The sequence below is a fragment of the Staurois parvus genome, unplaced genomic scaffold (assembly GCF_062004578.1).
Source record: "Staurois parvus isolate SC_StPar_1 unplaced genomic scaffold, SC_StPar_1.0 ptg000706l, whole genome shotgun sequence".
NCBI lineage: Eukaryota > Metazoa > Chordata > Amphibia > Anura > Ranidae > Staurois > Staurois parvus.
The window spans coordinates 1,777,328-1,849,416 of NW_028318502.1; the positions used below are offsets into that span (position 1 = coordinate 1,777,328).

General features: G+C 46.5%; 1 protein-coding gene across 1 annotated transcript; it reads right to left on the bottom strand.

Annotated features, from left to right (window-relative positions):
- Positions 1-1,474: 1,474 nt before the first annotated feature.
- Positions 1,475-58,138, bottom strand: LOC149445861 (vomeronasal type-2 receptor 26-like). Its single transcript, XM_089653313.1, has 6 exons — positions 57,829-58,138; positions 54,653-54,941; positions 49,375-49,666; positions 43,753-44,532; positions 6,685-6,808; positions 1,475-2,397 (listed from the first exon to the last, which is right to left on the bottom strand). The coding sequence occupies exons 1-6, from the start codon at positions 58,136-58,138 to the stop codon at positions 1,475-1,477; spliced, it is 2,718 nt and encodes a 905-aa protein (XP_089509439.1).
- Between the last annotated feature and the right edge of the window lie 13,951 nt (positions 58,139-72,089).

Genomic DNA, 72,089 nt, shown 5'->3' on the forward strand with positions numbered 1-72,089 from the left:
AATGGCAGAATTACGCACTCACCAGATGCGTAATAGTTATTCACATTATGTATCATATCCAGAGATTTCCTCATTAGATAAACGTATGGTCAAGGCTTAGGTGGTCGTCCCTCAGGGTAGTAGTCAGCAAATATCCGGTAACAAATTACTCGGATCCAGGTAACCATAGGTCCCTTTAAGGGATAGGTAGAAGAGGCTGCCTGCTTACAGGATAACTTCATTCTCTGGGTAAGACAATTGGATCACAAAAACGGGCTCAATACTGTCTGCATAGCTAGCAGACCCTTGCTGCTCTGGCCCACAGGCTTGGATCTCTGCCTATTCCAGGGCAAACATGCACCCCTCTGGCTTCTCTCTTGCGCGCACACACATGGACTGGATGTGATACTTAATTTGTATAACTATTACGCATCTGGTGAGTGCGTAATTTTGCCATTTTTCACGGAGCACCACCATCGAGTTTTAACCAGTCACCTGGCACCTTATAGTCACATAGACTGTCATTTACAGTATATCGAACTGTTATTATCGGTTTGTCGTCTAATACTTTCCTTTGTTTTGAATGATTATTTAAGCCTAGAAATTGGCTACTAAATACAAGCACTGTCACAGGGGAGGGGGACACATGCTTCTCAATACCACATGGGTATTGTGGATGGTTATGGAGGGGGAATGAAGCAAGTGAGCATTGGTAAGCAAGGTGACATTTTTAAATATTCATTCCATGTGAAAAATATTTATTTCACACCTATGAAATATTGTAAATTAAACTATTTCAAGAGAAAAATGATCATTAAGTAGAATAATGAATGTAGTTAGAATAATTCATACATGTTTGTAAATTAAACTTACTGCCAGACAGTCAGTGTGAGCTATGAACATCATTAGCATGATTAAAGCGGAGTTCCAGTTGGAAAAAAAAATAAAAGTCAGCAGCTACAAATACTGTAGCTGCTGACTTTTAAAATACAGCCACTTACCTGTCCCTCGGTCCCGCAGTGTCCTCACCACAGCTGGTTTCACCGGCCGTCTTCTCTCCCTGGCACCGGCATCTTTAATGTGGGCACCCGGCTGTGACAGCTTACGGCTTCACAGCCTGGTACCCACTGCACATGTGCGAGAAGCGCTGCACTTTGTGAATGGCCCCATAGTCTTCTGGGATCTGTCACATGTCCCAGAAGACTACGGGGAGGGAGGGGGGGAGGATAACTTTCACTTCCAATCGCCTAGGCAATCGCAGTGGAAGTGGGAACAGGCACCTGTCAAATTCGGGTACCAGCTCCCTCCCCACCGCTCCCCAAAGGTACCAATCCTTAATGGGGAACGGGGGACAAAGCATTAAAGTTCCTTTTGGGTGGAACTCCACTTTAAGGAACTAACAACTACAACTTGTAAAGACAGCTTGTAATCTTGTACTGAGCACAACTAACCATAACTATTACATCATACATAAGTAAAAGGAATTGTTTTCCTTCTACTGATAATTCTGACCCCCTAATGGAGTATTCATTTTCTGCAATCTAGTGTTCAGCTGAGGTTTATACATTATAATATAACATTTAGGGAAAAATATACATCCTAATAATCCAGCACTGGAGGACAATATAGCGAATATCTCCACAGCCACCATGTATTTCCCTCTGGTGCTCAGATAGGCCGGGATCATGGCAATCCAGACACTGCAGAACACCAGCATGCTGAAGGTGATGTACTTGGCCTCATTAAAACTGTCCGGTAATGTCCTCACCATGAAAGCCAGAAGAAAACTCACAGCTGCCAGAAACCCCAAAAAACCCAACACAGAGTAGAACCCTATAACAGACCCTTCATTACACTGAATGATGATCTTCCCAGGATAGGAGTCCATGTCATACTCTTGGTAGGGAGGAGACACCGACAGCCAAATAACACAGATCAGAACTTGGACAGAGGAACAGGTCAGAACCAAAGAATAAGCTACTTTGACTGTGACCCATTTTTTCCAAGAACTGCCAGGTTTGATGGTTTTGAAAGCAATGTAGACAATGGTGGTTTTGGCCAAAACAGAAGAGACAGCGATGGAGAAAAAAAAGCCAAATAAAATTTGTCTCAGCATGCAGGTTATATCCACAGGACGTCCGAGGAACAAGAAGACACAAAGGAAGCTCAACAAGATGGAGGTCAGGAGGATCAAGCTCAAAGTCCGGTTATTAGCTTTCACAATTGGAGTGTCCCAATGACAAATAACATTTTTCAAAACATACAATGTAATGACTGAAAACAATAAAGATGCCAATGAAAAAAATAAACCCATCACATCATTTTCATAGGACAGAAATTCATATGTTTTGGAAATACATTTTTCTTTCTTCTCATCAGGCCAGTCTTCATCGGGGCATTTGAAGCAGTTTTCACTATCTGTAATCAAAAATATTAAAGTCACAATTCTTCTCTAGAATGAGTAGAAGAATATAAAAATGTGAATACAAAATAATCTGTCCTTGAGTTAGACTTCATTTTTTTTTTTTTTGCTGTCAAGCTGAATTACACATTGATTTCATAAATCATTCTGTGTCTTTACTGATTAGATGTCCCCACCAGAATTCCCAAATGTTATGGAAGTTTCAAATTCACAGTTTCATATCCCTCTGATAGACTTTCTGTAATGTACAATGAACAAATACATACAAGCTCAAGCTATGAGAAAGACAAAACATTGCTATACTGTGGAAGGAGACAGATACACAAACTTCCAGGGCAAAATCTCGCTTTCCGAGTTCCCAAAAATATAATTTATTTACTTCAGGTACATATATAGTGCTGTCAATTTATGCAGCGCTTTTACATATATATTGTACATTCACATCAGTCCCTAACCCTCAAGGGGCGCACAATCTAAGGTCCCTAACTCACATTCATACATACACATACTAGGGACAATTTAGACAGGAGCCAATTCACCTACCAGCATGTCTTTGGAGTGTGGGAGGAAACTGGAGTTCCTAAAGGAAACCCACACAGGCACAGGGAGAACATGCAAACTACAGGCAGGTGGTGCCGCGGTTGGGATTTGAACTCTAGTGCTGCCAGGTGGAAGTGCTAACCATTTAGTCACTGTGCTAAAAAGGTTAGTGGAGATTAATAACCACCTACACCCACCCCAGAAAAAGAAATACTAGTGTTTCTCAAGTACAATGTGTGTATGCCACTATGACAAATTCCTCTAAATATATAGTATAGCATTTAATATTGATTACACTGTCTGATATACTAATTTGGATCTTGGTGTAAAAACTTTGAAGGCAGTGGACTGGCAACATGATACTCTTGAGCAATACATGTGACAACTGCTTCAGTTTTGCTTATGTGAAAAATGCGCAGGTTAGCATTGTTGGTTATGTGTTAGAGAAGACACTGGTAGCTTGTGATGAGGCAGAATTCTGTTTTACTTGTGTGGCTTAAGTTACAAACATACAGCACATTTCAGCAGACATCTTACTTGTGGAAGAAAGAGAGAGAAGAGAGAGAACCAACAAGTTTTACACATATGCACAACTGATAACCTTAGTGTACAGTGCCATCTACTGGTCAAGTGATATTAACACACAAATACTATATAGTACATTATAGTACATGCTGTTGCATTCCCAACAAGCATGTGGGTAATAATATGATGTTTTCAGCAGTAGAATTACACTCACCGGCCACTTTATTAGGTGCTTGGTAACAAATTGCTAATCAGACAATCACATGGCAGCAGCTCAATGCATTTAGGCATGTAGATGTGGAGAAGATGGCTTGCTGAAATTCAAACCAAGCATCAGAATGGGGAAGAAAGGGGATTTAAGTGACTTTGGACGCGGCTTGGTTGTTGGTGCCAGAAGGGCTGGTCTGAGCACATGAAATAATGCTGATCCAGTGAGTGGTGGTTGTGTGGACAAAAATGTCTTGTTGAGGTCAGAGGAGAATGGGCAGACTGGTTGAGAGATGATAGAAAGGCAACAGGAACTCATGTCAATATGCGCCAAAATCTCTGAGGAAAGTTTCCAACACCTTGTTGATTCTATGCCACGAAGAATTAGTGCAGTTCTGAAGACAAAAGGGGGTCCAACCCGGTACTAGCAAGGTGTACATAATAAAGTGGCCGGTGATTGAATGATACCTTCAGAGGTTTTGGTTGGTACACTTTTTAGTTCATAGAAGGGTAAAAAATATTGCTGCCAGTAATCTGATATTCTGTGAACATTACCTTTTTCAGTTTGAAAGTGTGTCATGGCATTCTTGGTCATGTATCTACAATTTCTAAAGTGTGCACAGGAAAAGTGTTCTTTATATCCTGAATCTGCTGGGGGGGTTATCTTCTGTAAAGCCTTACTATGCTGTGGGTCTGTCTTCAGTGCTAGCGTACTCTGTTGATGGCCAGTCCTGTTTATTGCCTGACTCAGCTGAGGATCTAGCCTCATTTTGGCCTGCATGTCTCAGCTAGGGTCCTTCCCACTGATGTGGCTGAGTGTCTGTCTTCTGTACTCCTTGGCTTAGCCGAAGGTCAGGATACTGTTCTGTCTGATTCAGCTGGAGATCCACCTATTGTATTGTGAGGCTGATGTAAAGTCTTTTTATGGCCTGCTTTGCTTGTTTATTTTACTGCTAGGCTTGGTTGAGCATCTCTTTACTGTTCTGCCTGACCTCCATGTACATCTGACCTGCCTGACCTGACTGTACATCTGACCTGTCTGACCAGACTGTACATCTGACCTGTCTGACCTGACTGTACATCTGACCTGTCTGACCTGACTGTACATCTGACCTGTCTGACCTGACTGTACATCTGACCTGTCTGACCTGCACTGTATATCTGACCTGTCTGACCTGACTGTACATCTGACCTGTCTGACCTGCATTGTATATCTGACCTGTCTGACCAGACTGTATATCTGACCTGTCTGACCAGACTGTATATCTGACCTGTCTAACCTGCACTGTATATCTGACCTGTCTGAGCTGACTGTACATCTGACCTGTCTGAGCTGACTGTACATCTGACCTGTCTGACCTGACTGTATATCTGACCTGTCTGACCTGACTGTACATCTGACCTGTCTGACCTGACTGTACATCTGACCTGTCTGAGCTGACTGTACATCTGACCTGTCTGACCTGACTGTACATCTGACCTGTCTTACCTGCACTGTATATCTGACCTGTCTTACCTGCACTGTATATCTGACCTGACTGTACATCTGACCTGTCTGACCTGCACTGTATATCTGACCTGTCTGATCTGACTGTACATCTGACCTGTCTGACCTGCAATGTATATCTGACCTGTCTGACCTGCACTGTATGGCTCAGCTGACAGTCCATCTGCTGTACTGACTTACTTCCCTGAGGGTTTGTGTTTTGTTCTGTCTGACCTTGGTCAAATTCCATCTACGTTGCAGTTTGTAAGGGTAAGCAAAGGTTCTTATATATTTATTTATGTTGGAATCTGACTATACTGATGGTCAATCTCTCATTAAATCTTACATTGCTTAAAGCGGAGTTCCACTTACTCTGTAACAAAATAAAAGTGAGCAGCTACAAAAATTATAGGTGATATATTGGTTCTGGAGAGCGCCAATCTAAATGCAGTATTATACAATCATTTATTGCACACAATGGTATGTAACTCACAAGAGGTAAGTAGTTAGCAGGCATGGGTACATAGAGACGTCATCCAGAAAAGGTTCCAGAGGCAGAGAAGAGGGTAGATGGATATCTGGGGGCCGCGGCTGTGGTGAAAGCCAGGTCTCCTGACTCACATCTAGTCCTCTGCACTTAGTCTGGCACCCCTCTCTCTCCTCTTATCTCAGCTACAAAAACTGTAGCTGCTGACTTTTAAAAAACAGCCACTTACTTGTCCCACGATCCCGCGGTGTCCCCGCCGCAGCCTGTTTCACCGACTGTCCTGTATTCCAAACAAAAAACAAACAAACAGAATGTCTAGTGTCCTGTATTCCAGGCGCCAGCATCTTCAGTAAACGGAGCTATCTTATATGGTATCCCTCAACCATTTGCAGTTTCTGTTCTTCACATAACTATATTGATAAGAATGGAATGTTTCATTGGTCATCCTGAGATTAAGCAACGCCTACTGAGTTCTGTATAACCGTTCTTGTCATGCATTAAACTTTCAGAGATGTAGCTTGCACACTTCGGTGTCGAAGCTTTATTTCTCCCAGGCCTGAGGGTGAAAATAACGAGGACAAGGGGGCTACAGACATAGGTTGAATCCTTGCACCCGATGTGCTGGTGATATTTCTATTCCTGTACCCGGAAGAGGCCAGCAATGTACAGGTACGTCGCTGTGCCTGTTTGGGCCGCCCATCTTCAGTACCTTGCAGGCAGGTGGTTTGCAAGTGGTTAAAGAGAACTTATTAAGTATATTTAGAGGTTATGGAACCACCATTTGTGTGGTTTTGGAAAGTCATAGGAATGAGATATGGGATTTTGATCTGTGTGTTCTTTCAGGATTAGGAATTGGGAACTTTCAAAAGACATTTTTATTCCAGAACAGTGACTGAGAAAGGTTTAGAAAGACAACCCAGGAACTTACAGTGGAAGCTCATGTATTTCAGTCATGATAGGTGTCCTTCAAAAAAGGTATTAGGAAATGTTCAATAAGTATGACACGTCAATTTTTTAACACCCTTTGCTTATTCCTACCTGTTACATTGGACACTTGCCCTTCAGAACATGGAACACAAATATAGCAGCAGACATGAAAACTTTCAGTGGGAGCTTTTCTGGACCCAGGAGGACATCTGTCATTGCAGAGGGATTCTGGCTTCTTGAACATGCAATGAAATATAAATGATCAGTCACACTTTAAGAGGATACCTATCACACGCTGAATGAGGACTCATACCAATCCATAATGCCTGCCTTTGAGAAATGATTAATGTGGTTTTAGCATTATGACTTCCTTCTTTTACTACATCTGTATTATTTTTTACAGTTTAAAAAAAAAAATCACTTTAGTATTTCTCAATGAGTCAAAGCAAAAAGCATTGAATGCTCTATATATATATATTATTTAATTTATCAATGAATGTATTACCAACCTGCAGACTAAATGATTCAACTATTAATCCATTCACATCAATCCCTGCCATAAAGCTTTTTTCCCTCATTTAGGTATGTAGATGAACAAATTCATATACTGGAGTCTGTTTTGGGTGGAAGACAAGCAGTCTGGTCACTTGTAGTCTTCTTTGGGAGTGCGGAAAGAAATGCAGAAACTCAACTCAAAGAGAGTTGTCACTCTATAATGAGAGGTTCCCTCTCAGCAGGATCAGTAGGGATGATGCAGATTTTTTCAAATAATAAAAGATTCCAGTAAATTGCTATCTCCTCATTTGCACTTTACTTACCTATCCCATTGTCATGGAAATTTTCTATTACAGGTTGAACTTTAAATGTGTCATATATTAGTGTTATTCATATGTCTCTCGTGTGGCTTAATTAAAGCTCTGAAGGCTGCAATTGGGCCATGCGCATGTACAATGTATGTATTACAGTACTCAGCTCAGTAATGGATGAGATGGCAGATCTGCGCTTATAGACCGGCGTGTATACCACCACGGCATTCGATGCGAATGCCGCCGGCGGTAGGCCGCGGGCCTGTATCCACATATCAGCAGCATAGTACCACATGGACTTTGTATGGCCAGGCGCCGGGGCAGTGCTAACTCCGCGTGTAGGCTCATGTATATCTCTACAAGCCGCTACCAACCTGAACTGTATCTGGATGGATGTGTTTTAATAAAGATCGTATCGGGCCCATTCAGATAGAGACTGGCACTGTTTAATCTAGGGGATGCTTGTACAGACAATGAACATACTGCTAGGAGCTGATAGCATGTAAAGGATGGGAAGCTCGCTCTCCACAGAGAGCTTATGGGGGAGGGGAGGACTGGTTGAACTGGTTTTCAGTATAGATAAGCGGAAATGTTACACTCCGAGCAGGATGTACATTCTCGTGTATGGACACTCCCTATACATTGTTCTGTGGGAGGGGATTGACCTGACCCCTGTGCGGGGGGGCGTGTGTGTGCTTTTTTGTAAGTAAATAAAACAGGAGTCTGGGGTTAGAGCCAGACAGAGTGGATTCAAACTCCAACCTGAGAGTATCATCTGATTATTCCTGGGTCACGGGAGCTCCATTTTCCCCACATCTCAACAGAGCTAAACCTTTGCACACCAGTTGGAGGTGCAGGAATCACGGAGTTAAGCTGCAGTTGCGGTAAGCGAAGTTCGCATAGCTTTATGGGGGATTGCTGCGCATCCAACTGCGGGTACTCACGGTAAGGAGAAATTCGTTGAAAGCGAATTTCCAAGACACCCATTATTCTTCATTTATACTGGCGTTTGAGGCATCTGAGGTGGATGATGTCATGTTTTCATTGTATTTATGATTCACTGACACTGAAAGGTATTTTAAGCTTTTACAAGCTACAATTCTCTCACAATATTCCTTCCACTGAATTTTTCTGCTATCTTCAACTCCGAGAGACTATGTAACACAAAATCTGAAATGAACAGACTCAATCCTCACCCGCTCTGTCTTTGAAAATGCATTTGTTGTAAGAACCCTTTATCCAAGGATGTACTGTCCTCAATCTACAGTATAAATCTCTCCTGTCTGGAAACACATTAGGTCCTCCACCCTATGTTCTCCAATGGGAAATGGACCCAAGTAACACACTAGAGATATACCCATGGTCTCAAATTTGAGACAATATCGCTCATGGGTCCATAAACTCTTCCTTTTTAGAAACCAATTAAAAACGTTTACTTCGTTGGTACATGGTACCTTCCCAAATAGCAAAATTCTGCACAAGGCATATCAGACCATTGCTTTCAGGGCTTTGGCATGACTGACACATTGTACAATGGTACATGTATGGTGGGTATGCCCAAAACTTACATTTCTGGATAGGGAATTATAGATGAAAACATTCAGTTTAAGGTACAAATATCCCCCAAAACCTTTATGAGGCTGTTCTTAACTCGAAACCCTCTTCTTGTGCCCCTAAACAATTTAAGGTGCTTTCTTTCATTTACAGTTTGGAATTCAGAAATTCAAATGATAGCACAAGTAAAAAAAAATATCATGGCATTTCACAAATAAGAAATTATAAGAAACTAATAGTTTTCAAAAATTATGGGACCCCTGGATTATAAATTATTTGGGGGGTAAACCACACCGACTCAAAATGATCTCTATAGCTTTCTGTTTTATGTCGTATTAAGCTAACCAACCTAGGCAGGATCTGATCCCAGGTACATTCCAACCCTCTCCTTCCACCATTCCCTCCCTCATCCCCCCTTTATTTCCTTTTCTTTCTTTTTTTTTACTTCCCATCTCAATCTATGTCCTCAATCTATAAATCTCTCCTGTCTGGAAACACATTAGGTCCTCCACCCTATGTTTTCCAATGGGAAATGGACCCAAGTAACACACTAGAGATATACCAATGGTCTCAAATTTGGGACAATATCGCTCATGGGTCCATAAACTCTTCTCTTCCAATTGCTTTTTAATTGTTTGTAAAAAAATACAGTTTTAGGTAAAAAAAAATCCCCAAAAACCTTTATGAGGCTCTGTTTGACTCAAAATCCTCTTCTTGTACCCCGTAATCAATTTAAGTTGCTTTCATTCATTTTTACAGGGGCCAAAAAAATGTTTGCTAAAGTTTGGAAGTTGGAAATTCCAATGATAGCACAAGTAAAAAAAAAAAAGATCATGGTATTTCACTAATAAGAAATTAGCGGCCACTTTGCTTGATCAAACTAATAGTTTTCAAAAATGATGGGACCCCTGGATTAAAAATTATTTAGAGGGAAACCCCACCAACTCAAAATGGTCTCTATAACTTTCTATGTTAAGTCGTATTAAGCTAACCAACCTAGATAGGATCTGATTCCAGACACGGTCCAACCCTCTTCTTCCACCATGCCCTCCCTCATCCCCCCACCCCTTTTATTCCTTTTCTTTCTTTTTTTTTCTTCTACTTTCCATCTCATATTTAGATTTAAACAAGGAATTTATATATTTTTTTCTCTTCCAATTGCTTTTTAGTTGGTTGATTTTGATTGTTTGATTGATTTAATTTTGTGATACTTTTTTCTATTTGATATATATTTCCTGATATTGTAACCACAATCTATATCTCTGTTGCCTATGCTACAAATTCAATAAAAATTATTGAACCAGAAAAATGTTACAAACACCTTTTGGAATGGCATTAACATTAAAATGTATATGAGATTTTAAAGCTGTACTAAGGTTACCTGATTTTCAAAATAACACTCAACTAACCACGCCCGCAACTCTCCACACCCAGAGACCACACCCCTACTTGTAGCTACACCCACAAAATCAAACCTTATTTTTACCATACCCCAAAACAATTGGCCACAGATTTTTGAAGCAAAAGGCAGACACTGAAGGCTTACACACAAATATTTTGTGCATTACGATTAGAGAAAAGAAGCAACAATAAAATGGTATAGTTAAATAAAACCTGAGCCTAGTTTACTATGAGACAAGAGTGCTTGATGCACAGACTGCAAGGGTCAGGATTGTGTTACACAGAGTGCTGGCATCAGAAGTGTGTAAGGCACAGATCCCATGGGTCAGGAATGCATACAGTGGCAGTGCATATTTGGCTCAATTGGGATCAATAAAATGTATTTTCTACTTTTACAATAAACTTGGCTTACAGACAGGGGCGGACTGACCATTTGGAAACTCAGGCACTGCCCGAGGGCCCGTTGCCAGTAGGGGGCCCCATGAGATGCCCCTGGTACCTTTTTCATAGGCTTTTTTGACTTTGGGAAAGGACACAGGGGCCCCATGATCCCCTATTGCCCGGGGGCCCCATGAGTTGCCAGTCCGCCCCTGCTTACAGACACATCATCACCCCATCCTGATTCCTTTCAGCTTGAAAAAAGATAATTTTTTTCTCAGCTACTTTAGTAGTGACCAGGGCCATCTTTAACATGGGGCAAAAGGGGCATCTGCCCCAGGATCATGTGCTCCTTCAGCCTGTGCTGCCATAAAATTTTATTATGTTGTCTATTAACTCTACAAATGGCAAGCATTTACTAACATGATTTCTCCCCTATAGATTTCAATGGGATTTGCTGCTAAGTTTATTTAATTTATTATTTCAGGTACTTATATAGCACCATCAATATATGCAGCACTTTACATATATATTGTATATTCACATCAGTCCCTAACCCTCAAGGGGCGTACAATCTAAGGTCCCTAACCCTCAAGGGGTGTACAATCTAAGGTCCCTAACTCAAATTCATGCATACACATACTAGGGCCAATTTAGACAGGAGCCAATTAATCTACCAGCATGTCTTTGGAGTGTGGCAGGAAACCGGAGTACCCGGAGAAAACCCATGCAGGCACAGGGAGAACATGCAAATTCCAGGCAGGTGGTGCATTGGTTGGGATTTGAACCAGTGACCCTAGTACTGCCAGGCAGAAGTGCTAACCACTTAGCCACTGTGCTGCCCTTGAGTTAATTGAATTTCAAATATTGAACCCTTGGAGAGTCAAGCCCAGGCACTCCTCCCTAGTCACTGCCTCCTTTGTGTTACTTGAATTAGGTAATAGTCGTAATCCCGGTAGCTGTGTGCACTAGTCAGGTCCACTCTCCCGGCAATAACTGAGATGTGCTCACTAGTCGTGCCTCCCCACCAACTCTCCCAACCCTTGCATGACATGTGACATACTTCAACCAATGCAGAGAAGATAGGAATCTCAGAGATAGGCAGGTTAGGTTCTGTGATCAGAAGTAGCAGCATATAGTGGAATGAGTGCACTATTTTTGATTCATCTGCCACTCCCACTATTACAGGAAAAATGGATAATGACCCACCGACATATTCCAAAACCTCTTTATTACTCCTTAACCATTTCAATACCGGTCAATTTTACCCCTTCCTGCCCAGGCCATTTTTCAGGTGTCAGCGCTCTCATACTTCGAATGACAATTGCACGGTCATACAACATTGCACCCAAACTAAAATTTTATCATTTTCTTCGCACAACTAGAGTTTTCTTTTGGTGGTATTTAATCACCACTGGGGTTTTTATTTTTTGCTAAATTAACAAAAAAAGACCAAAAGTTTGAAAAAAAAACACGTTTTTCTTTGTTTCTGTTATAAAAGTTTGCAAATAAATAATTGTTCTTCATAAATTTAGGCCGAGATGTATTCTGCTACATGTCTTTGGTGAAAATAACCCAAATTAAGAGATATTTTTTAGTTTGTAGGAAAGTTATAGAGTTCACAAACTATGGTATAGATCTGAAAATTGATCAATCCTGAAGTACTGACAGCCAATCTAATTTCTTGAGGTCCAAGAATGTCAGACCAGTACAGATATCCCCCAAATGTCAGGACAGTACAGATATCCCCCAAATGTCAGGACAGTATAGATATCCCCCAAATGTCAGGACAGTACAGATATCCCCCAAATGTCAGGACAGTACAGATATCCCCCAAATGTCAGGACGGTAAAGATAACCCCCAAATGTCAGGACAGTACAGATATCCCCCAAATGTCAGGACAGTACAGATATCCCCCAAATGTCAGAACAGTACAGATATCCCCCAAATGTCAGAACAGTACAGATATCCCCCAAATTTCAGGACAGTACAGATATCCCCCAAATGTCAGAACAGTACAGATATCCCCCCAAATGTCAGAACAGTACAGATATCCCCCAAATGTCAGAACAGTACAGATATCCCCCAAATGTCAGGACAGTACAGATATCCCCCAAATGTCAGGACAGTACAGATATCCCCCAAATGTCAGGACAGTACAGATATCCCCCCAAATGTCAGAATAGTACAGATATCCCCCAAATGTCAGGACAGTACAGATATCTCCCAAATGTCAGGACAGTACAGATATCCCCCAAATGTCAGAACAGTACAGATATCCCCCAAATGTCAGGACAGTACAGATATCTCCCAAATGTCAGAACAGTACAGATATCCCCCCAAATGTCAGGACAGTACAGATATCCCCCAAATGACCCCTTTTTGTAAAGTAGACAGTCCAACGTACTTCATAAGAGGCATGGCAAGTTTTTTGAAGTTGTATTTTGTTCGTCATAATTTTTCAGAAAATGAAAAAATTAAAAAAAATATTTTCACTGTTTTATTTTACATACTGTCACCAGTGCAGTACAGCGTCATCATATAACTGGCATGGTGGTGATCAGGGACACTGACTGGTGACAGTATGAAAAAAAAAAAAATATATATATATTTTTTTTTTATTATTATTATTTTTAATTTTTTATTACATTTTTTTTCTTTTTTTTAAGATTTTGTTTTTCATTTTTCACTATGTCCAAAGTAGTACAATGTTACCATAGTAACATTGTACTACTTTGGGGAAGTGATCAGTATTTTTTTTTTCTTACACAATTTGCTTATAGCAAAGAATTACTTTGCTATAAGCAAGCATTTACCTGAATGACATCGATTCATTCAGGTTTTTTTTTTTTTGTGCTTAGCTGTGATTTGGCCACAGCTAATCACATGACATGTGCATGTGACCTGCTGTGACCATTCACAGCTAGACACTAGTATACAATGGATGGCATGAATGAAGCCATCCATTGTATACAACTGTCATGTGACCTGCTGTGATTGGTCACAGCAGGTCACATGGTACCGGCAACGGGGCCGATACTCAGATTTGTCATCGGCCGTGTCCGAGGTACATGGCCGGTGACAGATCGTGCCGCTGCGCAGCTCTGCAAGCGTGAAAACTGCGCATGTGCGGGAGGACGACAAACGGAAAGCTAAATCATTTTGCCAGCCGCCAAACGGCTATTGGCCGGGCAGCAAATGGTTGAAATCAATTACACAGGAGATGAGCAGAGACTTCTTTGTGTGCTGCTTTTAGTTGCCATAGCACCCTCAGCCATGGCCTATTTGGTTTACAGACAAATTCAGACCTCGGGGCAAGCAATGTATTTCCCTTCCTTGAGCTGTTTTGTGGTTCAGTTGACTAAAGTTGGCCATACATTGATCAGAATTCAGCTGGTCCAGTACTTCAAACAGTGCGTGAGCTTCCTTACTCAATAAAGGTTGGTCGGGATCATCACTGATTGATGTGAGGCCATCTTTGAAATGTTTACACCATTCAAATGTCTTACTGTGCCTGAGTGTCTCATCACCATACTGTGCTTGGAGTCTTCTGTAGACATCCTTGGGTTTTACGCCTTCATTCACAAGAAACGTCATCACCTAACACTGTTGTCTGCCATCTTGATTAACAGTCTCTGGACTGACCCGCAACATGTGTGCTACCTATCAGTAATAGGACACACTTGGCACTTACTACTGTGTGTAGTACCACCATGCAGGGGCGGACTGACAACTCATGGGGCCCCCGGGCAATAGGGGATCATGGGGCCCCTGTGTCCTTGCCCAAACTCACAAAAGCCTATGAAAAAGGTACCAGGGGCATCTCATGGGGCCCCCTACTGACCCTGGGCCCTCGGGCAGTGCCCGAGTTTCCAAATGGTCAATCCGCCCCTGCCACCATGCCAGCATCCCTTTTTAAACCTGTAAAATTAAACTACCCGGTTTGTCTTGAATGCCCCTTTTATGTCGTATATATTCATTTGTGGCATGGGCATGACATTATGTATGTATTTAGATCTGATCATACACTGCTCAAAAAAATGAAAGGAAGACTTTGTAATCAGAGTATAGCATCAAGTCAATGAAACTCCTGGGATATTGATCTGGTTAGGTAAGTAGCAGAGGGGGGTGGTAATCAGTTTCAGCTGCTTTGGTGTTAATGAAATTAACAACAGGTGCACTAGACGGGTAACAATGAGACGACCCCCAAAATAGGAATGGTTTTACAGATGGAGGTCACTGGTGCTTTTTCTCTACTCATCTTTTCTGACTGTTTTTCACTAGTTTTGCGTTTGGCTAGGGTCAGTGTTCCTACTGGTAGCATTAGGCGATACCTGGACCCTACAGAGGTTGCATAGGCAGTCCAACTCCCCCAGGATGACACATCAATACGTGCCATTGTTAGAAAGAAAGTTTTCTGCGCCTCCCAGCACAGTCTCAAGATCATGGAGGAGTTTGCATGAGACAGACAGTTACTCTAGGAGAGCTGGATGAGGCCATAGAAGGTCCTTAACCCATCAGCAGGACCGGTATCTGCTCCTTTGTGTAAGGAGGAACAGGATGAGCCCTGCCAGAGCCCTACAAAATGACCTCCAGCAGGCCACTGGTGTGAATGTCTCTGACCAAACAATTTATAAACAGACCTCATGAGGGTGGCCTAAGGGCCCAACATCCTCTAGTGGGCCCTGTGCTCACTGCCCGGCACTGTGGAGCTTGATTGGTATTTGCAATTGTAACGGAACCAAACCCCGACTGCGCTAGGGTATTTCCGTTAGACTCCCGCTTCCCTGTCCGAACACAGATCCACGGACCCCACCACTGGCCATACAGGAGGAGATAGCACCAGGCTTCTTAAGACAGTAAGTGGACTGCTTTATGTTAACACAAACACAAGATATATACACAGGGTGGGGAAATACAACCAGGAACAGGACACACATCAGCAGGCCATCCCATCAGGGGGAAGGGCTGCCGGAAACACTGCCCACCAAAAGAAGACACACAATAGAACAATGGGATACACCAAGTGGCAGTAGACAATACCAGGGGCGGACTGACAACTCATGGGGCCCCCGGGCAATAGGGGATCATGGGGCCCCTGTGTCCTTGCCCAAACTCAAAAAAGCCTATGAAAAAGGTACCAGGGGCATCTCATGGGGCCCCCTACTGATTCCGGGCCCTAAGGCAGTGCCCGAGTTTCCAAATGGTCAGTCCGCCCCTGGACAATACACAAACCCATACATCCCATAATAGTTTGCTGGCAAGCAAGACACAATAGAACAATGGGATGCAGCATGTGGCAGTGAACAATGACCAACATCTACACCCCACCTATACATGTCCACACATTACTAGGATAGATCACCCTGCACCCATATCAGAACATTTCACCCTGTACCCCTAACAGGCACAGGGTGACTTACACATAATGGGAACATGGGGAGCTGAGACAGGGGTCCCCCCACCCCCAAAAGTCACTCCCGTCATAGCCATTGAACACCAGAATTGGCAGGTCCGCTACTGGCGCCCTGTGCTTTTCACAGATGAGAGCAGGTTCCCCCTGAGCACATGTGACAGACGTGAAAGGGTCTGGAGAAGCCGTGGAGAACGTTCTGCTGCCTGTAACATGGTTCAGCATGACCGTTTTGGTGGTGGGTCAGTGATGGTCTGGGGAGGCATATCCATGGAGGGACACACAGACCTCTACAGGCTAGACAATGGCACCCTGACTGCCATTAGGTATCGGGATGAAATCCTTGGACCCATTGTCACACCCTACACTGGTGCAGTGAAGTTTAACATCTATAGTTGGGAAGGTACTGAAGAGTTTAATAAAAGACCACATAGAGTTCTTGCTGGAAAAAAATATTTTAACCACTTTCCTACAGGACACTTATACCCCCTTCCTGTCCCGGCCAATTTTCAGCTTTCAGTGCTGTCACATTTTGAATGACAATCGTGCGGTCATGCAACACTGTACCCATATGAAATTTTTATCATTTTTTTGAGACAGATAGAGCTTTCTTTTGGTGGTATTTAATCACCTCAGGGTTTTTATTTTTTTGCTTAACAAACCAAAAACCACTGAAAATTTTGGAAAAAAATTTTTTTTCTGTTTCTGTTATAAAATGTTGTAAATAAGTGATTTTCTCCTTCACTGATGTGTGCTAATGAGGCTGCAGTTATGGGCACTGATAGGCTGCACTGATGGGCACTGATAGGCTGAACTGATGGGCATTGATAGGCGGCACTGATGAGGAGGCACTGGTAGGTGGCACTGAAGGGCATTGACAGGCATCACTAATGGGCACTGAAAGGCATCACTCACATATGGCACTGATAGGTGGCACTGATATGCAGCACTGACTGGCACTGATAGGCAGTACTGACTGGCACTGTTAGGTGGCACTGACTGGCACTGTTAGACAGCACTGATAGGCAGCACTGATGGACACTGATAGGCAGCACTGACTGGCACTGATAGGGAGCACTAACTGGCATTGTTAGGTGGCACTGATTGAAAGCACTGAAAGGTGGCACTGACTGAAATTGATGGGTGGCACTGACTGGCACTGATAAGTGGCCCTGAAAGGCAGCTCGATAGGCACTGCTATGTGGCATTGATGTGCACTGTAGCACTGGCAGGTGGCATCGATGAGCATTGACAGGTGGCACTGTTGGGGCTACACTGATCATCAGGGCACACTGATCATCAGTGCCCTGATGATCAGTGTAGATGTCCCCTCTGAGGAATGCTGATTACCGGCTCTCCTCTCCTCTGTCAGTGTGACAGCTCGAGAGGAGAGAAATGCTGATAACTGGCATTTCCTTATTTACATGCAATCAGCTGTGATTGGACACAGATGATCATATGACAAAGCCAATGTCTTCGGCTCTTTCCGTTGATCGGTGATCCACTGTGTCCGAGGGAACAGAACACCGCCGATCGCCGCACTGTGCCCCCCCTGAAATGACGTCCTCCCAGAATGAGAGAACCGCCTTGCGCCCATCATTTCCTTATATGGCGGGTGGCATGCGGTTAAGCAAAAGACAGAATGGATTCATGAAAGACAGAAGTTGTCAAACAAAACTAATTTCCTTTTCTGAGGAGGTGAGCAAAACCTTGGACAGAGGGGTGGCGGTGGACGTGGTATACTTGGACAGAGGAGTGGCGGTGGACGTGGTATACTTGGACAGAAGGGTGGCTGTGGACGTGGTATACTTGGACAGAGGGGTGGCTGTGGACGAGGTATACTTTGACAAAGGGGGGCTGTGGACATGGTATACTTGCACAGATGGGGGCTGTGAACGTGGTATACTTGGACAGAGGGGTGGCTGTGGATGTGGTATAATTGGACAGAGGGGTGGCTGTGGATGTGGTATACTTGGACAGAGGGGTGGCAGTGGACGTGGTATACTTGGACAGAGGGGTGGCTGTGGACGTGGTATACTTAGACAGAGGGGTGGTGGTGGACTTGGTATACTTGGACAGAGAGGTGGCCGTGGATGTGGTATACTTGCACAGAGGGGTGGCTGTGGACGTGGTATACTTGGATAGAGGTGTGGTGGGGACGTGGTATACTTGGACAGAGGGGTGACGGTGGATGTGGTATACTTGGACAGAGGGGTGGCAGTGGACGTGGTATACTTGGAGAGAGGGGTGGCTGTGGACATGGTATACTTGGACAGAGGGGTGGCTGTGGACGTGGTATACTTGGATAGAGGTGTGGTGGGGGACGTGGTATACTTGGACAGAGGGGTGACGGTGGATGTGGTATACTTGGACAGAGGGGTGGCAGTGGATGTGGTATACTTGGACAGAGGGGTGGCTGTGGACATGGTATACTTGGACAGAGGGGTGGCTGTGGACATGGTATACTTGGACAGAGGGGTGGCTGTGGACATGGTATACTTGGACAGAGGGGTGGCCGTGGACGTGGTATACTTGAACAGAGGGGGGGCTGTGGACATGGTATACTTGGACAGAGGGGTGACGGTGGACGTGGTATACTTGGACAGAGGGGTGGCAGTGGACATGGTATACTTGGACAGAGGGGTGGCTGTGGCGTGGTATGCTTGGACAGAGGGGTGAAGGTGGACGTGGTATACTTGGACAGAGGGGTGGCTGTGGATGTGGTATACTTGGACAGAGGGGTGGCTGTGGACGTGGTATACTTGGACAGAGGGATGGTGGTGGATGTGGTATACTTGGACAGAGGGGTGGCGGTGGACTTGGTATACTTGGACAGAGGGATGGCAGTGGACGTGGTATACTTGGACAGAGGGGTGGCTGTGGACGTGGTATACTTAGACAGAGGGGTGGAGGTGGACTTGGTATACTTGGGCAGAGAGGTGGCCGTGGATGTGGTATACTTGGATAGAGGTGTGGTGGGGGACGTGGTATACTTGGACAGAGGGGTGACGGTGGATGTGGTATACTTGGACAGAGGGGTGGCAGTGGACGTGGTATACTTGGAGAGAGGGGTGGCTGTGGACATGGTATACTTGGACAGAGGGGTGGCTGTGGACGTGGTATACTTGGATAGAGGTGTGGTGGGGGACGTGGTATACTTGGACAGAGGGGTGACGGTGGATGTGGTATACTTGGACAGAGGGGTGGCAGTGGACGTGGTATCCATGGACAGAGGGGTGGCTGTGGACATGGTATACTTGGACAGAGGGGTGGCCGTGGTATACTTGAACAGAGGGGGGGGCTGTGGATGTGGTATACTTGGACAGAGGGGTGGCGGTGGACGTGGTACATTTGGACAGAGGGGTGGCTGTGGACGTGGTATACTTGGACAGAGGGGTGGCTGTGGATGAGGTATACTTGGACAAAGGGGGGCTGTGGACATGGTATACTTGCACAGATGGGGACTGTGAACGTGGTATACTTGGACAGAGGGGTGGCTGTGGATGTGGTATACTTGGACAGAGGGGTGGCAGTGGACGTGGTATACTTGGACAGAGGGGTGGCTGTGGACGTGGTGTACTTGGACAGAGGGGTGGCCGTGGACGTGGTATACTTGAACAGAGGGGGGGCTGTGGACATGGTATACTTGGACAGAGGGGTGACGGTGGACGTGGTATACTTGGACAGAGGGGTGGCGGTGGACTTGGTATACTTGGACAGAGGGGTGGCTGTGGCGTGGTATGCTTGGACAGAGGGGTGAAGGTGGACGTGGTATACTTGGACAGAGGGGTGGCTGTGGATGTGGTATACTTGGACAGAGGGGTGGCTGTGGACGTGGTATACTTGGACAGAGGGATGGTGGTGGATGTGGTATACTTGGACAGAGGGGTGGCGGTGGACTTGGTATACTTGGACAGAGGGATGGCAGTGGACGTGGTATACTTAGACAGAGGGGAGGCGGTGGACTTGGTATACTTGGACAGAGAGGTGGCCGTGGATGTGGTATACTTGGATAGAGGTGTGGTGGTGGACGTGGTATACTTGGACAGAGGGGTGACGGTGGATGTGGTATACTTGGACAGAGGGGTGGCAGTGGACGTGGTATACTTGGAGAGAGGGGTGGCTGTGGACATGGTATACTTGGACAGAGGGGTGGCTGTGGACGTGGTATACTTGGATAGAGGTGTGGTGGGGGACGTGGTATACTTGGAAAGAGGGGTGACGGTGGATGTGGTATACTTGGACAGAGGGGTGGCAGTGGACGTGGTATCCATGGACAGAGGGGTGGCTGTGGACATGGTATACTTGGACAGAGGGGTGGCCGTGGACGTGGTATACTTGAACAGAGGGGGGGCTGTGGATGTGGTATACTTGGACAGAGGGGTGGCGGTGGACGTGGTATATTTGGACAGAGGGGTGGCTGTGGACGTGGTATACTTGGACAGAGGGGTGGCTGTGGATGAGGTATACTTGGACAAAGGGGGGCTGTGGACATGGTATACTTGCACAGATGGGGACTGTGAACGTGGTATACTTGGACAGAGGGGTGGCTGTGGATGTGGTATACTTGGACAGAGGGGTGGCAGTGGACGTGGTATACTTGGACAGAGGGGTGGCTGTGGACGTGGTATACTTAGACAGAGGTGTGGCGGTGGACTTGGTATACTTGGACAGAGAGGTGGCCGTGGATGTGGTATACATGGACAGAGGGGTGGCTGTGGACGTGGTATACTTGGATAGAGGTGTGCTGGGGGACGTGGTATACTTGGACAGAGGGGTGACGGTGGATGTGGTATACTTGGACAGAGGGGTGGCTGCGGACATGGTATACTTGGACAGAGGGGTGGCTGTGGACATGGTATACTTGGACAGAGGGGTGGCCGTGGCCGTGGTATACTTGAACAGAGGGGGGGCTGTGGACGTGGTATACTTGGACAGAGGGGTGGCTGTGGACATGGTATACTTGGACAGAGGGGTGACGGTGGACGTGGTATACTTGGACAGAGGGGTGGCAGTGGACGTGGTATACTTGGACAGAGGGGTGGCTGTGGCGTGGTATGCTTGGACAGAGGGGTGAAGGTGGACGTGGTATACTTGGACAGAGGGGTGACGGTGGATGTGGTATACTTGGACAGAGGGGTGGCTGCGGACATGGTATACTTGGACAGAGGGGTGGCTGTGGACATGGTATACTTGGACAGAGGGGTGGCCGTGGCCGTGGTATACTTGAACAGAGGGGGGGCTGTGGACGTGGTATACTTGGACAGAGGGGTGGCTGTGGACATGGTATACTTGGACAGAGGGGTGACGGTGGACGTGGTATACTTGGACAGAGGGGTGGCAGTGGACGTGGTATACTTGGACAGAGGGGTGGCTGTGGCGTGGTATGCTTGGACAGAGGGGTGAAGGTGGACGTGGTATACTTGGACAGAGGGGTGGCAGTGGATGTGGTATACTTGGACAGAGGGGTGGCTGTGGACGTGGTATACTTGGACAGAGGGATGGTGGTGGATGTGGTATACTTGGATAGAGGTGTGGTGGGGACGTGGTATACTTGGACAGAGGGGTGACGGTGGATGTGGTATACTTGGACAGAGGGGTGGCAGTGGATGTGGTATACTTGGAGAGAAGGGTGGCTGTGGACATGGTATACTTGGACAGAGGGGTGGCTGTGGACGTGGTATACTTGGATAGAGGTGTGGTGGGGGACGTGGTATACTTGGACAGAGGGGTGACGGTGGATGTGGTATACTTGGACAGAGGGGTTGCTGTGGACGTGGTATACTTGGACAGAGGGGTGGCTGTGGACATGGTATACTTGGACAGAGGGGTGGCTGTGGACATGGTATACTTGAACAGAGGGTTGGCCGTGGACGTGGTATACTTGAACAGAGGGGGGGCTGTGGACGTGGTATACTTGGACAGAGGGGTGGCTGTGGAAATGGTATACTTGGACAGAGGGGTGACGGTGGACCTGGTATACTTGGACAGAGGGGTGGCAGTGGACGTGGTATACTTGGACAGAGGGGTGGCTGTGGCGTGGTATGCTTGGACAGAGGGGTGAAGGTGGACGTGGTATACTTGGACAGAGGGGTGGCTGTGGATGTGGTATACTTGGACAGAGGGGTGGCTGTGGACGTGGTATACTTGGACAGAGGGATGGTGGTGGATGTGGTATACTTGGACAGAGGGGTGGCTGTGGATGTGGTATACTTGGACAGAGGGGTGGCAGTGGACGTGGTATACTTGGACAGAGGGGTGGCTGTGGACGTGGTATACTTAGACAGAGGGGTGGCGGTGGACTTGGTATACTTGGACAGAGAGGTGGCCGTGGATGTGGTATACATGGACAGAGGGGTGGCTGTGGACGTGGTATACTTGGATAGAGGTGTGCTGGGGGACGTGGTATACTTGGACAGAGGGGTGACGGTGGATGTGGTATACTTGGACAGAGGGGTGGCTGTGGACGTGGTATACTTAGACAGAGGGGTGGCGGTGGACTTGGTATACTTGGACAGAGGGGTGGCAGTGGACGTGGTATACTTGGACAGAGGGGTGGCAGTGGACGTGGTATACTTGGACAGAGGGGTGGCTGTGGCGTGGTATGCTTGGACAGAGGGGTGAAGGTGGACGTGGTATACTTGGATAGAGGGGTGAAGGTGGACGTGGTATACTTGGACAGAGGGGTGGCTGTGGACATGGTATACTTGGACAGAGGGTTGGCCGTGGACGTGGTATACTTGAACAGAGGGGGGGCTGTGGACGTGGTATACTTGGACAGAGTGGTGGCTGTGGACGTGGTATACTTGGACAGAGGGGTGACGGTGGACCTGGTATACTTGGACAGAGGGGTGGCAGTGGTCGTGGTATACTTGGACAGAGGGGTGGCTGTGGCGTGGTATGCTTGGACAGAGGGGTGAAGGTGGACGTGGTATACTTGGACAGAGGGGTGGCTGTGGATGTGGTATACTTGGACAGAGGGGTGGCTGTGGACGTGGTATACTTGGACAGAGGGATGGTGGTGGATGTGGTATACTTGGACAGAGGGGTGGCGGTGGACTTGGTATACTTGGACAGAGGGGTGGCAGTGGACGTGGTATACTTGGACAGAGGGGTGGCTGTGGACGTGGTATACTTAGACAGAGGGGTGGCGGTGGACTTGGTATACTTGGACAGAGAGGTGGCCGTGGATGTGGTATACTTGGATAGAGGTGTGGTGGGGGACGTGGTATACTTGGACAGAGGGGTGACGGTGGATGTGGTATACTTGGACAGAGGGGTGGCAGTGGACGTGGTATACTTGGACAGAGGGGTGGCTATGGACATGGTTTACTTGGACAGAGGGGTGGCTGTGGACGTGGTATACTTGGATAGAGGTGTGGTGTGGGACGTGGTATACTTGGACAGAGGGGTGACGGTGGATGTGGTATACTTGGACAGAGGGGTGGCAGTGGACGTGGTATCCATTTACAGAGGGGTGGATGTGGACATGGTATACTTGGACAGAGGGGTGGCCGTGGACGTGGTATACTTGAACAGAGGGGTGGTGGTGGATGTGGTATACTTGGACAGAGGGGTGTCGGTGGACGTGGTATACTTGGACAGAGGGGTGGCTGTGGACGTGGTATACTTGGACAGAGGGGTGGCTGTGGACGAGGTGTACTTGGACAAAGGGGGGCTGTGGACATGGTATACTTGCACAGATGGGGACTGTGAACGTGGTATACTTGGACAGAGGGGTGGCTGTGGATGTGGTATACTAGGACAGAGGGGTGGCAGTGGACGTGGTATACTTGGACAGAGGGGTGGCTGTGGATGTGATATACTTAGACAGAGGGGTGGCGGTGGACTTGGTATACTTGGACAGAGGGGTGGCTGTGGACGTGGTATACTTGGATAGAGGTGTGGTGGGGGACGTGGTATACTTGGACAGAGGGGTGACGGTGGATGTGGTATACTTGGACAGAGGGGTGGCTGTGGACATGGTATACTTGGACAGAGGGGTGGCTGTGGACATGGTATACTTGGACAGAGGGATGGTGGTGGACGTGGTATACTTGGACAGAGGGGTGGCAGTGGATGTGGTATACTTGGACAGAGGGGTGGCTGTGGACGTGGTATACTTGGACAGAGGGATGGTGGTGGATGTGGTATACTTGGACAGAGGGGTGGCTGTGGACGTGGTATACTTGGATAGAGATGTGGTGGGGACGTGGTTTACTTGGACAGAGGGGTGACGGTGGATGTGGTATACTTGGACAGAGGGGTGGCAGTGGACATGGTATACTTGGAGAGAAGGGTGGCTGTGGACATGGTATACTTGGACAGAGGGGTGGCTGTGGACGTGGTATACTTGGATAGAGGTGTGGTGGGGGACGTGGTATACTTGGACAGAGGGGTGACGGTGGATGTGGTATACTTGGACAGAGGGGTGGCTGTGGACATGGTATACTTGGACAGAGGAGTGGCTGTGGACATGGTATACTTGGACAGAGGGATGGTGTTGGACGTGGTATACTTGGACAGAGGGGTGGCGGTGGATGTGGTATACTTGTACAGAGGGATGGTGGTGGACGTGGTATACTTGGACAGAGGGATGGTGGTGGACGTGGTATACTTGGACAGAGGGGTGGTGGTGGACGTAGTATACTTGGACAGAGGGGTTGCTGTGGACGTGGTATACTTGGACAGAGGGGTGACGGTGGATGTGGTATACTTGGACAGAGGGATGGGTGTGGATGTGGTATACTTGGACAGAGGGGTTGCTGTGGACGTGGTATACTTGGACAGATGGGTGGCTGTGGACGTGGTATACTTGGACAGAGGGATGGTGGTGGATGTGGTATACTTGGACAGAGGGGTGGCGGTGGATGTGGTATACTTGGACAGAGGGATGGTGGTGGACGTGGTATACTTGGACAGAGGGATGGTGGTGGACATGGTATACTTGGACAGAGGGGTTGCTGTGGACGTGGTATACTTGGACAGAGGGGTGACGGTGGATGTGGTATACTTGGACAGAGGGATGGGTGTGGACTTGGTATACTTGGACAGAGGGATGGGTGTGGACGTGGTATACTTGGACAGAGGGGTGGCTGTGGATGTGATATACTTGGACAGAGGGGTGGCGGTGGACTTGGTATACTTGGACAGAGGGGTGGCGGTGGATGTTGTATACTTGGACAGAGGAGTGGCGGTGGATGTGGTATGCTTGGATTTTGCAATATTGTTTGACACAGTTCCCCACACACGGCTAATGTGTAAGGTAAAGTCTACAGGTTTGGAACAATCAGTATCAGAGGCGGACTGAGCATTCAGGCATTGCCCGAGGGCCCGGGGGTCAGTAGAGGGCACGGTGAGAGGCTCAGTGGGCACAATTCTTTAAGCGGTATCTTACCACATCCGAGTATGCAGTAGGATACCACGTTGTGTTTCTAAAAAAAAAAAAATTGAATTCAACAAAAAATGCTACTAAAATACTGCCTGAGCTATCTTATCAAGTAAGGCAGCCTTTTAGTAGTGAAAATCATGCAGCATTAATGTTCCAGCTGTCAGTGGGGTTCCCTGCTGACAGCTGAATGTAAAAGAAAGAATTGCCAGCAATTAAATAAACTATTTCAAAAATGTTGTGGGGTCCTTCCATCCATCCCATGCCCTTCGGGTCTGATATGGATTTTGAGGGGAACCCCCAAGAGAAAATGTTATAAAAATGGTGTGGGGATCCCCCCAAAATCCATACCAGACCCTTATTCAAGCATGCAGCCCGGCAGGTCAGGAAAGGGGGTGGGAAGAGTGAGCACCCCTTCTCCTGAACCATACCAGTCCACATGCCCTCAACTAGAGATGAGCGAAGTATTCAAAAATTCGATTCGACTGATTCGGCGAATTCGTGGAAAAATTTTGATTCGAGTCGAATATATTCGCTGTGAATTTAACTTAAAAAAGGGTGTTTCTAGGCTTCAGAGAGACTTAATATTAGTGCTGAACACTGTACCTTTAATTTAAATGCCCTTGGAGTCTGCTGGGGAAGAGAAATAATACTGTCAGTCAGTATGACATGCAGATGAGTGCCGTCGATCTTAGAATCACCGCACACTTCACTCATTTGGGCAGTCACGGGGCCAAAACCAGAGTGTGGAGCCACAGTGTGGCGGTGGAGGCAGCAGCAATGGGAGGCCATACAGCACCCTATGACAAAAATGGAAACCATAAGCAGTGTGAGGAGACCTGAAAGTGGCACATGGCAGAGTGTGGCGATAGAGACAGCAGCAATGGGAGGCCGTACAGGGACCCATGACACACTCTGGACCTGGCAGCAGCATGAGGAGGCGGTACAGGGGCCCATGGCAGATTACGGGCCTGGCAGCAGCATGAGGAGTCGGTACGGGGGCCCATGGCAGATTACGGGCCTGGCAGCAGCAATGGGAGGCGGTACAGGGACCCATGACACACTCTGGACCTGGCAGCAGCATGGGGAGGCGGTACAGGGGCCCATGACAGATTACGGGCCTGGCAGCAGCATGAGGAGTCGGTACGGGGGCCCATGACACACTCTGGACCTGGCAGCAGCATGAGGAGGCGGTACAGGGGCGCATGACAGATTACGAGCCTGGCAGCAGCAACTTGGACAGGAGGACGTTCAGCTTCTGCACCGTCTGGTGCGTGCTCGCAAACTGTTGTCTCTTGGAAACGGATTCCAAGAAAGACTGCTGATGGAATCCGTGAAGAGGAGTAGCAGGAGAAGGAGCATCTGAACGAGCGGAATATGCCAACAAGCGACAACAGGGGCCCATGACAGATTACGGGCCTGGCAGCAGCATGAGGAGTCGGTACGGGGGCCCATGGCAGATTAGGGGCCTGGCAGCAGCTATGGGAGGCCCGTAATCTGCCAGCACCCTATGACAAAAAATGGAACCCACCAGCAGTGTGAGGAGACCTGAAAGTGGCACATGGCAGAGTGTGGCGATGGAGACAGCAGCAATGGGAGGCCGTACAGGGACCCATGAGAGACTCTGGACCTGGCAGCAGCATGAGGAGGCGGTATAGGGGCCCATGGCAGATTAGGGGCCTGGCAGCAGCTATGGGAGGCCCGTAATCTGCCAGCACCCTATGACAAAAAATGGAATACACCAGCAGTGTGAGGAGACCTGAAAGTGGCACATGGCAGAGTGTGGCGATGGAGACAGCAGCAATGGGAGGCCGTACAGGGACCCATGAGAGACTCTGGACTTGGCAGCAGCATGAGGAGGCGGTATAGGGGCCCATGGCAGATTAGGGGCCTGGCAGCAGCTATGGGAGGCCCGTAATCTGCCAGCACCCTATGACAAAAAATGTAACACACCAGCAGTGTGAGGAGACCTGAAAGTGGCACATGGCAGGGGCATGATTCATTGCGGATTTAGTCAGTTGTGTCAGGAACTGGTGGTTTGAAATCCAGACTAATCCACGCCTGATTCATTTTCACAAACGTCAGTCTCTCCACACTTTGGGTGGACAGTCGTGTCCTCCGCGGAGTTGCAATACCTCCTGCCGCACTAAACACGCGCTCCGATGCCACGCTACTGGCCGGGCATGACAGCCTTTCAAGGGCAAATTCAGCTAGTTGGGGCCAAAGGTCAAGTTTCGTTGCCCAGTAGTCAAGGGGATTGTCTACCTCGGTTGGCAGGGTGCTGTCCAAGTAGGCCTAAGCCTGTTGTTTGAGGTCCTGCTCCAGGTCCACCTGATGCTGCTGCTGCTGCTGCTGCTGCGGCTGGTTAGTAGTTTCCTCACTGCGCTGGTGAAGAAAGCTACTCATCATCGACTGCAGACTGAGGCAGCCGCTGCTGGTGGAGCTGCCACTGCTCCTACCACCCCACCCCTCCCCTGCTGCCATGGCAGCGGAACGCGAGCGCACAGGGCCCACAGTGTCTGAGGATGGACGTTGGCGCAGACAGGCAGAGACCAGCTGACTACATAGGTGGTTTTTATAGTACGTTATTTTGGCCTCCCTCTCAGCAGGTGTGAAAAAGGCCACCATTTTTGAACGGTAGCGAGGGTCCAACAAGGTGGACAGCCAAAAGTCATCCCTCTGTCTGATGGTTATTATTCGGCTGTCGCTACGCAAGCAACCGAGCATGCTATGGGCCATTTGTGCCAAGGAATGCGAGGGACTCCCTGCCTCCATCTCCACAGCATACTGCCACGGTGCGTCTGGGTCCTCTGTCTCCTCCTCCTCCTCCTCCTCTACCAGATGCTCCTGCTCCTCCACTCCTGTCCGCTGAGTGGAAAAACCACCCATTTCACTCAATAATTCCTGAGCACCAATGTCCTCCTCTACCTCCTCCTCTTCTTCCTGTCCTGCCCCCACAGGGGTCATGTGGCGTTGAGATCTGTGCGCCACGTCTACCGCACCCTGACCAGCCATTGTTAACAGCATTTGTTCCAGGACGTGCAACAGAGGAATGACGTCGTTCATCCCATAGTCCTGCCGACTCACGAATAGCGTGGCCTCCTCAAAGGGCCTGAGCAAGCGCAGGTGTCACGCATGAGCTGCCAATGGCTGACATCTAAGTTACACAGGGAGTACCTTTATCCGCTTTTAACATCAGGAAATCTGTGATGGCCTTTCGCTGTTCGTAAAGGCGGTCTAACATATGTAGGGTTGAATTCCACCTTGTTGCAACGTCACAGCATGAGGAGTCGGTACGGGGGCCCATGGCAGATTACGTGCCTGGCAGCAGCAATGGGAGGCCCGTAATCTGCCAGCACCCTATGTCAAAAAATTCTACACACCAGCAGTGTGAGGAGACCTGAAAGTGGCACATGGCAGAGTGTGGCGATGGAGACAGCAGCAATGGGAGGCCGTACAGGGACCCATGAGAGACTCTGGACCTGGCAGCAGCATGAGGAGGCGGTATATAGGGGCCTATGGCAGATTAGGGGCCTGGCAGCAGCTATGGGAGGCCCGTAATCTGCCAGCACCCTATGTCAAAAAATTCTACACACCAGCAGTGTGTGAGGAGACCTGAAAGTGGCACATGGCAGAGTGTGGCGATGGAGACAGCAGCAATGGGAGGCCGTACAGGGACCCATGAGAGACCCTGGACTTGGCAGCAGCATGAGGAGGCGGTATAGGGGCCCATGGCAGATTAGGGGCCTGGCAGCAGCAATGGGAGGCCCGTAATCTGCCAGCACCCTATGTCAAAAAATTCTACACACCAGCAGTGTGTGAGGAGACCTGAAAGTGGCACATGGCAGAGTGTGGCGATGGAGACAGCAGCAATGGGAGGCCGTACAGGGACCCATGAGAGACTCTGGACCTGGCAGCAGCATGAGGAGGCGGTATATAGGGGCCTATGGCAGATTAGGGGCCTGGCAGCAGCTATAGGAGGCCCATAATCTGCCAGCACCCTATGTCAAAAAATTCAACACACCAGCAGTGTGAGGAGACCTGAAAGTGGCACATGGCATGAGACACTGTGGACCTGGCAGCAGCATGAGGAGGCGGTATATAGGGGCCCATGGCAGATTAGGGGCCTGGCAGCAGCTATGGGAGGCCCGTAATCTGCCAGCACCCTATGTCAAAAAATTCTACACACCAGCAGTGTGTGAGGAGACCTGAAAGTGGCACATGGCAGAGTGTGGCGATGGAGACAGCAGCAATGGGAGGCCGTACAGGGACCCATGAGAGACTTTGGACTTGGCAGCAGCATGAGGAGGCGGTATATAGGGGCCCATGGCAGATTAGGGGCCTGGCAGCAGCTATGGGAGGCCCGTAATCTGCCAGCACCCTATGTCAAAAAATTCAACACACCAGCAGTGTGAGGAGACCTGAAATTGGCACATGGCATGAGAGACTGTGGACCTGGCAGCAGCATGAGGAGGCGGTATAGGGGCCCATGGCAGATTAGGGGCCTGGCAGCAGCTATGGGAGGCCCGTAATCTGCCAGCACCCTATGTCAAAAAATTCAACACACCAGCAGTGTGTGAGGAGACCTGAAAGTGGCACATGGCAGAGTGTGGCGATGGAGACAACCCACCGGCTGTTTTGCTCGCTGCCAAGCTGCCACCCTCTTCTCCTGATGATGCGGAAGCAATAGCCTGATGACGACGAGGCTGCCAAGTGCGATCAGCCTCATCATCATCAATTAGGGTCTCCGCCTCACTACTAGCCCCCTCGGCTGCGTGTGGGTCAGGAGACAGACCTGTCTCTACACCGGCTACCGAGCCACTCTCCTCGCCACTACTTCTTCGCCTGGCTGCTGAAGAGGCGGATGTCTCCCCCCGTTCCTGACCGCCCTCTGTTAGCTCTTCCTCACTGTACTGGATGACACCGGGAGCACTAGCCTCTGGCTGCGAATAGTGCTGCCTCGACCCCTTCCTCTGCTGCCACGTCTGCTCGCTCGTAAAACATTGCCTCCTCTGCCACTCCTCTGCATGTTGTCTGACATACTCTTTAATTAAACGATTCTGTGTCCCTGAGTAACAATTCTGTGGCCCTAAGTAACGGTTCTGTGGCCCTCAGTAACAGTTCTGTGTCCCTGAGTAACAATTCTGTGTCTGTGCGAGTAACAATTCTGTGGCCCTAAGTAACAGTTCTGTGGCCCTCAGTAACAATTCTGTGTCTGTGCGAGTAACAATTCTGTGTCTGTGCGAGTAACAATTCTGTGGCCCTAAGTAACAGTTCTGTGGCCCTCAGTAACAATTCTGTGTCCCTGATTAACGTTTCTGTGGCCCCAAGTAACAGTTCTGTGGCCCTCAGTAACAATTCCGTGTCTGTGCGAGTAACAATTCTGTGTCTGTGCGAGCAACAATTCTGTGGCCCTAAGTAACAGTTCTGTGGCCCTCAGTAACAGTTCTGTGTCCCTGAGTAACAATTCTGTGTCTGTGCGAGTAACAATTCTGTGTCTGTGAGAGTAACAATTCTGTGTCTGTGCGAGTAACAATTCTGTGGCCCTAAGTAACGGTTCTGTGGCCCTCAGTAACAGTTCTGTGTCCCTGTGTAACAATTCTGTGTCTGTGCGAGTAACAATTCTGTGTCTGTGCGAGTAACAATTCTGTGTCTGTGCGAGTAACAATTCTGTGGCCCTAAGTAACAGTTCTGTGGCCCTCAGTAACAGTTCTGTGTCCCTGTGTAACAGTTCTGTGTCTGTGCGAGTAACAATTCTGTGGCCCTAAGTAACAGTTCTGTGGCCCTCAGTAACAATTCTGTGTCCCTGAGTAACAATTCTGTGGCCCTAAGTAACGGTTCTGTGGCCCTCAGTAACAATTCTGTGTCCCTGTGTAATAATTCTGTGTCTGTGCGAGTAACAATTCTGTGGCCCTAAGTAACAGTTCTGTGGCCCTCAGTAACAGTTCTGTGTCCCTGAGTAACAATTCTGTGTCTGTGCGAGTAACAATTCTGTGGCCCTAAGTAACAGTTCTGTGGCCCTCAGTAAGAGTTCTGTGTCCCTGAGTAACAATTCTGTGTCTGTGCAAATAACAATTCTGTGGCCCTAAGTAACAGTTCTGTTGCCCTCAGTAACAATTCTGTGGCCCTAAGTAACGGTTCTGTGGCCCTCAGTAACAATTCTGTGTCCCTGTGTAACAATTCTGTGTCTGTGCGAGTAACAATTCTGTGGCCCTAAGTAACAGTTCTGTGGCCCTCAGTAACAGTTCTGTGTCCCTGAGTAACAATTCTGTGTCTGTGCGAGTAACAATTCTGTGTCTGTGCGAGTAACAATTCTGTGGCCCTAAGTAACGGTTCTGTGGCCCTCAGTAACAGTTCTGTGTCCCTGTGTAACAATTCTGTGTCTGTGCGAGTAACAATTCTGTGGCCCTAAGTAACAGTTCTGTGGCCCTCAGTAACAATTCTGTGTCCCTGATTAACGTTTCTGTGGCCCCAAGTAACAGTTCTGTGGCCCTCAGTAACAATTCTGTGTCTGTGCGAGTAACAATTCTGTATCTGTGCGAGTAACAATTCTGTGGCCCTAACAGTTCTGTGGCCCTCAGTAACAATTCTGTGTCCCTGATTAACGTTTCTGTGGCCCCAAGTAACAGTTCTGTGGCCCTCAGTAACAATTCTGTGTCTGTGCGAGTAACAATTCTGTGTCTGTGCGAGTAACAATTCTGTGGCCCTAAGTAACAGTTCTGTGGCCCTCAGTAACAATTCTGTGTCCCTGATTAACGTTTCTGTGGCCCCAAGTAACAGTTCTGTGGCCCTCAGTAACAATTCTGTGTCTGTGCGAGTAAGAATTCTGTGTCTGTGCGAGTAACAATTCTGTGGCCCTAAGTAACAGTTCTGTGGCCCTCAGTAACAGTTCTGTGTCCCTGAGTAACAATTGTGTCTGTGCGAGTAACAATTCTGTGGCCCTAAGTAACAGTTCTGTGGCCCTCAGTAACAATTCTGTGTCCCTGATTAACGTTTCTGTGGCCCCAAGTAACAGTTCTGTGGCCCTCAGTAACAATTCTGTGTCTGTGCGAGTAACAATTCTGTGGCCCTAAGTAACAGTTCTGTGGCCCTCAGTAACAATTCTGTGTCCCTGATTAACGTTTCTGTGGCCCCAAGTAACAGTTCTGTGGCCCTCAGTAACAATTCTGTGTCTGTGCGAGTAACAATTCTGTGTCTGTGCGAGTAACAATTCTGTGGCCCTAACTAACAGTTCTGTGGCCCATAAGTAACAGTTCTGTGTCCCTGAGTAACAATTCTGTGTCTGTGCGAGTAAGAATTCTGTGTCTGTGCGAGCAACAATTCTGTGGCCCTAAGTAACAGTTCTGTGGCCCTCAGTAACAGTTCTGTGTCCCTGAGTAACAATTCTGTGTCTGTGCGAGTAACAATTCTGTGTCTGTGCGAGTAACAATTCTGTGTCTGTGCGAGTAACAATTCTGTGTCTGTGCGAGTAACAATTCTGTGGCCCTAAGTAACGGTTCTGTGGCCCTCAGTAACAGTTCTGTGTCCCTGTGTAACAATTCTGTGTCTGTGCGAGTAACAATTCTGTGGCCCTAAGTAACAGTTCTGTGGCCCTCAGTAACAATTCTGTGTCTGTGCGAGTAACAATTCTGTGTCTGTGCGAGTAACAATTCTGTGGCCCTAAGTAACAGTTCTGTGGCCCTCAGTAACAATTCTGTGTCTGTCCCTGAGTAACAATTCTGTGGCCCTAACTAAAGTTTCTGTTGCCCTAAGTAACAATTCTCTGGCACTCAGTAACAATTCTGTCTGTCCCTGAGTAACAATTCTGTGGCCCTAATAACGTTTCTGTGGCCCTAAGTAACAATTATCTGGCACTCAGTAACAATTCTGTCTGTCCCTGAGTAACAATTCTGTGGCCCTAATAACGTTTCTGTGGCCCTAAGTAACAATTCTCTGGCACTCAGTAACAATTCTGTCTGTCCCTGAGTATGAATTCTGTGGCCCTAACTAGCGTTTCTTTGTCCCTAAGTAACGATTCTGTGGCCCTAATTAACAATCCTGTGTCCCTGAGTAATAGTTCTCTGTCCCTAAGTATCGTTTCTCTGTCCCCAAGTATCGTTTCTGTGGCCCTAACTCTGTCCCTGTCCCTAATACAGAGCGGTCTGCCTCTGTTCAATGACTGCAGGCAAATGAAGAATTCCAAAATGGCCGCTATTTATAGCTCGACCATTACACAGTGCTAGCTGGCTGGCTGCTGATTGGCTGATGCGATCACATGTCGTTGAGGAATGCATTATGGGTCAGCGCGCCTTGTCTGCGCGCCTTCCCAGACATCCCCGCTCCGTCGCCGCACATGTCAGCCGCCATTTTCGGAAAAATTTCGATTCGCGCGTCCAAAGTAGGCTATCGAAATTTTTCCGATATTCGACTCGAATTCCACTTCGGCTACTTCGATTCGCTCATCTCTACCCTCAACATTGGGGGGTTGCTTTGGGGCAGAGGGAACTCCCACCCAAAGCACCTTGTCTCCATGTTGATGGGGACAAGGGCCTCTTCCCCACAATCCTGGCCGGAGGTTGTGGGGGTCTGCGAGTGGGGGGCTTATTGGAATCTGGAAGCCCCCTTCAGCAAGACGGCCCCCAGATCCCACCCCCCATGTGAGTGGGGTACATGGTACCGCTACCCATTCACAAAAAAAACCCTGTAGTGTGAAAAAAAACAGGAGATAGTCTTTGACAAGTCCATTATTAAAAGAATGTCCCCCTGAAGTAGACCCAACATCAATCACGATGCCCGCAGCCATCGCTACCTGGAAAAAGGAAAAACAATAGAACGCTCCACTCCCAATGCTGACTCCCGGCCATCTGACTGCTCCACTGGCTTGACAGTTCTTAAATATGTAAGGGGCCGGGCCACCTGGAGACATCACGTGTGTGACCCCCGCCCCTTGTGGCTTCATCAACCCGGGCATGCTGGGCCAATGATGTCAGAAAGAGGTGGGGCCACCTGGGTGTCCCCACCCCTTACATATTTAAGAACTGTCAAGCCAGAGGAGCAGTCAGACGGCCGGTGGCCAGAGTCAGGAGTGGAGCTTTTTTTTTCGGGTAGTGGCGGTGGCGGGAATCGTGATTGACGTTGGATCTATTTTGGGGGGACATTCTTTTATTTTTCTTCTTGTAATAAAGGACTTGTCAAATACTGTCTCCTGTCTTTTTTCACACTACACTTTTGTTCTTGTTAATGTGTAGCAGTACCATGTACCCCATTCTCATTCACATGGGGAGGCGGAATCTGAGGGCCCCCTTGCTAAAGGGGGTTTCCAGATTCTGATAAGCCCCTCACCCGCAGACCCCCACAACCACTGGCAAGGGTTGTGGGGAAGAGGCCCTTGTCCCCACCAACATGGGGACAAGGTGCTTGGGGGGGGACCCCCCAAAGCACCCCCCCTCATTTTGAGAGCATGTGGCCTGGTATGGTTAAGGAAGGTGGGGGCGTTCGCTCGTCCAACCCCTTCCTGACCTGCTGGGCGGCATGCTCGGATAAGAGTCTGGTATGGATTACAGACACCCCGACTTTGTTTGGCAAATGAGGTTTAATGTTGATAAATGTAAGGTTCTGCAATTAGAATATGCATGCATATTACATACTAGGGGGGTACAACTGGGGGGGGGGGGGTCAATGGTGAACCTTTACTTTTCAATATACTTATAAACGATATAGGTTCAGGGATTATAAATCCCATTTCAGTCTTTGCAGATGACACCAAGCTGTGCCGGGGAATAACGTCCTTACAGGATGTCTGCAACTTACAAGCCGACCTCAATGCTCTGTGTAATTGGGGGACTATGGGGCCAATGAGGGCTAATGGTGATAAATGTAAGGTTCTGCACTTGGGGGCTAAGAATATGCATGCATCATACATACTAGGGGGGTACAAATGGGGGAATCAATGGTGGAGAAGGATCTGGGGGGGTCAATGGTGGAGAAGGATCTGGGGGGGTCAATGGTGGAGAAGGATCTGGGAGTTCTGGTAGATCACAAGCTTAATTAAGGCAGCAATGCCAAGCTGCGGGTTCTAATGCGAGCAAAATCCTCTATTGTATTAGGAGAGGTATAGACTCCAGAGAGAGAGATATCACCCCCCCTCCCCCCCGGTACAAATCATTAGTAAGTTCAGCTATGAGGAAATATTAGAGGAACTGAAATTATTCTCTCTTGAGAAGAGGAGATTAAGGGGGGATATGATCTCCATGTATAATACATAAGTGGGGATATGATCTCCATGTATAATACATAAGGGGGGGTATGATCTCCATGTATAATACATAAGGGGGGATATGATCTCCATGTATAATACATAAGGGGGGATATGATCTCCATGTATAATACATAAGGGGGGGTATGATCTCCATGTATAATACATAAGGGGGGATATGATCTCCATGTATAATACATAAGGGGGGGATATGATCTCCATGTATAATACATAAGGGGGGGTATGATCTCCATGTTTAATACATAAGGGGGATATGATCTCCATGTATAATACATCAGGGGGGATATGATCTCCATGTATAAATACATAAGGGGGGTATGATCTCCATGTATAATACATAAGGGGGATAGGATCTCCATGTATAATACATAAGGGGGGGATATGATCTCCATGTATAATACATAAGGGGGGATATGATCTCCATGTATAATACATAAGGGGGGTATGATCTCCATGTATAATACATAAGGGGGGATATGATCTCCATGTATAATACATAAGGGGGATATGATCTCCATGTATAAATACATAAGGGGGGTATGATCTCCATGTATAATACATAAGGGGGATAGGATCTCCATGTATAATACATAAGGGGGGGATATGATCTCCATGTATAATACATAAGGGGGGATATGATCTCCATGTATAATACATAAGGGGGGTATGATCTCCATGTATAATACATAAGGGGGGATATGATCTCCATGTATAATACATAAGGGGGGATATGATCTCCATGTATAATACATAAGGGGTGATATGATCTCCATGTATAATACATAAGGGGGATATGATCTCCATGTATAATACATAAGGGGTGATATGATCTCCATGTATAATACATAAGGGGGATATGATCTCCATGTATAATACATAAGGGGGATATGATCTCCATGTATAATACATAAGGGGGGGATATGATCTCCATGTATAATACATAAGGGGGGGTATGATCTCCATGTTTAATACATAAGGGGGAAATGATCTCCATGTATAAATACATAAGGGGGGTATGATCTCCATGTATAATACATAAGGGGGATAGGATCTCCATGTATAATACATAAGGGGGGGATATGATCTCCATGTATAATACATAGGGGGGATATGATCTCCATGTATAATACAAAAGGAGGGATATGATCTCCATGTATAATACATAAGGGGGGTATGATCTCCATGTATAATACATAAGGGGGGATATGATCTCCATGTATAATACAAAAGGAGGGATATGATCTCCATGTATAATACATAAGGGGGGATATGATCTCCATGTATAATACATAAGGGGGGATATGATCTCCATGTATAATACATAAGGGGGATATGATCTCCATGTATAATACATAAGGGGTGATATGATCTCCATGTATAATACATAAGGGGGGATATGATCTCCATGTATAATACATAAGGGGGATATGATCTCCATGTATAATACATAAGGGGGATATGATCTCCATGTATAATACATAAGGGGGGATATGATCTCCATGTATAATACATAAGGGGGATATGATCACCATGTATAATACATAAGGGGGGGATATGATCTCCATGTATAATACATAAGGGGGATATGATCTCCATGTATAATACATAAGGGGGGATATGATCTCCATGTATAATACATAAGGGGGGATATGATCTCCATGTATAATACATAAGGGGGGATATGATCACCATGTAAAATACATAAGGGGGATATGATCTCCATGTATAATACATAAGGGGGGGATATGATCACCATGTATAATACATAAGGGGGATATGATCTCCATGTATAATACATAAGGGGGGGGATATGATGTCCATGTATAATACATAAGGGGGGATATGATCACCATGTATAATACATAAGGGGGATATGATCTCCATGTATAATACATAAGGGGGGATATGATCTCCATGTATATTACATAAGGGGGGATATGATCTCCATGTATAATACATAAGGGGGATATGATCTCCATGTATAATACATAAGGGGGGATATGATCTCCATGTATAATACATAAGGGGGGTATGATCACCATGTATAATACATAAGGGGGGGATATGATCTCCATGTATAATACATAAGGCGGGATATGATCCCCATGTATAATATATAAGGGGGGATATGATCTCCATGTATAACACATAAGGGGGATATGATCTCCATGTATAATACATAAGGGGGGATATGATCTCCATGTATAATACATAAGGGGGGATATGATCTCCATGTATAATACATAAGGGGGGGATATTATCTCCATGTATAATACATAAGGGGGGGATATGATCTCCATGTATAATACATAAGGGGGGGATATGATCTCCATGTATAATACATAAGGGGGGATATGATCTCCATGTATAAATACATCAGTGGTTCATATAGTGAACTCGGTATAGTTATTCCCCCTGAGGTCATCACAGAGGACAAGGGGGCGCTCTTTATGTCTGGATAAAAAGAAATGAAATAATTTACTCTCCAAACACGGAAAGGTTTCTTCACAGTAAGAGCTGTGAGAATGTGGAATAGACTCCCTCCAGAGTTGGTTGTGGCCAGCTCAGTGGATTGCTGTAGGAAAGTCCTGGATCCTTTCTTGGATACACAGAATATAACTGGATATAACATTTATAGGGAACGTTGATCCAGGGAATATCCAATTGCCTCTCGGGGGATCAGGAAGGAATTTTTTTCCCCAGCAGGAGCAAATTGGATCATGCTTTGCTGGGGGGCAGGCCTTCCTCTGGATCAACTGTGGGTATAGGATTATAACTTTTTTTTTGGTTGAACTGGATGGACATTTGTCCTTTTTCAGTCAGTCTAACTAGGTAACTATCAGGGATGTGATGTACTGTATTCACTATTAGAAAGGTCACAACATGAGTTGTAAAGTGCGTTTAGCAATGTTTTTTTTTTCTCATCTACAGAGGAGGTTTGAATGTATGAAGCTGCATTTTTGTATTTGTATTTATACTGTGTATACTGTATGTAATACAGTATATAAAACATAAATATATGTGACTAAGTGGTTAGAACTTCCACCTGGCAGTACTAGGGTGGTCTGTTTGAATCCCATCCACAACACTACCTGTCTGGAGCTTGCATATTCTCCCTGTGCCTGCATGGGTTTCCTCCAGATGCTCCGATTTCCTCCCACACTCCAAAGAAATGCCAGTTGGTGAATTGGCTCATGTCTAAATTGTCCCTAGTATGTGTATGTATGAATGTGAGTTAGGGACCTTAGATTGTACACCCCTTGAGGGTTAGGGACCTTAGATTGTACACCCCTTGAGGGTTAGGGACCTTAGATTGTACGCCCCTTGAGGGTTAAGGACCTTAGATTGTACACCCCTTGAGGGTTAGGGACCTTAGATTGTACTCCCCTTGAGGGTTAGGGACCTTAGATTGTACGCCCCTTGAGGGTTAGGGATCTTAGATTGGACGCCCCTTGAGGGTTAGGGACCTTAGATTGTAGGCCCCTTGAGGGTTAGGGACCTTCGATTGGACGCCCCTTGAGGGTTAGGGACCTTAGATTGTACGCCCCTTGAGGGTTAGGGACCTTAGATTGTACGCCCCTTGAGGGTTAGGGACCTTAGATTGTACGCCCCTTGAGGGTTAGGGATCTTAGATTGTACGCCCCTTGAGGGTTAGGGACCTTAGATTGTACGCCCCTTGAGGGTTAGGGACCTTAGATTGTACGCCCCTTGAGGGTTAGGGACCTTAGATTGTTCGCCCCTTGAGTGTTAGGGACCTTAGATTGTACGCCCCTTTAGGGTTTAGGGACCTTAGATTGTACGCCCCTTGAGGGTTAGGGACCTTAGACTGTACGCTCCTTGAGGGTTAGGGACCTTAGATTGTACGCCCCTTGAGGGTTAGGGACCTTAGATTGTACGCCCCTTGAGGGTTAGAGACCTTAGATTGTACGCCCCTTGAGGGTTAGGGATCTTAGATTGTACGCCCCTTGAGGGTTAGGGACCTTAGATTGTACGCCCCTTGAGTGTTAGGGACCTTAGATTGTACGCCCCTTTAGGGTTTAGGGACCTTAGATTGTACGCCCCTTGAGGGTTAGGGACCTTAGATTGTTCGCCCCTTGAGTGTTAGGGACCTTAGATTGTACGCCCCTTTAGGGTTTAGGGACCTTAGATTGTACGCCCCTTGAGGGTTAGGGACCTTAGACTGTACGCCCCTTGAGGGTTAGGGACCTTAGATTGTACGCCCCTTGAGGGTTAGGGACCTTAGATTGTACGCCCCTTGAGGGTTAGGGACCTTAGATTGTATGCCCCTTGAGGGTTAGGGATCTTAGATTGGACGCCCCTTGAGGGTTAGGGACCTTAGATTGTAGGCCCCTTGAGGGTTAGGGACCTTAGATTGTACGCCCCTTGAGGGTTAGGGACCTTAGATTGTACGCCCCTTGAGGGTTAGGGATCTTAGATTGTACGCCCCTTGAGGGTTAGGGACCTTAGATTGTACGCTCCTTGAGGGTTAGGGACCTTAGATTGTACGCCCCTTGAGGGTTAGGGACCTTAGATTGTACGCTCCTTGAGGGTTAGGGACCTTAGATTGTACGCCCCTTGAGGGTTAGGGACCTTAGATTGTTCGCCCCTTGAGTGTTAGGGACCTTAGATTGTACGCCCCTTTAGGGTTTAGGGACCTTAGATTGTACGCCCCTTGAGGGTTAGGGACCTTAGACTGTACGCTCCTTGAGGGTTAGGGACCTTAGATTGTACGCCCCTTGAGGGTTAGGGACCTTAGATTGTACGCCCCTTGAGGGTTAGGGACCTTAGATTGTACGCCCCTTGAGGGTTAGGGATCTTAGATTGTACGCCCCTTGAGGGTTAGGGACCTTAGATTGTACGCCCCTTGAGGGTTAGGGACCTTAGATTGTACGCCCCTTGAGGGTTAGGGACTGATGTGAATGTACAATATATGTAAAGCGCTGTGTAAATTGATGGCGCTATATAAGTATCTGTAATGAATAAATGAAAACAATGTATTTTTCAGTAAAGGATATAGACAGATCTCTTACTGAGTTTCCGTTCCAGAAAATTGTTTCTTCCAATGTGGTAAGAATTATTCCATCATCAAAAATGGCAATTGGGTAAAACATAAGTCTATAATACGTTTCACTTTCCAGTAATACCCAATTTCTTACTTCCAGCACATTTGGCACTTCTCCTCTCTCATTAAATTGCAATTTAGCTTTGTTTGGCCGCCTGTAAACAGCTTTTCCCACATATCTTTGAAGCTTTTGAATGAAAGATGGACAGACAAGAGTTATTATAGACAGTCATGAAAACTTTCAAACTTAGCACCCGCCCCAAAAATAAATGAGTTACTGTAGGAGCATTTTCTATTTTTTGTTTCATATTTCCATATTACCCTCTTGACTTCTCCTTAGGATTTGCTCCACAGATATACATATATTCACAGAAAAGGGAGGAGACCTAAAGTGTATACAAACTCAAAAACAAAAATGTAATGTAGCGGCACAGATGGAATCGGTTTGGCGGTTTGATCCTGGGTTCCATTACCTGATAGGCACATGGCAGCCAGGCACACAACCTTTCCACACACTTTAGTCAGTGCACAGGCTTTGCACCTCTTTTATTGTTTTCTTTTACATTTTTGGTTAGAACTTGGGGCAGATATAGGGTGAGCCTTGGGGTAGACATAGGGTGAACCTAGGGATACTCCAGTAACTGACACTAACTCAGCACTAATGCTTCAGGGTGAAGGCAAGTGTGTAGATATACAGTACAAAACAGGGACTGCTCCCCAGGAATACTATCCTAAGCAGGGGCGGACTGACCAAACTCGGGCACTGCCCAAGAGCCCGGGGTCAGTAGGGGGCCCCATGAGATGCCCCTGGTACCTTTTTCATAGGCTTTTTTGAGTTCGGGTAAGGACACAAGGGCCCCATGATCCCCTATTGCCCGGGGGCCCCATGAGTTGTCAGTCCGCCCCTGATCCTAAGTGTACAAAATAGTAACTGTTGATCTCCCGGTAACTAAAGTGTTTAGATCCAGAAGGCTGGTACTCCCTTTCCTGATCTCAGTGCAGCCATGTGCAAGGTCAGTCAGCTTCTATACTCCAGTCACCTGTGTCCTGGATTCTTAGAAGGCTTTCTGCAAATGCAATGCTCTGGGACGATAGAAGAGAGGTCCCCCAGCCAAGGGACCCCAATAAAGGTGTTTACAGTTCCAGGTAGATTTCCCAGGAATGCCACAGTCCATAGGCTGGGTCTTACTCTACCTGGAACAAGAAAGTTTCTGCTCTGGGCTCTAGCCTATTTATATCCCCCTCACCCCCCTGCTGGTCACCTGCCATATTGACCAGGTATTGGCTGGGGATCATATTCTCTCAGCCACTATATCTCAGGCTCCCCTGGGAGACAGGGGGACGTAACTGAGCCCATACTTACAGAGCAGACCTAACAAATCCATCAGTGCTCTCCTTGGTTACAGGGAGGCCTAAACTAAATTTAACCTCTTCACGTCGGCCGAACGCAAATGTGCGGCCTCCCGGCATCTGGGCCTAGACGCCAAGCGGCCGCACGTTTGTGTTCTATTAAAAAGGACATATGTGCCGAGAGCGCTCCCAGCACACATGTCCGGTACTCACGTAAGGTCCCGATCTCCTATTTTGATTGGGACCTTTCCCAATCATGTGACCACCGTGATGATGCGTCACGGCGGTCACATGAGCCTAAACCCCACCCCGCCTCCTGGCTTCTGAAACTCTTAACCTCCCTGGCGGTATTCCCGAGTGTAGCTCGGGGTAACATTTCAGTACCAAAAGCGGTAACCCCGAGCTACACTCGGGCTTACCCTGAGGCACTGCTCCGGCAAGTGTTCTTCACTTACCTTACCCTGCGCTCCCACGATGTGTCCCCTGCAGCGTCCCCGGCCATCTCCTCCGGCCGATGCCGGCATCCGGCTTCTGTGTCCTGTCCCTGTGACGTCGGGACGTACGGGCGCCGCAGCCGCCGGCGGCGGGAAATTTAAAAATTTTAAAAAATGTCATTTTTTTTTTTTACATTTTACCTAGTAAAACATTGCTGTCTCAACCAATTTCACATACATATTGTCCCGAGTGCTTTGCCCTGCGCCCTGCCTGCATTTTGTCTATTCTTTCTGCTTGGAAACTGAGAAATGTCCATGGCGTCCAAAAAGTGTCCCTTTAGGTCAAAAGCGGTTTAGATCAGCTAGAGAACAGCGATAGTAAATCAGAACCACTTGCAGAATTGAGTGATAATGATTCGTGGGGGAAATTCCTCATCAGACACTGAAAACGATTTTGCGACTGAGCTCAGCGATGTGCGAACTTGGCGCTCTATTTCACATTTCAGTGTTTTTGGTTTGATTATATTATTGAATTAAATTTTTTATTATTTTTATATTATTTTTATGATTATTTATTAAATTATAATTTATGATTTTGTGTTTCAAATTATATGATACCCGGGATGTTTACTAGACTCTTGTTCGGACAGATTTCAGTGAGTTTTTCCTAAAAATTACAGCCTACAATAAAAAAAATACATATTTCCATGCAAAAAAATGGTACCGCTTTCAGCACCAAAAATCTGAAATAATCATACCGCCAGGGAGGTTAAAGGGCCGGGAGGCGCCGGTGTGAAGGGGTTAACAAACAGCAGTTATATGAAGCACTACAGTAATACTGTATATATAGAGTTGAACACTAGTGAGCGCAGGAGGTTCACACCATTATTGTTATACTACTACATAGATATATCCACTCATTTCTGCGTATCCACTGGCTTGCAATGTATATTTGATGCACTGCTCTACCCCACATTGTCATGTTTTACAGTTTACAAATATTTGCGTCTGCAAAACGGGAGGCTACATGTCATGTCTATGTTCTGACTGAGATATTTAACTGTATATGCTCTGTATGCTCTCGTGTTATTCTTATACTAATAAAGTGTTTTTGGGGAAAAAAAATAATAATTGTACCATTAGTCTTGATGCAGTTTTTTCTGATTTTTCTTCTATCTTGTACATAGTATCCAAGGCCTTGGCCAACACATAAGCTGCCATGAATACATAGGATTGTATGTTTTCCCTCATGCCAGAAATTCTCAACCAACTATGATATACCATTGTGCAGTTCTTTGCAAAAAAACTATTATGAATTTGGAAAAAGTTATTTTTCATTTTATTTGCTGAAAGGCATCCAAATATATTTATCCAAATATCCTCCAATACCGGGTCATCTGGACTGCCGTACAGTCGGACCCCACTGATAAACGATTGTAGATGTGGGATGTCTATTGGGGGCCTCATAAAAATGAAGCTACAGTTAAATAGTGACCAGTTAACTTTGGAGTAATATTTTAGGTAGGTCCAAGATTCATGAAGAAGTAAGGTGATATTTCTCTTAATTTTGAGCAGGCCAACAACAAATGTAGCATAATGAGGTGAGAAGAGGCCACATAGTATCAGGATTTTAGCTGTAGTTTTCTTGAGAACTTCCAGCTCATGATGAAAGATCTCTGTAATTCTAATCGCTTTCTCGATACAGATGCTATGATGGGTCATCATCTTGCTTAATTCTTGTATCTCCACATCACTGCTGCCATCCTCTGGTGACACCAATACAACCCAGTTCCATCCAAAATATAGCAAGCACGTTATGATGGCTTTGTAGCGTAAACGATCATTTTGTGACATTCGGTACAAACCTGGATACATTCTTCTATCACTCAGGGCAATGTCTGTGGCTTGATGACTGATCTGTAAAAAAATGTAAAAACAAATATTTGGGGAACAATTCAGGGCATTCTACTATATAAATATATAAAACACAGAGGTGCGGCGCTTTGGACGATCACATCAAAATACAGGGTGCAGCAACATAACCTCCTTTTTTCAAAACGCAATAAAACCCATTTTATGAATCAGAATTGGTTTTATTGTCTTTAGTAATGTAGGTACATATCTAAAGTTCTGTTTTATACAGTTTTGAAAATCATATCAGGTAGGTGACGCCCCCCCCCCCCCATTGTCCGTACACTGAATAAGCCGATTTCTGGCATTTTTCATGACCCTTACCAGCATAGCAGCGGGTATGTTGGCAATTTCTGCGCGGATGTTGGCCTTCAGGTCTTGTAGGGTCCTTGGACGGTTTACATAAACGCGGGATTTAAAAAAAACGCACAAAAAAAGTCGCAAGGGGCTAAATCGGGGGAGCGGGCTGGCCACTCCAAATCGCCCCTTATTGAGATGAGGCGCTCCGGGAAGTGTTCCCTTAAAACAGCCATTGATGCTCTTGAAGTGTGAGCCGTTGCTCCGTCCTGTTGTAACCAAATGTCCCCTAAGTCCAATTCATCAAGTCGTGGAAAAACAAATTCCTCCAACATGTTCACATACCAGTCTGAATTCACTTATTCAGTGTATGGACAATGGGGGGGCGTCACCTACCTGATATGATTTTCAAAACTGTGTAAAACAGAACTTTAGATATGTACCTACATTATTAAAGACAATAAAAACAATTCTGATTCATAAAATGGGTTTTATTGCGTTTTGAAAAAAGGAAGTTATGCTGCTGCACCCTGTAAAATAAAATATATGAAATTAAAGTCCAGTGCAGTCTGGTATAGATAGAATTAGACGCCTCTTTACTTGAACAGTGATGATGTCATATAAATTCCAAAATAAAAGTTCCAATAAGTTGGGAAAGTCCACCATCACCAACACCCCAAAAATGCTGCTTCTTACCAGACCATAATGACCCCTCAATTCAGTATGGGGTCATTATGGTCTGGTAAGAGGCAGCAAGGGGGGTGTAGCCCACTGTGCTCTGACACACAAAGTACTCATGGAGAGGAATTGTATATCCAAAAATGGCAGCTGTGTGGTGAGAACCTTACATGTCTAGGCACTGCCTCTGTGCCCCTTAATCCCCCGCTGCCTGTTTCTAGTTGTCACTGTCCTGACTGGAGGCAGCTTTGGAATCACTGGGGGGGGGGGGGCAGTGATGTCATACTGAGCCCAGGAGGAAGAAAACCTGAAATGCTGCCAAGATGTATCTCAAGTTAAACTACTGTACTCAGTGGGAAGGGGGGTGGCTTGGTGACTGTGCTGGGGGACACTGAACTGGAATGGCTTGGTCACTGTGTTGGGGGACACTGAACTGAAAGAGATTGGTAACTGTGCTGGGGGACACTGAACGTGGGGGATTGTGATTGTGCTGGGGGACACTGAACTGGGGGGATGGTGACTGTGCTGGGGGACATTTAAATGAGTAGGATGGTGACTGTGCTGGGGGACTCTGAACTGAGAGTATAGTGAGTGTGCTGGGGGACACTGAACTGGGGGGATGGTGACTGTGCTGGGGGACATTTAAATGAGTAGGTTGGTGACTGTGCTGGGGGACATGGTGAGTGTGCTGGGGGACACTGAACTTGGAGGATAGTGACTGTGCTAGGGGACACTGAACTGGGGGGATGGTGACTGTGCTGGGGTACACTGAACTGGGGGGATGGTGACTGTGCTGGGGAACACTGAACTGGGGGTATAGTGACTTTGCTGGGGGACACTGAACCGGGGAGATGGTGACTGTGCTGAGGAATACTGAACTGACTGTACTGGGGGACATGGTGAGTGTGCTGGGGGACACTGAATGTGGGGGATAGTGACTGTGCTAGGGGGCACTGAACTGGGGGGATGGTGACTGTGCCAGGGTACACTGAACTGGGGGGATGGTAACTGTGCTGGGGAACACTGAATTGGGAGGATGGTGACTAGGATGGAGGACACTGAACTGGGGGGATGGTGACTGTGCTGGCGGACACTGAACTGAGGAGGGTGGTGACTGCGCCGGGGGACACTGATCTGGGGGGATGGTGACTGTGCTGGGGGACATTTAAATGAGTAGGATGGTGACTGTGCTGGGGGACACTGAACTGAGGAGGGTGGTGACTGCGCCGGGGGACACTGATCTGGGGGGATGGTGACTGTGCTGGGGGACATTTAAATGAGTAGGATGGTGACTGTGCTGGGGACACTGAACTGGGGGGATGGTGACTGTGCTGGGGACACTGAACTGGGGGGATGGTGAGTGTGCTGGGGAATACTGATCGGGGTGGTAACTGTGCTGGGAGACACTGAACTGGGAGGATGGTGACTGTGATGGGGGACACTGAACTGGGGGGATGGTGACTGTGATGGAGGCCACTGAAGTGGGGGAATGGTGACTGTGCTGGGGGACACTGAATCTGTGGGGATGGTGACTGTGCTGGGGGGCATTTAAATAAGTAGGATGGTGACTGTGCTGGGAGACATGGTGAGTGTGCTGGGGGACACAGAACTGGGAGGATGGTGACGGTGCTGTGAGATACTGAACTGGGGGGATGGTGTTTGTGCTGGGGAACACTGAACTGGGGGAAGGTAACTGTGCTGGGGGATGTTGAACTGGGGGAATGGTGACTGTGCTTGGGGACACTGAACTGGTGGGATGGTGGCTGTGCTGGGGGACACTGAACTGAGGGGGGTGGTGACTGTGCTGGAGGACACTGATCTGGGGGGATGGTGTTTGTGCAGGGGGACACTGAACTGGGGGAGTGGTGACTATGCTGGGGGACACTGAACTGGGGGGATGGTGACTGTGATGGGGGACACTGAGTCTGGGGGGATGGTGACTGTGCTGGGGGGGCATTTAAATAAGTAGGATGGTGGCTGTGTTGGGGGACATGGTGAGTGTGCTGGGGGACACTGAACTGGGAGGATGGTGACTGTGCTGGGGAACACTGAACTGGGGGGAAGGTAACTGTCCTGGGGGACATTGAACTGGGGGGTGGTGGCTGTGCTGGGGGACACTGAACTGAGGGGGATGGTGACTGTGCTGGAGGACACTGATCTGGGGGGATGGTGATTGTGCTGGGGGACACTGAACTGGGGGGTTGGTGACTGTGCTGGGGGACACTGAACTGGGGGGATGGTGACTGTGATGGGGGACACTGAAGTGGGGGAATGGTGACTGTGCTGGGGGACACTGAATCTGGGGGGATGGTGACTGTGCTGGGGGGCATTTAAATAAGTAGGATGGTGACTGTGTTGGGGGACATGGTGAGTGTGCTGGGGGTCACAGAACTGGGAGGATGGTGAGTGTGCTGGGGAACACTGAACTGGGGGGAAGGTAACTGCTGGGGGACATTGAACTGGGGGAATGGTGACTGTGCTTGGGGACACTGAACTGGGGGATGGTGGCTGTGCTGGGGGACACTGAACTGAGGGCGATGGTGACTGTGCTGGAGGACACTGATCTGGGGGGATGGTGATTGTGCTGGGGGACACTGAACTGGGGGGATGGTGACTGTGCTGGAGGACACTGATCTGGGGGGATGGTGATTGTGCTGGGGGACACTGAACTGGGGGGATGGTGACTGTGCTGGGGGACACTGAAGTGGGGGGATTGTGACTGTGCTGGGGGACATTGAACTGGGGGGATGGTGATTGTGTTGGGGGATACTGAACTAGGGGGATGATGAGTGGGCTGAGGTACACTGAACTGGGGGATTGTGACTGTGCTGGGGAACACTGAACTTTGGGGGATGATGACTGTGCTGGCGGACACTGAACTGGGGGGATGATGACAGTGCTGGGTGACACTAAACTGGGGGGAGGTAACTGTGCTGGGGGACACTGAACTGGGGGGATGGTGACTGATTTTGGGAGACATTGAATTGGGGGGATAGTAACTGTTCTGGGGAACACTGAACTGGGGTTCAGACACTGTTTTTATTAAATCATTGGTGGGGAACTAAAAGGGTCATCTGTTGCCACAGGAGTTGGTGAGAGGCCACTGGCCAACCCTTGTACACCCTGTTAAAAGGAACAGCATTGCCTGTGTGGATTACAGCGCAGGCACCTTTACTAATGTTTGAAGGAACTTTATCCTGGGCACTTCAAGATCAGGAATGTATTTATTCATTTATTTGTTTCAAACTTTTATTTTTTGTACATTTTCCCAGTTGTTTTCTGGTTTCCAGGCCTAGCTTTCTCATGAGTCTTTAGGAGGGGTTTTCTCAGCTAAAAACACCCTTTCTCTTGCATGCCTGATCTACGGGTTGGTAGATTCCAGGAAGTAAATGCTACATGAGGTATCTGCCATTACTCAAGATGGCCACAACCAGAAATACTGGGGGAGTGTTTTTCAAAGTGATTTCTTAACAAAAAAAAAGCATGGAGACATGGATGGATGGCAAAGTTTGTTTTCAACAATTATTAATTATAAAAATTATTTAATAAGTGTATTTGTCTTCTGGTGGTTGGATTGGTGGATTTTCACTTTAAATACCATTTTTATTTTACATAATTGTTGAGTGATTACTACTGTTTTCTTTTTCCTTCAACTATTGGGGTACTGTATAAATTTGCAATATACTCCCTTCAGTCCAATGCATAGCTCTACTTGCAGAGTTGTGGACACAGAGAACAGGGGACCCGGGAAATATTGATTCCTTTGGGTGTACCCTACACCAGCTACTGGGCTATTGCTATAACAATAATCTTTAGGGCAGTCCATAATTTTTCACTGATATTGATATGCAATGTAGTGCTGTGATCACTTACCTGTGTGTACTGGTAAACATTAAGTAACTGGGCCAGTACTTGAGTTGTAATGAAACTGGAGTCACCAATAAAACCAACCACTTCCCCATGTCTCCTGCAGGAATAATTAGGAGCCTTCATGTTTTTTCCAGACAATATCTGAAGGGCATATCCCAGGGAACTCTTTGGATCTCCACAAGTATTAAATATATGATAACCCAGCGTAATATTTTCAAGGAGATCAGGGTCCTTATTAATTTCATTGACAGCAAAGATCAGAGCCAAGATACTTCTATATTCATCAATATTAACACTGCAAATATATATACATATAAAATAATTAATTGATAATGGACATAGCCCACCGTTTATTTCCCATTATTTCCTAATTGTTGCTGTCTGAATTAGTTTTTTTCACAGGCCATTTTTTAAAGCTGACTTTCCATGAAATTTGAAGGTTCACTCTATTGAAATCTCCCCCACTCTTGAAAGTTAATTCACCTGAAAAGGAAGATGAAAAATAAAGCTGTCGCAAAAAAAAAAAAAATGTTTACCTCAGCCTTGACTTCTGGAACGTCTTGATGGTGACATCACTGTGCCTCAATTCTGCCTCCTGTGATAACTGGATTTAAAGAGTGGAGTGAAGGAGCTGAAGCCTTGGAGGTAAAGATGGATGAGAGTTTTGAATTTACAGTCAGGTCCATAAATATTGGGACATGGACACAATTCTAACATTTTTGGCTCTATACACCACAATGGATTTGAAATGAGACGAACAAGATGTGCTTTAACTGCAGACTGTCAGCTTTAATTTGAGGGTATTTACATCCAAATCAGGTGAACGGTGTAGGAATTACAACAGTTTGCATATGTGCCTCACACTTGTTAAGGGACCAAAAGTAATGGGACAATTGGTTTCTCAGCTGTTCCATGGCCAGGTGTGTGTTATTCCCTCATTATCCCAATTACAAGGAGCAGATAAAAGGTCCAGAGTTCATTTCAAGTGTGCTATTTGCATTTGGAATCTGTTGCTGTCAGCTCTCAAGATGAGATCCAAAGAGTTGTCACTATCAGTGAAGCAAGCCATCATTAGGCTGAAAAAAACAAAACAAACCCATCAGAGAGATAGCAAAAACATTAGGCGTGGCCAAAACAACTGTTTGGAACATTCTTAAAAAGAAGGACTGCACCGGTGAGCTCAGCAACACCAAAAGACCCGGAAGACCACGGAAAACAACTGTGGTGGATGAGCAAAAAATTCTTTCCCTGGTGAAGAAAACACCCTTCACAACAGTTGGCCAGATCAAGAACACTCTCCAGGAGGTAGGTGTATGTGTGTCAAAGTCACCAATCAAGAGAAGACTTCACCAGAGTGAATACAGAGGGTTCACCACAAGATGGAAACCATTGGTGAGCCTCAAAAACAGGAAGGCCAGATTAGAGTTTGCCAAACGACATGTAAAAAAGCCTTCACAGTTCTGGAACAACATCCTATGGACAGATGAGACCGAGATCAACTTGTACCAGAGTGATGGGAAGAGAAGAGTATGGAGAAGGAAAGGAACTGCTCATGATCCTAAGCATACCACCTCATCAGTGATCATGGTGGTGGTAGTGTCATGGCGTGGGCATGTACGGCTGCCAATGGAACTGGTTCTCTTGTATTTATTGATGATGTGACTGCTTACAAAAGCAGCAGGATGAATTCTGAAGTGTTTCGGGCAATATTAATGTCAATGGTATGCTGATGGTACCCCTTTGAGGCATCTAAATGGTAGATAGAAAGCTTCACACCAAAAGGTTACCTTGTGAAGGGAATACAGTTGTCATCGAAAGTTTTTATCCCCTTGTTGAGTTGCCATAAAGAAGCCACAAAATGCCACAAAAAAGGCCGGTGAGGCATGTCAAGGTGTTATTAGGCATTCTGTAACTGGACTTTTTTTTGTGGCATTGGCACAGTAAAGGTTTCTTTCAGGCAACTGACCTTGACCATACAGATCATTTTTGTTCAAATATTGTCATATTGTGCTCCTTAAAACAACCACACAGTCTTTTTCCAAGCAGCCTGTATTTCTCCTGAGGTGACCTGTGGGGGGGGTTCTTTGTATCCCAAACAATTCTTCTAGCAGTTGTGGCTGCAATCATTCTTGCTCTACCTGACCTCAGCTTGCTATCAAGAGATCCCCGAACCTTCCACTTCTTAATAAGTGAATGAACAGTACCAGGGGCAGACTGACCATTTAGAAACTCAGGCACTGCCCGAGGGCCCGGGGTCAGTAGGGGGCCCCATGAGATGCCCCTAGTACCTTTTTCATAGGCTTTTTTGAGCTTGGGCAAGGAAACAGGGGCCCCATGATCCCCTATTGCCCGGGGGCCCCATGAGTTGTCAGTCCGCCCCTGAACAGTTGGCATATTCAAGGCTGTGGATATCTTTTAATATCCTTTTCCATCTTTATGAAGTTTCACAGCACAACTGTATTTGTTTTCCAATAGTGTTTATTCAGTTTTTCACAAGAAAGTACAAATCAGTACAGAGAATATATACATCTATGCTCCCTCCCCCCTCCATCCCATACAAACTGCAGCCTGTGACGGGAGTCACTTTGGGTGGGGGGCCCATGGAACCAATCTCACTTTGAAGAGATGGGGAGACCCCTGTCTCAGCTCCCCATATCCCTCTTATGTGTAAGTCACCCTGTGCCTGTTAGGGGTACAGGGTGATCTGTCCTAATATTGAGGTGGGGGGTTGTGGATTGTTTAATGCCATGTGGTTGCATCCCATTGTTCTATTGTGTGTCTTACCTGGCAGCAGACTATTATGGGATGTATGTGTAATTAATAATTAGGGTGCTGACATATCTAAACCCTCCCCAACCCTATTGACCCTTCTAAGCCTGCTAGCCATAGTTTAAAAGCAATAAAATGCATTATGGTTTGGAAAAAATGCCTGAATGACTTTTGGTCATACATATGCAAGCACTATTGTTTTGATGCCACAAACCCATGGTAGCAGTGAATCCAAAACTCACCCCCACATGGCACCCCTATTATACATCAAAGCTATTATCCCTCTTCTCACTCTGCCCTACCCTTCTATGTTCCCTGACATCACCTGCACATGCAGCATCATTGGCAGTTAGTGTTTGTCTTCCCATTTTGTTTTTTGTTTTCATTACCTGTACTGGCTTCATTTCCAAATGCATTTCAATGTATTCAGAATACAAACAATACAGAATACAAAATAATTCATTTTGAATCTGCCTGGAGTGCAGCTTTCAAGATCCCATCCAGAGATCTGTTACAATCTGCATCCCGAATGGTACAGGTTAGTGGAGTATCCCAAAGTTTATGTTTAAGACCCTGAAAAGTTTATAGAGTGATTGGGATTAATAGTAAATGTTCTGTGTAGTCAGATTGTGTTGACTATGTCAGTATTTCTGTGCTCAAAGCGGTACATTGTTTTCAGTGGAAATGTGTTGTTTTTTATTGTAGGCCTGTAATTTTTAGGAATAACTCACTGAAATCTGTCCGAACAAGAGTCTAGTAAACATCCCGGGGATGATAAAATTTGAAACACGAAATCATAAATTATAATTTAATAAATAATTATAAAAAATAATAATATAATAATAAATGTAATTCAATAATATAATCAAACCGACAACACTGAAATGTGAAATAGAGCGCCAAGTTCGCACATCGCTGAGCTCAGTCGCAGAATCGTTTTCAGTGTCTGATGAGGAATTTCCCCCACGAATCATTATCATTCAATTCTGCAAGTGGTTCTGATTTACTATCGCTGTTCTCTAGCCGGTCTAAAACCGCTTTTGACCTAAAGGGACGCTTTTTGGATGCCATGGACGTTTCTCAATTTCCAGGCAGAAAGGGCGGTAAAAATGCAGGCAGGGCGCCGGACAAAGCACTCGGGACAAAATGTATGTGAAATGGTTTGATACAGGAATGTTATACTATGTGATTTTAGTGTATTTAGTGAATGTGTAATTTTGACATTTTTGAATTTCCCGCCAGTTCTGTCTCCCGCACGTCCCGACGTCGCAGGGAACGGAACCCGGAAGACAGATGCCGGCATCGGCCGGAGGACATTGCTGGGGACACTGCAGGGGGGACATCGCGGGAGCGCAGGACAAGGTAAGTGAAACAGGGATCGCTGGAGAAGCACTGCAGTGTATTCCCAAGTGTAGCTCGGGGGGGTTACCACTTGTGGTGCTGAAACTTAACCCCGAGCTACACTCGGGAATACCGCCAGGGGGGTTAATAAAATCAAGCAATAGTGATGTGCATTGACTGACACTTAAATTGTGTACCAGAGATATATTTCCATTTCCTGTGTTCTATACAAATGTGTTTAGGGGACCACACAACTCTGATACAATCAGCTATGGAGTTCCATCATTTCAGATTCTCTGAGCTCTCTCCAATATCTGCAGAAATTCCCACATTGAGAGATCCTCACATAGGGGCTTCAGAACACTTTTCATGCAGCAAGGCTCAATTTGCTACATGAAAAATGTATTTCTAGTAGGAATCCCGTTCTTTCCTATGGGACCTTTCACATCTCTGCTCTACGACTCAGTGTGGAGGGGATAGGGAAGCGTGATGGGCCCAGGGGCAGACTGACAACTCATGGGGCCCCCGGGCCCATCACAATAAAAGATATCCACAGCCTTGAATATGCCAATCAGTACTGTTCAGGGGCGGACTGACAACTCATGGGGCCCCCAGGCAATAGGGGATCATGGGGCCCCTGTGTCCTTTCCCAAAGTCAAAAGAGCCTATGAAAAAGGTACCAGGGGCATCTCATGGGGCCCCCTACAGACCCCAGGCCCTCGGGCAGTGCCCGAGTTTCCAAATGGTCAGTCCGCCCCTGGATGGGCCCATTCACACTTATGTGTGTGCAGAAGGAACAGTGTGATGTGTAGCATCCTACAACTGTGTAATGGTTACAGATCAGCCCCTGATTTTATAAAGACTTTATTTCTTGCTGATCTGATTTTCCCAAACTTTATGTAGGTTTTCTAAAAAAAAGAAAAATGGAGTATGAAGTCCTCATACTGTGTATCAATATAATATTGTGTTCTTCCTGGAGTGCTGAATAGAGTGGAATCTGTCGGGGCTGATCTGGCTCTATGCAGAGTGAGGGTCTACCAGACTGAATGGGTGGTTATATCGGCTCTCATACTGCATAGTTGTCAGTAAACCTAAAGGAGATTGAACAGATTTTATAAAATCAGATTAAAAAGTGTTGCTAGCTTTCCGCAGACAAAGGATGAAGACTTACCTGTCACATAAAAAAGGCAAGGCCGACTCGGCCAGTAGGATATGACTATGAGCAGAGAATAATCCTCCAATAATAACATCACCTTCTTGATAATATTCATATTCAAACAGAAACTTTACAGCCTCGAGTCTGCAATGAGAGTCTGAGCTCCAGATTCCTAGAGTTCCATGAAGAATTAGAAGTAGAATTGTCAATAGGTATAAGGCAGAGTGTAGAGGAGACCAGATCATGTCATACATCAGATCTTCTTCCACGGTGTGATCACTGGCAGTGCTGCACATCCTCAGCACTGGAGGGAACACACAATCACCAGCTCTTTATATACATGATCTCAGACTGGTCTACATCTACGGACTCAGATGCAGAACAAAGGAATGATGAAATCATTGTAACATCAATCTAAAAATGAATATCCATATTGAACAATATAACTAATTTCATCCAGTCAGTTTATTCTTGAATCTTAAACTTTAGTTGTCCTTTAGGGCCCCCCTCACCTCCAATAATGAAATCCTCACCTGCACACCTACTCTTCAATGTGGGGCCTTTAGTGGCCCTGCATAGACTCTTTTATTCAAACAGTTACAGGGCCGGGGCCTGGGTCCTGATTCCAAGACAGGCCGTGGTCTGTCTTCATTCAAGTGCAAAGCATTCACTATGAAGGAGAGCGGAAGTGGCCAGCCAAGGAAAACTATTCTGACTCAGATTGTTGTGATAGCGATTTATCCCTTGTGAGACCTCTCTGCCTAGCCTGTATAAGCAGATATAATCACTGTGGACAATCCTTATCAGATAGCTTGAACTCACCAATACTGTGTTCATCCAGAAGTTGCTTTATTCTGTACATGTGACAACAGGATACAGCAGAATGAATGGTTTCCAGTATTATGCGGTCAAAAGATGATACTTTCTGTAGCGTACTATGCAGAATACATGTGTCCCTGTTACATGTGGACTGTTAGTTGCCTCCATGACACAGGAAGTGCTGAACTCAAGAAGAAGGGAGGAGCTTCATATAGAAAGGAATTGTGTCATAGATCTCAGGGAGGTAATATAAAACAAATGCATTACCAAATAAGGCCACTGGATGGCAGCATAACTAACTATAGAAATATCCATAGGAAATGGTATAAAAAAATAAACTATATAAATTCTCATGTACATTAACATAAATATTAACTGTGTAACAGCATACTCCCCGTCTGGCATTGTAAATGTCACTATTTAAACCATAACGGTAGTTATACAATTGCAAATAAACAACAGTGCAATTTGCTTGATGTCTGGAAGACCTGAAAGACATAAAAAAAAGAGAACATGCATATAGTGCAACAATTATAATGTAAGGCTTCAAGTTGTATCAATTAAAGTTCAAGACACTTCCTTCTTGAAGTCACAGGTTGGATCCAGCAGCATACGCAAGCAAGTTCATTCTCCAAAGGGTAAGAGCAGAACAAGTTCCGTGATAGGTCTGCTGAAAGTCTTTACAGTCCCTTGTCTTGCAACTTTCACCTCCACCTTGCGTACCTTTCCGTCATCACTAGGAATGCTCTTTACAATGAGTCCCATAGGCCACTCGATTCTTTCAGCTTGCTGGTCCTTCAGCAGAATGAGATCTCCAACTTTAATATTAGGGTTCAGGCGTTGCCATTTTCTGCATCCTTGCAGAGTAGAAATATACTCCATTCTCCAACGATTCCAGAAGCGTTTGGAGAGGTGTTGTACTCGCTTCCACTGGTCATAGCACAGATTTCCTGCTTTAAAGTTTCCAGGTGGAACAGGAACAGACCCAAGCTTCTGGGTAAGTAGAGTAGCTGGGGTAAGGATAGTTGGGGTCTCTGGATCTGTAGAAACTGGAACAAGTGGTCTTGAATTGATTATGGCAGATGCTTCTGAGAAGATGTGAAGCTCTTTTCCCTGACTTGCAGCAAGGGAAGCTGAGGTGTAACAGCGTGGTATACTGATTCCATCTAAGGCATGTAGAGATTGTTTCCAGGACTCCCACTTTGGAAGCTTGTCTGTAGGCAGCGGAGCATCCCAATCTTTAATAGATTCTGAGAACTGTCTAAGTAAGGCTTTACCTTGTATGGTGATGGGAGCCACAAATCCCAATGGATCGTATAAGCTGTTCACCACTGACAGAACACCACGCTTGGTAAATGGTTTGTCTGCAGAGCTGACTTGAAAGCCGAAGGTATCTTTTAATAAGTCCCACCGTAGGCCCAGACTTCTCTGTACAGGTGGCATGTCCATTCCAAGATTTAAATCTTTAAACCCAGCGGCATGATCGCCAGGTTGAAAGGCTTTCATAACAGCAACACTATTCGAGGCAATCTTGTGTAGTCTGAGGTTAGCCTCGGAAAGCGTACCTTGTGTCCTTTGGAGCAGGTCTATGGCTTCTTCGTCTGTAGGTAAAGACTTAAGTCCATCGTCGACATAAAAGTCTCTCTCAACGAAGTGTCGAGCATCCGCACCATACTCCTTTTCTCCATCAAGGGCAGTCCTTCATAAACCATATGTTGCAACAGCGGGTGAGGGACTATTTCCAAAAACATGTACCTTCATGCGGTATTCAATGATCTCATTGTCCATGTTGTTGTTACGGTGCCACAGAAACCTTAGGAGGTTCCCATGGTCTTCAGGTACAATGAAGCAATGAAACATTTGCTCAAAATCAGCAGTTATGGCAACTGGTTCTCTTCTAAAACTCATAAGTATACCTACAAGGTTGTTGGTTAGATTCGGGCCAGTGAGAAGAACATCGTTCAGGGATACGCCTTGATGCTTGGCACTGGAGTCAAATACTACCCTGATTTGTTTTGGCTTACGTGGATGATACACTCCAAAGAAAGGCAGGTACCAACACTCATCGTGTCTTTGAAGTGGTGGCGCTGGTTCGGCGTGATCATTGTCAAAGATCCTTTTCATAAAAGCGATGAAATGTTCCTTCATTTCAGGCCTGTTCTTTAGTGTTCGTTGAAGTGAGTTGAATCTGGATAGAGCCTGTTCACGATTGGTTGAGAGTGTGGCCCTTGCAGCACGAAGAGGTAATGGTGCGATCCAGCTGTTAGACTCATCCTGGAAGAATTCTTCGTCCATTATCTTGATGAACTCTCTATCTTCGACTGACAAGGCTATTTTGTTGTCATCATTTGTAGTACAAAACACTGTGGTACCTAGGTTGTCATCACAAAGAACAGGAGTAACATCAGGTACTTGGATGATGTCAGGAGGCTTCTCCTTTATTTCATAATGGTGAGGGTACTGTTTGAAGTGGGATGCACGTCCATTTCCCAACATGTAAGTTTTGAAGGAGTGGATCTCAGATGATGTTCTGTCCAGGCATACATCGCCCACTATTACCCAGCCTAGGTCAAGTCTTTGTGCATAAAGGGCATCGTTAGGTCCATCGCATTGGTCGCGTACTTTATGTACTCTGAGAAAGTCTCTTCCTAGCAGGACCAAGATTTCAGCACTCTTGTCCATCGCCGGAATCTCATCAGCAAGGTGCCTTAAGTGAGGATGATGATATGCAGCTTCTGGAGTAGGAATCTCTTCTCTTTCGTCTGGTATCTGATCACACTCAACTAATGTTGGGAGGGGTATGCCTTCTCCATCCTTGATATGAGAGACCATGAATCCATCGACCCTTCTGCCAAAGGTCTCTACACGACCAGAACAGGTTCTGAGAGTATACGGTGTGGCGTGACCTTCTAAGCCAAAGATCTCAAAGAATTTAGGCTTAACCAGGGATCTGTTGCTCTGTTCATCTATTATGGCATACATCCTAGCAGCTTCCTCAGGATGATCCTTTGGGTATATCTTGACTAGGCATATCTTGGCACAGAATTTGTGATCCAGTCCCTCTCCACAGACTTCTGTGCATGAAGAAGAAACATTACTTTTGGCTAGAGCATGACTGTGTTGCTCCCCGCCATAATTTGAGACAGGGGTTGAGGTAGGTAGCTGCTGCGGGTTGTCTGGAAGTGGAGTAGGATGCATGGCTGTAACATGTCTGTCGCTACCGCATTCTGTGCACTTGATGACAACTTTACAGTCTTTAGCAAAGTGGTTATAAGAAGCACAGCACTTGTAGCATATTCCAAGTTTCTGGAGAATCTCCCTGCGCTCTTGTAAAGTCTTTGCCCTAAGCCCACGACATTTCTTAAGAGGGTGAGGCTTCTTGTGAATAGGACACTGACGATTAGGGTCTTTATCTCTGGCATCCACAATGCCTTGGTCAGTAGGTGAGGTTGTGGAGGGTGAGATGTCTGTCCTGTTAACAGATATTGCTCTAGTACAGTCTCTATGTTTAGCTGCTGTGTTATCATACCTTGATGATGATGAGGATGAAGCAGGCAAGTTTGGTTCACTGAAGCTGAAGCTGGGATCATTTCTCGTCCAGGCTTGATCACTAATGAACCTGCAAAAGTATGAGAATGGAGGAAAGGATACGTTATAGTCTCTTTTGTACCTTGAGCCCTGTTGTGCCCATTTCTCTTGCAGGCCGTATGGCAGTTTAGACACCACTGGGTTGACACCATGAGCGGTGTCCAGGAAGCTTAGTCCAGATAGACGTGGGTCTGTCTTTGCCAACTCTAGCTCCATGAGGAGGTCACTTAGATCTTGGAGCTTGCGATAGTCTCTGTTTCCTATTTTTGGGAAGTTTTGCAGTCTCTTGAATAGAGCACTCTCTATGGCTTCAGAGCTACCATAGGCTTGCTCAAGTCTTGCCCATGCAGCAACAAGACCTGCATCTGGGTGGTCAACATGTACTGTTCTCAGTCTTTTAACATGATCTGCAGATTCTGGTCCCAGCCACTTTATGAGATCAAGTTCTTCCTTAGTAGTAAGGTTGAGATCAGCAATAGCAGCCTTGAAGGTTGATCTCCAGGCCCTGTAGCTCTCTGGACAGTCGTCAAACCTTGAGAGGCTGGTGTTAATGAGCTCACGGCGAATCATATATCTGGCAAAGTCATTCAAGTCTGATCTCTCACTCTTTGGTGCCAAAGAAACTTGTGAAACCCTTTGGGAGTGAAAGTTCTCTGGTGATGTAGGGTGAGATTTACCAGGGTAAAATGATGTTGCATGAGCGTTTAACTGTGGTGTAGTCTCTAAGGCTTGTGCTGGCTGTGGCGTGAGCTGCGACTTGTCACTGGAAGTCACCTTGTTGTTGGCAGGAGTTGATGTGGTTTGCTGCATAGATGTACTTGTGTTGTAGATTTGAAGAGGCTTAGGCATATGGAGCTGAGAGGTCTCTGTGTTGAGAGTCAGAACAGTGTTGTTAATAGGAGGTACAGGAGATGACTCTGTATCTTCGCAAATGTTATGCTTTAATACGTATTCACTGGTGCGTTCAACTGGATCTTCCAGTTCTGCTGGGATAAGGCAGTCTGAATTAGTACTTTGTCCCATTGCTTGTTCAACGAATTTCAGCCTTGCTAGGGAAGCTGCTTCCTCCTCTTCCATCTGCAGAATCTTTATTTGGGAATCTGCTTCTGCTTGTTGAGAAGCCATTTGTGCTTGGAGAGCTTTGCTTTTAGCTTCCATCTCTGCTTGCTGAGCTTTGCTTTTAGCTTCCATCTGTGCTTGTTGAGCTATCTTGCGTGCTTCTATCTCTGCTTCCTTTCTGGTAAAAGAGCTTTGCGCCTTTTTTGATTCAGCATCAGCGCGGGCCTCTATTCGCTTATCGCTTAACGTCGAACTTCTGGAGCGAGAGGATCTAGAAGAAAGTGCAGTGCGCTTGGTTGAGGTGGATCTGTGAGATCTGGTCTCCTGCAGTTGAGTAATGCGGAGTTCTGCTTTAAACTTAGCATTTTGCACTGCAAGATCCCTTTGTTGGTTTAGTGCATCAGTCCTGGTCAGTTCTGCTGAAGAATCCTCTATATTAGAGTCCTGCAAGAAAGCTGAGTATTTTACAGACAGCCGCTGGTAGCGTTCATATGCAGCAGATAGGCGATTTATAGTCTCTTAATTCAGCTGGTTGATCATTAAAGTGTGACAAAACTGACATGCATTGTGAAGTTCGGTCCCAGAGGTCTGACAGATTACTGGAGAACTCATCTCTAGTGGCTTCATAGTTTTCCCTGAGTTTCTGTGTTGGTTTAATTGTACGTTTAGGTTTTACGCTCTGTTCGGGAATGTCTGCAGAATCTGCTCCCTGTACGTCTGCTGGTTCAGAGGAATGATGTCTCTGCGTTGGTTCGGCCATAAAGGAGTGTTCAGAGCCTTGTCTAGACATTTTTTACTGTTCTGCAAAAATTGGTACTGTCTCTTTAAGAAGACGAACAGCAGCTTAGACAGGTGGGGTAACAGTTCAATGCAGAGAAACAGTTTTCAACATTCACATGAAGTGCAGTAAGCTTGTGCGACCATGTGCTTTGCAAGATGGCGGATGGCACTGAGCTTGATTGCAGATTAGGCACACACATATACACAGCAGGCTGGAGGGATTCTATGCATCTTCTGACTATTCTGACTCAGATTGTTGTGATAGCGATTTATCCCTTGTGAGACCTCTCTGCCTAGCCTGTATAAGCAGATATAATCACTGTGGACAATCCTGATCAGATAGCTTGAACTCACCAATACTGTGTTCATCCAGAAGTTGCTTTATTCTGTACATGTGACAACAGGATACAGCAGAATGAATGGTTTCCAGTATTATGCGGTCAAAAGATGATACTTTCTGTAGCGCACTATGCAGAATACATGTGTCCCTGTTACATGTGGTCTGTTAGCTGCCTCCATGACACAGGAAGTGCTGAACTCAAGAAGAAGGGAGGAGCTTCATATACAAAGGAACTGTGTCATAGATCTCAGGGAGGCAATATAAAAACAAATGCATTACCAAATAAGACCACTGGATGGCAGCATAACTAACTACAGAAATGTCCATAGGAAATGGTACAAAGAATAAACTATATGAATTCTCATGAACATTAACATAAATATTAACTGTGTAACAGCATACCATGCTCCATACTCTATGCTCCATTCTCCATGCTCCATACTTCATACTCCATGCTCCATACTCTATGCTCCATTCTCCATGCTCCATACTCCATACTCCATGCTCCATACTCTATGCTCCATTCTCCATGCTCCATTCTCCATACTCCATACTCCATGCTCCATGTTCCATTCTCCATACTCCATGCTCCATTCTCCATGCTCTATACTCCATGCTCCTTTCTCCATACTCCATTCTCCATTCTCCATACTCCAACTATATTGTTTTCAGGAATAGTGCATATCTGCCCAGTATGGGCCTAGTGAGAACTGCACTCTGTGACATTTGATAACATCTCTTCTTCAACTGGAAAAGGGTTTCCCTGGCCCACTTCACGCCAGTACATGTGAGTTAAACTCCTCCTCCAGGACCCTCAGGACCACCTTTCTCTTGTCTAATAAAAAGAGAACCACCTCTTCATCCTGTGTTCACTTTTTTGGTCAGACTCCAGCCGATCAGACATTTGGCTCACTTTATTGATGCTTGGATTTGGAGAAATGTGCCATTCCTCCCTGCCGAATTTACCTCCACCCCCAGGTACAGCCTCTCCTGGGGTTGGATGGTCCAGATGGATGGAGGTAAACCCTTTAAAAAACTGGATACCTTGCATTCCGTGGTTGCAGGCAGACATGCTTAAACACCTCGGTCCGGACACTTTCACCCCCTCCTGACCAGGACAATTTTCAGCTTTCAACAATTGCGCGATCATGCAACATTGCACTCAACTGAAATTTATACAATTTTTTAGATACATATAGAGCTTTCTTTTGGTGGTATTTAGTCACCACTTGTTTTTTTATTTTTTGCTAAACAAAAAAAATACAAATATTTTGAAAAAAATCCTCCACCTCTTTGGCCTTTCTGACTTTGTTCCGTAATCCAGGATGGGTATTTACCAGTTGGGGTTAATCACATTAACAGACTCCATGGTATGTAATTGGCCATGGGGCAGACTGACCATTTGGAAACTCGGGCACTGCCCGAGGGCCCGGGGTCAGTAGGGGGCCCCATGAGATGCCCCTGGAACCTTTTTCATAGGCTTTTTTGAGTTTGGGCAAGGACAGAGGGGCACCATGATCCCCTATTGCCCGGGGGCCCCATGAGTTGTCAGTCCGCCCCTGTTGGTGGCTATGGTTGTTTATAGTGCTGTGATTGTTATATGATTCTATTAATTGTATATACTTTGTTCTAATCTTTGTATAACGAGATCCAAGGTCCTGAGGAAGCGAGTTTTCCCACAAAACGCATCGGCCATATAAGAATAGGGTTTTAGGAACAAATACATGGTTATACAAAAAGGAGACACAATATGCACTTACTTTTAAGATTTAAAGTCTTTTATGATGATTGTTTTTGATACACAGTTGTGCTCAAAAGTGTACATTCCCTGGGAGAAATTGTGAAATTTTGGCATTGATATTGAAAATATGACCGATCATGCCAAAATATGCTCTTTTATTGAAGGATGATGGTCATTTGAAGCCATTTCTTATCATATAGTTGTTTGGCTCCTTTTTAAATCATAATGATAACAGAAATCACCCATATGGCCTAAATCAGAAGTCTCCGCCCCCGGATCAGAAGTCTCAGCCCCCTGAAATGTTTGGCCTTGGTACAGACACACAAGGTGACACACATGGGTTAAAATGCCAATTAGAGGTTAATGTCCCACATCTGCGGCTTTTAAATTGCACTTAGTGTCAGTGTATAGTCAATGAGTTTGTTAGCTCTTACCTGGAAGCATTGACTAGGCTAGATACTGAGCCATGGGGATTAGAAAAGGACTGTGTAACAAGGTAATGGAACTTTATAAAGATGGAAAAGGACATATAAAGATGTCCAAAGCCTTGACTATGCCAATCAGTACTGGTCAATCACCTATTAAGAAGTGGAAAGTTCGAGGATCTCTTGATACCAAGCCAAGGTCAAGTAGACCAAGAAAGATTGCAGCCACAACTGACAGAAGATTTGTCCGGGATACAAAGGGAAACCCGTAGGTAACCACAAGAAAAATACAAACTGCTCTGGAAAAAGACAGCGTGGTTGTTTTGAAGGAGCACAATATGATGACACTTGAACAAAAAATGAGCTGCATGAAGGAGGTGCCAGAAAGAAGCCTTTACTGCATCAACGACACAAGAAGGCCCGGTTAGGCATGTCAAGGTGTTGTCAGGCATATTGTAACCGGGCTTTTTTGTGGCATTGGTTCAGTAAAAGCTTCATTCTGGCACCTCCACCATACAGCTCATTTTTGTTCAAGTATCACCGTATTGTACTCCTTAAAAACAACCACACCATCTTTTTCCAGAGACGCCTGTTTTTCTTCTGAGGTTGCCTGTGGGCTTTTCTTTGAATCCGGGACAATTCTTTTGTCAGTTGTGGCTGCAATCTTTCTTGGTCTACCTGACCTTGGCTTGGTATCAAGAGATCGCCAAACTTTCTACTTCTTAATAGGTGATTTAACAGTACTGATTGGCATATTCAAGGCTTTGGACATCTTTTTATGTCCTTTTCCATCTTTATAAAGTTCCATTACCTTGTTACGCAGGACTTTTGACAGTTCTTTTCTGATCCCCATGGCTCAGTATCTAGCCTAGTCAATGCTTTTCACTTTTCACTGTCTGGACTGATTATGTACCAGATATTGTATCTTGTGTATCACACAAATCAACCAATGTACTATCATTTATTTATTTCAGGAACTTATATAGCGGCGTCCATTTACGCAGCACTTTACATATATATTGTACATTCACATCAGTCCCTAACCCTCAAGGGGAATGCAATCTAAGGTCCCTAACTCACATTCATATACAAGGGCCAATTTAGACAGGATCCAATTAACCTACCAGCATGTCTTTGGAGTGTGGGAGGAAACCCACAAAGGCACAGGGAGAATATGCAAACTCCAGGCAGGAGGTGCTGTGGCTGGGATTCGAACCAACAACCCTAGTATTTCCAGGAGGAAGTGCTAACCATTTAGCCACTGTGATGCCCAAATAAAGGTCAAATCTGTACGAGTGGTCAGGGAATATAACTTAGTGAAGCGTCATCTATAGTAGTCAATTCAGGGACATCTTTAAGGAGGGGAAAAAGGGGCAGCTGCCCTGGGCCCAGTCATTGTTGTGGGGCCCAAAGCAGCTGCCCCATACTTGCTAACTGTCTTGGTTTACATGCCCTTGCCCCTTGAAGTCTTCGTCCCACGCTGTGTCCCGATATCTCAGTGTAAAGTGCTGTCATATATGATGCCCAGCTCTGCCATGTATAAATCAAGTGTGCAGACTATGTCAGCAATCACATGTAAACAACTGGCATTCATATGTAAATAGAGGCGGCAATGTGGCATTCATATATATATCATGACCCCCCGAGGTTCCAGCCACCATAAACGGGGGATGCTTGAAAGTCCTGCCACTGAGCCTACCATCAGCCTGTCCTGTAAATGTAAGCAAAGGGAGGGGGGTTACAGAGGTAGGTAGAAAAGGAATTACAGTTTGGGGTGCACAGGTGAACAAGGAGGGGATGTACAGATGTAAGGAAGGTGGGTGAAAGATGAGCAGAGGTGGCATATAGAGTTAAGGAGGAGAGGGGGAGGTTGGAGTGGAGAGGTTGGGGGAGATTCGGGGTGTAGAAGTTAGCAGGGAAATTTAGGATGCAAAGGTGTACTGACAGGGTGGATAAAGATGTACATCGCCTGTAGGGTAGCCAATTGATTTCAATGGGCTGCTCTATACACTAAAAAAGTGCTTGACCCTTTTCAAAAACATGCTGTGCCACAGCATTGTGAATTTTGGTGCATGTGAAAACACGCATGTCAGCAGATGTCCGAGGGTGTCATTAACAATTAATGGCACTGCTGTGTATCTGCTAAAGGGCAGCACGTTTCTGTGGTGTCAGGAATGCGATTTTGCATGCGTTCCCAACACGCACAAATGTGAACATAAGCTATATGTCTCAATTACATTGGTGGTCAGTGTATATCTTCTCATTACATTGGGGCGTGGTGTAGAATCCTTTCATTCACACTATTGGTCAGTGTGAATATTCCCTTTACATCGGTGGTCAGTGTAGAAACTCCTCTTTATATTGGCAGTTGGTTAAAAATCCTAACTTTCATTTTACTTAGTGTCAAATCCTCCCTTACAATGGTGGTTTATTTAGAAGCCCCCCTTAAATTGGTGGTCAGTGTAGCAATTCATTGGTCGTTTGTGTAAAACCCCCATTACATTGGTTGTCAGTGTAAACTCTTCATTACATTGGTGGTCAGCTACTGCCACTGATCCCAGGAGTCCTAGAATATCTAGGAGTTTTCTGTCTATTGGTGGCTCCCCTCACCTTCTCAGTCCATGTTGTGCTGGCAATGAGGAGATGATGTGCTGTAATCTTTAGAACCAATCAGTGAGATGTAATGATGTGCTGTAACCTTTAGCAATCAATAAGTGGTAATGATGTGTAGTAAACAATAGAGACCAAAAACTGACCAGTAATAATGTGCAGTAACCTTTAGCACCAATCAGTGAGTGGTAATGATGTGCAGTAACCTCTAGCAACCAATCAATGAGCAGTAATGATGTGCAGTAACCTCTAGCAATCAATGGGTGAGCAGTAATGATGTACAATAATCTCTAGCAACCAATCAGTGAGTGTGAATAATGCTTCTTACATTGGTGGTCAGTGGGAGGAATGCTCCTTACATTGGGGGTCAGTGGGAAGAATGCTCCTTACATTGGTGGTCAGTGGGAAGAATGTCCCTTACATTGGTGGTCAGTGGGAAGAATGTCCCTTACATTGGGGGTCAGTGGGAAGAATGTCCCTTACATTGGGGGTCAGTGGGAAGAATGTCCCTTACATTGGGGGTCAGTGGGAAGAATGTCCCTTACATTGGGGGTCAGTGGGAAGAATGCTCCTTACATTGGGGGTCAGTGGGAAGAATGTCCCTTACATTGGGGATTAGTGGGAAGAATGTCCCTTACATTGGTTGTCAGTGGGAAGAATGTTCCTTACATTGGTGGTCAGTGGGAAGAATGTCCCTTACATTGGTGATCAGTGGAAAGAATGCTCCTTACATTGGTGGTCAGTGGGAAGAATGCTCCTTACATTGGTGGTCAGTGAAAAGAATGCTCCTTACATTGGGGGTCAGTGGGAAGAATGCTCCTTACATTGGGGGTCAGTGGGAAGAATGTTCCTTACATTGGTGATCAGTGAGAAGAATGCTCCTTACATTGTGGATCAGTGGGAAGAATGCTCCTTACATTGGTGGTCAGTGAGAAGAATGCTCCTTACATTGGTGGTCAGTGAGAGGAGGAGGAGGACACACTGAAGGAGCTCTCCCTGAGAATCAGCATTTTCAAGCCTGGGCCTTGCCTGCTAGCTTGGCCCAGGAACCATGCCTGATCCAGGGGGAGGCCCTGGGAGGGATTCCCCTGATGAGACCGGGCCTAGTGAAGAGGAGGAGGTGGAGGACCTGACTGTGGGTCCCGGCCCTGGGGAGGATGTGGATGTCTTCAGGCAGAAGTTTACTGATAGATTTGTGACTATTGGAAGAGCTGAGGAGAAACTTAATGTTTTAAAATCTGAACACAAATCCTTCAGAGCCAAATACTGCCAGGCCTGGAGCAAGAACAGATTGGGCATGAAGCCAGCGCTCCAGCACATGGAGGAGAAAGTAAAGAAGCAATCTTTATTATTAGAAGAGCTGAAAGCCAGAAGTGGTGCATTTAAAGAAAAGTTTGATAATGAGAGGAGATTTGCCAGCCAGACATCAGTGAGCTCTGTGGATCAGCAGCCTCAGGTAATGGATGACCCAGCTCCATCTACATCAGCGTCTCTCCCCCCATGTCAGGCTGAGGAGTTGTCAGTAGCAACCAGCCAGGGGGTTGAGGGTGAATATGGAACCCTGAAGTTCATCCAGCAAATGGAGTCACCCCTGAGAGCAGACAAGTTCGCCTTCTCTGATGACCCTGCAGAAGTCCCTGAGAATGGACAGAGGAGGTACAGAGCAGAAAAGCCAAGACTGGTGGAGAGATCCCAGTACACCAAGATGGCTGCTTCCAGCATGCCTGCCCCACCTGCTGTGGTGGGTACTGCAGATCAGGAGCTCTGCAAGCAGCCTGCTGTGGAGGAATCCTCATCCATCCTGGAGGGAAAATCCCTGGCAGAGAGGTCTCCATACCATCAGGGGAATGTGGGTGAACCTGCACCAAGCACCCCCCAGATGGAAGTTACTGCTGCTGTTCCTGCTGAGACCAGTAGTCCCTCTACAGACAAGATGGCTGCTCCCTGCAGAGAGACTGTTTCACCTGAGCTCCCAGGTGCTCCAGAGCTGATTGAGGCTGGTGGGGGAGGGGAGCAGCACACTGCACAACATGGAGAGCAAACATGGGTGTCTCACTTGTTGCTGTGTCTGAGAATCCAATCCAGTCCTGGGCTGAGTGTCCTTTCTTGGAGGAAGAGATGACTGCTGGAGCTTCTATGGTTGCAGCAGTGAGTGCGGACATTGCTGTGAAGTCTATGAGACTGGTAAAGCAATGGATGTGATGGTGGTGGGTGGAGGTGAAGGGGTTAACATTGCTCATAAGACTAAAAATGACATTTCTCCCCCTGCTCAGCAGAAAGAGGATACACCATCCAATCTCGTATCTGTGCAATCAGTATCTGCTAGAGTTGCACCAGACGCTCCCAGACACACAAATATTTCTGCTGCTGGGAGGATTGGGGGGAGCTATGCTTCTGTTTTGGGGAGTCGCACCAAGGGGGGTGGGGGTAGTGTTGGGAATGCTAATGGTCACAATTTGGGGAGGTTTGGGGGTGGGATGGTTGGTGGGGTCAGGAGAAGGAATGTGGTGCAGTTGAAGTGGGAGGGGGAAGGGAACCCACCAGTAAGGGGGAGGGTGGCAGAGTTGATTCTGGAGATGGGGTTTAAAGCCTGTGATGTGTTTGCGTTGATCTGTCCAGTCGGCAGCTATGAATACGATTTGTCATTTGTAAAACCTGAAGGCCTGGACCTGTTTTGGGAGAGATATAGGAGGTGCAGGAGCCTTCAGTAGTGGAAAGGTTTGGTGGCAAAGGTTGTTTCCAGACAGCCTTTGATAAAATCGGTGACAATCCTGGTCCGGAATGAATCCATACCAGAGGCTGATTTAGTAGTTTGGCTACGCCGACATGGTGAGGTCCTCACCCCACTGCGGAAGGTCCTGGATGAGCATAGGATATGGACAGAGGCCTGGACGGTGTCACTGCAATTGAGGGTGCTGGGCAATGTGGTTCAGCATCTTCCCTGCTCAGCCTTTCTGGGGAGGGATAGGCTGACCATATTCTATCAAGGTCAGCCTAAAGTTTGTAACAAATGCAGAGAGAGGCCATTTTGCATCGTCCTGCACCATCAAGAAGTGCTCACTGTGCCAGGATTTTGGCCATTTGGCCAAAGAATGCACCGAGATTCGGTGTAATTTGTGCCAGCAGCTGGGTCATCCATACAGTCTGTGCCCAGAGGCACTACACAACCTGCCAGGACTGGAGGCTGAGCTGCAGAGGCTGGATAAAGTGGATGAGGCAGCTGATGCTAGGGAGGAAACTGTTGTTGCCCCTCCTGTGTCTGTTTCGTCTGTTGTGTCAGATTGTGTTTCCCCCAGTAATGTCACCCCTGAGTCTGTCCCTCCTGTTCCTAAGGTACATAGATGCTCCAGACTGGCGGAAGCTGCTGGGGGGGGCGGATGTAGCTGATCTTCCCTCTCGGCCTACTCCACCTCTGGTACCTGTCCCCCGTCAGCGCAAATGTGGTAAGGAGGTTGTGGGGGTGCCGGATGGGGGTGGAGCCGATGGGGCTCAGGGAGGGGTATCCATGTCCCATGTCTCACCTCCTGCTGGGGGGGATTTGGCTGATGAGGGGTGGGAGAGGGTGAAGGAGAAGAGGAAGAAGAAGAAGAAGAGGAGGATGAGAAGAGCTGTCCTCTCTTCCTCAGAATCGGATCCAGGAGGGGTCCCTCTTGGCAATACTTTTTCAGTTTTGTCAGGTGATGAGATGGTATCTGATATATCCATTTCTCTATCATCTATGGATGAGGGGGAGTCACGTACTCTGAAGAGAGCTGTTTCGGGTGATGAGAGTGTGGTAGAGGTTAAGAAACGACTACCCCAATCATCCTGATGGCAGTTCCCGCTCTGTTAAAGGTGGTGACCATTAATGTCGCCAGCATTAAATCTGCAAGAGCTCGCGATACGGCCTTATTTTTGCTCAGCGAGTTTGATGCTGAGATTTTATTTTTGCAAGAGACCTGGCTCAATACATTGGCCGATGTCTATCTAGCTAAAAGGGAGTGGAGATGTGGTCCCTCCTTTTGGTCTCTTGCGGCTGAACCTTGCAGCAGAGTTGCGGTCCTTTTTAAAACCGATATGGTAACGTGCCGGCGGGTAATTGAGGTAGAAATGGGGAGATGCATGGTCTTAGACGTCTCTGTTAGGGGGCAGGACCTGCGCCTGATCAATATCTATGGACCGCAGTCAAAATGGGGCAGGAAATGCCTCCTCACAAAGATCAAGCCCTTCCTTTTTACGTCCCAGCAGGTTGTCTTTGGAGGTGACTTTAACACCATAATTAGGCCTGAAGACAGGAGAGGCTCCATAGACAGGCTGGGTTATGATAGCGTTTTTCCCAGAGATTTGGTTAGACAGGCAGGCCTGATAGATGTGCACATTAAGCACTGCCCTGGCAGCACGGGGTTCACATTTCAGAGAGGGAATAGTCAGAGCAGGATAGACAGGTTTTTTTTAAAGGAGAACTCTGCTTTCTCGGCTCCTGAGTTGAAGGCGGTGGAGTTCTCTGACCACTATATGCTGTCTGACTCTGAATGCCTCGGACACTCCACCCAGGGGAAGGGGTGTCTGGAAACTGAATTCGGCTCTCCTGGAAGATGCAGAGGTAAGACAATCCTTTGAGGATTTTTTTCAGGCACAGGTTTCTATTCTGGACTTTTGCAGCAGTAAGTCAGAGTGGTGGGAGCTTGTGAAACAAAGGGCGACTGGACTTTTCAAGGCCATAAGTAAGAAGAAGCAGCTTGGTATGTATATTGCCTACCAGCATTTGCGGAGGAAGCTTGATCATCTTGTCTCGTATGGAGGAGATCCAGGGGAGATCTCTGAAGTGAAGCTTCTTCTTAGGAAGTGTCAATACGACCGGCATGCCTCCTTGATTCTGGAGAGGGATTGTGGGAAATATCACTCGCCTGATCCTTACCAGAACTGTAAGCAAGGCATAGCAGTTAAGACGGTCATTGGCCTGAAAGACAGTACGGGTTCCCTGATAAAGTCCAGATCAGGGATCTTGGAGATCTTTGGGTCGTATTATGCAGACCTCCTGGGAAGAAAGGACCTTAGCCGGGACAGGATGGAAAGCTTTCTGGATTCTACTCCAGGATTGGGAAATGGTGCATTGCTTTTGATGAACTTGACAGAACCAATTTCAGCGGATGAGGTAGTTCATGCTATAGACAAGCTGGCTACCAAAAAATCGCCTGGGCCAGATGGATTGACAGCTGAATTTTACAAGTGTTTTAAGTCCATTCTGGCTCCCTTTTTAGCGGAGGTTTTTAACAGCTGTCTAGAAGAGGGTTTGCTCCCTCCCTCCATAAGGCAATCTGCTGTGATTCTTCTGTCAGTCAAAAGGTAAAGACCCCTCAATGATTGAGAACTGGCGCCCCATCAGTCTTCTCAATGTTGATAGAAAGATCTTGGCAAAGATTCTTTTGTGGCGCTTGTCGTCAGTAGCAGGCAATTTGTTGTCCAGCCATCAGTACTGTTCGGTCCAAGGTAGAAGTAACTTTTCAGTGGTTTTGGCTATCCGGGAGGCTTTGGAACGATGCAGGGCTTCTGGATGGAGAAAGTACTTGCTGGCATTGGATCAGGCAAAAGCTTTTGATCGAGTGAATCATGAATATCTGTGGTTGCTGCTTGGTAGATACGGCCTGCAGGGGAGGTTTATAGATTGGCTGAAGAAATTACAGTTGTGTCCAAAATTATTCAACCCCCACTGAAATTGAGTGTTTTGGCCAGTTTGACATTGCTTTTGATCATTCAGTCATCTTGCTTACATTTACATTAAAGAGGCACTTGTAGGTCAGACAAATATAACATAACAGTTATAATGAAATAACCACAAATGTCTTTTCTGTGCTCACAGCATTATCAGTTTTATTCAACCCCCAAGTGACATTCAATCTTAGTACTTAGTACAGCATCCTTTTACAGTTATAACAGCTTTTAAACGTGAAGCATAGCTTGACACAAGTGTCTTGCAGCGATCTACGGGTATCTTCGCCCATTCTTCATGGGCAAAGGCCTCCAGTTCAGTCACATTCTTAGGCTTGCGCACTGCAACTGCTTTCTTTAAGTCCCACCAGAGGTTCTCAATCGGATTTAAGTCTGGTGACT

Excerpts from the sequence above, each read along its gene's own strand:
- LOC149445861 (XM_089653313.1), bottom strand. The coding sequence starts at position 58,138 with ATGGACAAGAGTGCTGAAATCTTGGTCCTGCTAGGAAGAGACTTTCTC. Across the intron at positions 44,533-49,374 it reads ATGTTTACCAGTACACACAG|ATCAGTCATCAAGCCACAGA; the intron begins GTAAGTGATCAC and ends ATTTTTTTACAG. Across the intron at positions 6,809-43,752 it reads AAACTGCATCAAGACTAATG|AAGCCAGAATCCCTCTGCAA; the intron begins GTACAATTATTA and ends TGCATGTTCAAG.